This window comes from Coffea arabica, chromosome 3c (assembly GCF_036785885.1).
Source record: "Coffea arabica cultivar ET-39 chromosome 3c, Coffea Arabica ET-39 HiFi, whole genome shotgun sequence".
In the NCBI taxonomy this organism is placed as follows: Eukaryota; Viridiplantae; Streptophyta; class Magnoliopsida; order Gentianales; family Rubiaceae; genus Coffea; species Coffea arabica.
Window position 1 is genome coordinate 38916490 of NC_092314.1, and position 71648 is coordinate 38988137.

The following is a 71648-nucleotide window of genomic DNA, read 5'->3' on the forward strand; positions in this document are numbered from 1 at the left end:
TAGGGATATTATGTGAACGTCACTCATTGGATTGTAATAAAACACGTAAATCGTATAAAAGATCATCTGATAAAACTTTTAAATCATCTAAACCATTATCAGATAAAACTTTTTAAAGTTTAATCTTGTAGTTTTTTTTATACAATTTACTTAATTTATTAAAGTCTCATGAGTGACGTTCCCAAAATACCCTATTTAATTGGTTAATTAGGAGTTAGATCAGTTTTAGGTGGTGACGCTGTCATGAAAGTCTTTAATAGGAACCGTAAAATAAGTTCACACATTAAATTGACTGGGAATAAAAGTTAAGAACTAAATTAGTACTAGTAAAATAGTCTAGGAACAAAATTGGTGATTTTCCGTTTCATTGCTTTCAACGGATTCGACGGAATTGTGCAATTGATCATGTTTAGGAGCTTAGTATAGGCCAATTGGCATTAAAATATTATAGTGGACTAAATAATTTTAGCAAAGTTTAGTGGCTTGTGGCACTTTTAACATTCTTTTTTCCTTTTTCTTTTTATTAAAGAAGGCTATTTTGTAGTGATGCAAGGATTAACATTTTACAAAGGTAAATAATGTTAGAACTCCGAGAAAAGTTTGAGAAACTCCATCTTCCCTTTTAATCCACAAGAAATGATGGAGTGCTTGAGGTATTTTTAGGAAAGCAAGTATCATTTGCCTTTATAAATAAATCAAAATGTCAACACACAAGATGGAACGAAACAGAAGCGATGAATTCGGATCCTCTACCATATTTTAGTGTTACGCCACGTATTAACATAACACTCTTCCTTCATGATTTATTAGCATAACATGCTTCCTCCATGATTTACAACTATAGTAGAATATTAAATTAGGGGACATGTTTTAACCTAATGGATAGTATAATAGAAAGTATAAGACCAAAATATAAAAAATAATATAATACCATAAGGAACTTAAAAAAGGGATAATTTCAAAAGCTTCTCTTGAGGTTTCTAATAATTTCACTGGCCTCTCATGAAATTTACAAAATTACACTAACCTTCCCTAAGGTTAAGGTTTTGGTAACAAAATCAATCCAAATAAAAAAATAGTATCATCAAAATGTACTCTAAAGGAGAGAGATGAAACTTTTATTTCATAAATACTTCTTATACATGTGTACAAGTTCTATTAGTAAAAGAATGAAAACAACTAAAAGTTGGAAAAAATTAACACACATTCTACTATTCAACAAGTTCACATTCGACACATTAGACAACACAAATAAACAATAAAACTATACAAATGATCACAAGATTCAATGAAATAGATTACCTATCTCTCTTAACATGAAGTTTGCTATAACTTTTGTGATTTTGAGTAGAAAATATTTCTAAATTTGCCTTTTTCCTCCCTATTTTTTCCTTCACTTCCACGAAATTTACTTTGCAACTATCATGTCTTTAAGAATTTCAAAGAAAATTTCCTCATAACAGCCTTCTTTTTCTCTTTCTTTGCCCCTGTGTCTTTTCCCCTTCTACCAGAGCCCTTCTTCTCATATTGTACAACTGATTTCTAATTATTGTCAAGTTCTATCAATCACAAAATGGCTCCATTTGGTATATCAATTAGCATCATTTTGTAATAGTAAGTTACTGTTCATCATTAACGAAATTTCCAACAGTTATTTTCATTAATTAGTTACTATCAATTAATTAATGCCCTAATTGCTCAATCGTCAGATAGTTTCTAATAAGACATAATATTTTAGGGTATATGAGTAATTTCTCCCCATATGATATAAGCAATTGAGCTCACAAATCTGCTAGGGGAGGTCAATATAATTTTGCAAATCTCAGAAAAAGGTCAGTGAAATTGTTAGAAACCTCAAGAGAGGTTTCTAAAACTATCCCAAAAAAAGTTAGAACTTGTTTGGAAATAAGCACATGATGGAGGTAATTCTAATTAAGTGCAAATATCACATACTTAAACATTATAACTTAACATGCACTGCATTGATGGTAAAGCGAAGACATTATAGTATCCGGCTAGGAGTCTTGGTGTGTTTGCATCGTTTCAGTAATCTATTAATAGTCTTTTTTTTTCCTTCTAGATTTCTCTGAAACAATTGGAATAAACTGATTTTCTGCATTGTCCTTGTCTTTGTTGCTTTGTGAGCTACTGGTATTGTTGCTTGCGCAAGATGTTTGATTTGTTTTCAACTGCACGGTTTTGTGGAAATCTTTGAGAGCTTGTATGACCCCTTTTTGTTCTTGAGTATCTGATTTCCAATATCTAAACTCTTCAAATGCATCTGGTTTTGGTGTTTCTTTTTGCAATCCTGCTTCCGCGTCATCATTTGTAGAGTCATTTGCTTTTGAGTTGACTTTCAATTGATCCTTCAAACCAATCAACAAATCACGCTTATCAGCCATAAGGAACTTATATCTGTAATCACAAACTCAAGTTTAAGGGCTAAATTAATTTGTATTTGAACTAGGAAGAAAAAAAATTAGCATAAAATGATTTTTTGCTAAACTATTTTCCTCGCAAAAGTTGACAAATTTCTTTGTTTCCACGTATCTGACAATTCAGGCAAGTATCAAAATCTTTAAGTATAAGAAGACCAGCTTAGGGTTCTCAAGATGCTTATAATAATTCCAAGCACAAAAAATAGTATAATAATAGTAGTATACTATGATGATGATAACAATAATAATATAACATAAAAATAAAAGTTTCTAATATAACCAATCATTCGGGTTATAAATGTGACATGACAAGTTGAGGTATACATGTCAATTCTTGTCCTTTAACAAGTTACTAATTGGTTAATCATATCAACTCATGAGTTGATTCAATAATACTCATTTTGATACCTAATTGTGAGACTAATTTCTTTTTTGTGTTGTGTCTCGGTCAGGTTTCTTGCAAGTCATATTAATGTTGTGTCATCGTATCCAAAAGTGCCATCTCTAGTTATTTTTTACGCAATGAATAATTTAATCGGTTATTTTAGTTCCAATGAAATAATAAGTTGATAGTTGGGCTTTGGGGATATTAATCAAGTGACATGAAATTCCTGATTTGACTCTCAATACCTCCCTTTTTCCCCTTCCCCTTTTATAAGGTTTGAATTCTCCTCTTGAACAAAAAAAAAAAACTCCATCTTTAAAATGGTTGATGACTTGAAAAGACAAATATCTAAAACATTTTTTTAAATTTTAGTGTCAATGTAAAAATTAGCCTTCCATCGCAGATATACAAAATGGGACAACAGGGCCTTAGCAATTGAGTGCCTTTTGTACGAGATAATCTAGACACTAAAACAATAATCTTACAGACTAAATTGATAAATGGCTATAATATGTACTATTCATATACGAGGCAAAGATGCGTCAGCCTGCACTGCATCCGCAAGTAGTAAATATAAATTCAAAATATTCGCCTTAAATTAACAAATGTAAATAAATTTTATTTTTGTGCACAAAAGGTCATATTTGTGCATCAACTCTTACTTGTCGGCCCCTAAGTGGACACAATGAGATCAAATACTTGCAAATCTGAAGGATAAAATGAAGGTTTATCTTTTAACACCAGAAAATTATTAAGATAATCCACATAAGCAATTTAAATATTCTCGAATTAGCTCAAAATGTGGGCAAAAGTTTGGGGACTTGGTAGGAGCAAACAAGAAATATTTATCATGTTCATTAAGGGAGAAAATAATTTAAGGGTGTAGTTAAATTACTCAAAATGGAAATCTGTAACCAATTTAGTGGAAAATTCCTGATTAAAATAGAAGTTCCAATTAAAAAAATGTTGGAGATATTTTGTAGAAAGTGCTTGCTAATAGAAGAATTAACATTAAATTTGAATAAACAAGTATTCTGCTCCATTTATTCCACAAACCCTCGAATTGGAATGAGCGTAGATTTAATTGTTATGTAGTGTTTTCTCACTGTTTTGATAGCAATATCCACCCTTTTTATTTTACTCTTCTTTTTTGGTTACATAGAGTTCAAAATGGCATGGTTTGTAAGTAAGACATCTCACACATAAGAATATTGTGGTATATCACACCAACTTAGAGTTACCCTCTTAAAGTGGCTATACGATTTTCCTTGCGTAATTGAATTGAATCAAGGCAAAGTAATCTATTGTACTAATACGCTGTAGGTACCATATATACCCTTGCATGCCTTTCATCTAAAGGATTAAGATATTTTTATTGCTTTTGGTACTGAATAGGAGGGTGACACTTCAAATTGGAACAAGAACTTTAGCTCATTTTCTGCCACAAGCAGGAAGCATAAGAATCCAAGTAACCGGAAACCTGTGAAATAAAGTAAATTTGGATGCCATCAGTGTAGATTGCAGTATTACTTCATCTACAAGAGTGGTTAATTTCAAGCAATTACAGGAATAGATACCAATGCAATTTCTTACAAGCTAGTAAGGAAAAAGCTAAAAATAAACACTAAGGAAGTAAAGCAAAGTATTGCGTGCCTTTGCTGTCTACTACATGAAGCTTATTTGGAACCTTTTCTTCCTTTTCATACTGCTTTTATTGTCCCTTCTTGCAGCATTTCTTCCCCCAAAGGAAAAGAATATTGAAAAGCTTCAACTTCTATTTAATTACCAAGAGAAAAATTAGAACCACCACCAACTTGTAGACTTGTCATTTCAATTACTTGCATGTACAACTCTTTCTCACCTTGCAAATTGCTTAATCCCACAATCTCAAAAATATCAAAGTCGCTCTTACTCTCAAATATAGACCTAATGGCGGATGCATTGCTTGGTTCCACGATTCAAGTCCTAGTGGAGAAGGCAATAAACTTGGCTTCAGAACAAATTGGCCTCTTTATTGGCTTTAAGAAAGATTTGGAGAAACTGAAGAAAACGTTGACTCGAATCCAGGCTTTTCTTTGTGAAGCGGAGAAAAAATAGATGACTGTAGAGTCTGTGAAGCTTTGGCTAGAAGAGCTTGAACGTGTGGCTTTTGAAGCTGAAAATTTGTTGGATGACTTCAACTATGAAATGATTCGACGCAAAGTTGAGATCCAAAGCCAAATGAAGAGGAAGGTATGCTTCTTCTTCTCACTCTCTAATCCTATTGCATTTCGTTGCAAAATGGCCAACAAATTTCAGAAAATCAATTTGGATTTAAAAATTATCAATGAAGAAGCTGTTCGGAATATTGCAATGAACTGGCAAATATTGTGACAAGAATTGACTTCAAATCGTGATAGATATCACTTTCCTTTATGCTTTATTTGTCCGGTATACCGTGCAATAACCTTGGAGAAACATCCTTTAGAATAAGATGAAATTTGTTTGTCTTAAACTCTTGCACAAAGTAAGACAAACCCTTTTTGAACTAAGGAGTGCTTTTGAGAGAATACACAGTAGTAGGAAAGTAATTTTCTGCAGCAAATCACTCTCCACTTAACCTCTTTATATAGGAAAGATTGTTTAAAAAACAAAAGAACTCATTAAATACTTGTATGAATAGATTCAAAGTATTGTGTACAAATTCATGCACTTTAATTCATGTATCTCATGATTCTAAGATCAAAACATGAATCTATCCTTTTATTCGAGGATTCCCACATACATGAATATATTCATAAATGAATGTACATTTTAGAAACATTCACAATACTATACATGTATCAAAAACATGAATGAATATACATTAATTACATGTATGTACATCATACAAATTTTGAAAAATTTCCAACAGAAGCATCGCAACTTAGTCTCCAGCCACATATTGGAGCTAGATATGCACCTCGTGTTCTTCCTCCTCCCATTGTAGGAGGTTTTACAAAGAACAGAGAGACTGACTCTATTACTATTGATGTGAGTTTTGTTGGAAGAGAAAATGATGTCTCAGCAATAGTAAAAAAGTTGGCTGCCCCAAATAATAATGAAACTATCTCCGTTCTCCCTATAGTAGGGATGGGTGGGATCGGTAAGACCACCTTGGCTTGAAATGTTTTTAATGATCCAAAGATCCAAGAACATTTCGTGGAGAGAATGTGGGTATGCGTGTCAGATGATTTCAATGCCAATAGGCTTTTTAGGTTGATGCTAGAATCATTGAAAGAACGAATGCCCGAAGTTGAGAGTAGGGAAGCCAGAGTCAATTAGCTCAAGGAATTATTGGATGGTAAAAAGTATCTATTGGTCTGGGATGATGTTTGGAATAAGGACTCAACACTATGGAATGAGTTTCTTGGGTACTAGCCAAGCCATGGGGAGCTAGATTCTTGTGGCCACTCGTGACCAACAAGTGGCAAACATCACGAGAATTTTTTCTTCTCCTTGGTCCTTGAAAGAATTATCAAATCATCAGTGCTGGCTCATTCTCAAAGAAAATGCATTTGGCGCTGGGGAAGTGCCTAATAGACTGCAAGAGATAGGTTTCAAGATTGCGCTAGAATGTAGAGGCTTACCATTAGCCACAAGAGTTCTCGGTGGCATGTTGCGCAACAAGGGAACAACTGACTGGGAAACTTTAGAGAGTAGGCTTCAAAGTTTAGGTGTAGGTGAAAATACTAATGTTGATAAAATTTTGAAGTTGAGTTTTGATCATCTTCCATATCCATCTCTTCAAAAGTGTCTTTCATATTGTTCAATTTTTCCCAAGGATTTGGAAATGGAAAGGAATCAACTGATCCAACTTTGGGCGGCAGAAGGATTTCTTCATTCAAATCAAAGAAACAATATGTGTATGGAGGAGGTTGGTAACATGTATTTTACCATTTTGTTGGATAGTAACTTGTTTCAAGATGCAGAGAAGGATGAGTATGGGAATGTTTTGAATTGCAAAATGCATGATCTTGTGCATGATATGGTGCAATCCATTTCCAGTTCTAAAACTTTAAGGTTGATAGAGTCTGGAAGTGATGATAAGGAGACGTTTCCCATTCAGTATCTTGCACCAGAGAGAAGTGAAAAAGAAATGCCATTTCCCCCTTCTAAAAGGTTCAAGTGTATTACAACATTATTTTTGTTGGAAGACAGATCACTTAATGATAGAAAGATTTCATTTTTTATGTTGCGAGTTTTGAGCTTAAGGTCATCAAGTGTCAAGGAGCTTCCTAAATCAATTGGCAAGGTAACTCATTTGCGATACTTTGATTTATCAAGAATTTCAATCAAAATAATGCCAGACTCTCTTTGTCGACTTTATAATTTGCAGACATTAAGAGTTGGAGATCGTGAATCATTGACAAAGTTTCCAAATAATTTCAAGAATTTGGTGAATTTGAGGCACTTTGAACTGCGAAATTGCACAAACTGCAAAGAGTTACCAACTCTTGGATACATGCCCTCTCTTAGATCTCTTCACTTGGAAGGACTTGATGGCATAACAATCGTAGAGCCTTCTTTTTATGGAGAATTAGCCATGCATAGTGGCGCTAGCAATCAAAGTTCCCCAAAATTGTTTCCAAAACTAGGACATTTCATTCTAAGAGACATGAAAAATTTGATTGAATGGATGGAAGCAATAGTCCATGACAGAACCGTGGTGGTATTTCCTATCCTTGATATGGTAACGATTGATAGCTGCCGTCAATTAGCCACTTTGTCATTTTCCATGTCTCAAGAAATTGAAGATCATTGGACCAAGAATGGATCAGTAGTACTGGCATATATTTGTAGCGGAGTTAGCACTCTCACTAGTGTTCACATTGAGGATGTGAATGGGCTCGCCAAGCTACCAATTATATTATTTCAAAACAATCCAAATCTTGCAGATCTCAAATTAAGCAATTGTCGGGATTTGACCCAATTTTTGGATTTTCCATTTGTTATTTCGCAAACTTTAGAAGGTCCAAATTCCCAAACAATACTTGGGCTGAGCCAACCACGCGCTTATATTGACAATAATGCTACTCCATGTTTGGTTGGTCTTGAGTCCCTAGAGAAATTAGTTCTCTTACAAGGGAGTTTTGTTTTCTTATAAGCTTGAGAAGGTTAATGATTGGACCATTTTCAGAAACCACAAAGTTGCATTCCTTTCTAGACCTCTTTGATGCTCTCCAACCACCCCACCACTATTTGCCCTCCCTTTCAAGATTAAGTCTAGATGGATGGCCTCATTGGGAATCTTTGCCCCGGCAACTTCAGCACCTCTCTGTCCTAACATTTATTCGACTGGTTGGTTTTGGAGTAAAATCATTGCCCGATTGGTTTGGGAAGCTTTTGTCACTTGAAGAACTTTGGCTCTTAACGATGTAAAAAGTTAGAGAATTTACCCTCTCTGTGAGGACTCACAAAATTTACTTATTTAATCTCCTATTTCTAGCTTATTTAATTATTTATTTGGTCTTTTACTCCGAATATTATTTTCTAAGCTCTTGAGACCTAATTACATGGAAATATAGTTTCATTATATTTTTAAAATGACTTGTTTCAAAAATTAATTTTCGGAAGCTCGTTTTGTAAAAATAGTGAACACGTCTTTGGAAATCTTGATCGATTGAGAGTACAATAGGTTTGAAATATTGGAGACATGTACAATGGACCTAAATTAGGCATTTTAATGTTTAAATACTCAAGTGATAGTTATTAGTACTATCGTTATAAGAATTTCTCGGAAGTTTCGCGTTATTGCGCTTAAATTGGAGATACGCGTTTTCACACGCGTAATTTAAATTGAGGAACTTTAGACCCTTATTTTGGGACAATTAAGAGTGAATAATATTTATATGAATATAAATGCATTAGAAGTTTAGTACACTAGTGAAACAAACGCGAGAGGAATCGAGCACAAAACGCGCGCGTGCGCGCACTTTTTGCGGTTGACTTTTGTGCACCCAATCCTTAGTCATTAAGCTTCCTTTGGAAGCCTCATTTCAGACCACAATTTCTCTCTCTTGCTCCCTCATCTGGCCGAACAACAAAGCAAGAAAAACAGCTCAAGAGTTCTTCCAATTCCTCCATCAAATCTTCACCAAACCTCTTCCAATTCACTCCAAATTCGAACTACACTTAGCTTAACACTTGAGGAGTATTTTGAGCTGCAAAAGGGAGCTGAAAAGCCACGGTTTTCTGGAGCAAAGAGTGACCAAAATTTCTGATCTAATCATCCAAGAAGGTAGCAAATCATCCAACCCATAGATCTTAGTTTTTGTAAGATTTATTGCACATATAAGGTTATATAATCATGTGGGTAGTCTTGTTTATGGTATAAAATGTGAAAGTGGGCTCTATGAACTCCCACTCTTGGGTTGTTGCTGATTTGATGTTGGATGATGAAATTAATGGTGGTTTAGTGCTTATATTAGTAGATTAATGTTGTATTGTTGGTAGAAAATCAAAGGAGGTGCTTGGAGCAAAAGTGACCGTTTTACCCCTGCCTTGTCCGACCGTTTTCGTGCCAGATTTTGAGATTCTAATGAATTGATTATGTTGTTTATCTATTATTGTAAGTGTGTACAAAATTTCATTGAAAAATAACATGATTTGGTTGGTCAAATGAGTTGATTTCCAAAGTTAGCAAAACTGGAAAATGAATCCCGTATTGCCCAGGCAGTCATTTTGTAACGGCCATAACTCTTTGTTCCGATGTCGAAATCAAGTGCCGTTTGCGGCATTGGAAACTAGACATTCCTAGCTTTCTATCGGTACCAATTTCACATTCTGGTTCCACTTGAGTGAGCCACACCATTCGATTGAATATCACTGTCCTGTTTCGTTGCTCTCCAGGAGACAGGACAGAAATTGCTTCTTGATGCTCAAAAACGAGCTATTTGTGAATGGAATTTGAAAATGGTTTCTTCTGAGAAAATTCAGATTTATGTGAGAGCTTTCTAACGCCATCAACCACGCTCGATTCCAAGTTGAATTGAGTGAGTTGTGGTCATATTTCGAAACTGATGCAGTGAGTAAAAATCCTCTTTTGACTAGTTGAATGGCCTAGCTTGACTTGGGACTTGTTGTTTTGAAAACTTTGATGTCCGACATCTACCAAACTTTAGATTAGATGTTCCTTGGACTTTGTTTCACAAATAAACCAGATTTGGGTTGGTTGCTTTGGACAAAATGTTTAAAAAGGAAAGAAGAGCTAGAAGACAGTTTTACCTTGGGAAATTTCCTGAACTTTGATGGTTTAGTTAACTACCTTCCCGTGTGAATTTTCAAATGAAATTTGATAGAAGAGTAATCCTCATATGGAGGTTTAATTGTACAAAATTTGGTAATATTCTAAGACCATTTTGATATGCAAATGATGTCACAAAATTCGCTCATCGAATCTGGAAAACTTTTCGTTTTCTCTTAGCCAAATGGTCAAATCTGATTTGGAGAGTTTTATTTCTAGAATTTGGATGTCAATGGTCTTTAAATTGCTCAGTGGATGTTTATGAACTCTTGGTTTCAATAATGGAGAGATTTGGAACTGATTTCATGGTACAAAAAGTTTGTAAACGAAAGAAAAGTGAGAAGGTAGTTTAGCCTTGAAACTCTTCATAAACTTTGGTTGTTTTAATGACTACCTTACCGTGAGAGTTTTTGTACGAAACTTAGTAGAAATGTTGTTCACACATGGAAGATTTAGTGTACCAAGTTTGATGTATTTCTAATGTCAACTTGATGACCAAATGATATTTCGAATCTAGTTTTAAACCTGGAAAATAGCCCAACAGTCTTAACTTTTTCAGCAACTTGGAGGTACTATATCTTGGTGCTCGAAACTCCATTTCTCTTTCCGCTTGTTTTGTTATACTCTTGGATTGCAACACTATTTGATTTCCAAATTTCAAAGGTTAGTTCAAAACAAGTGAATTTTGCCGAATTTCCAAAATTGGCCAAAAACCAACCTTGAAACTGTCTTAGTATTCTACAGCAGTAACTTTGATCCAACTTTTGAATACCTTCCATTTGGAATCATGGAAAAGTGTCTTCTAGAAACTTGTAGTACTCGGAATGTAGTTTTCAATGGTATCAAGCTTTCCAATTTTGGACCTACGTAGTGCAAGATACGATTTTTCTAAAATTGACACCCAAAGCTGAAATTTGGCAATTTCTTAGAAAATGAGATTTTGGAAACTTGCCTTCTTTTCTCGATATCGATTGAACATTTTGAACTCGATTTCATGAAAAATGTTAGTCTCTCTCTTTAGACTTTCAAACTTTACTCTTGAGCCTCGATTATTAATAATTAAGGCCCAATTTATGAATTCCCCTTAGATTGTACAACCTTCTTCGATAAGTAGGAGTTCTAAGTGATAGTGTATAATAGTTAATGGTTATTTGCTCAGGCGCTCAAGGGGACCTTCAAGAGGAACTCGAAGTGGACGCCTAGACACTTGTTTGAGTATTTACTCTCTTGTTGCAATAGGTGAGTGTTCCATATAGGAATACGTAATTGGAATAAGTCTATGACATGCTTAATCCATGGTCATTAAGTATTTACCACACTCATGCACATTTGAATAATGTATACTTGAATTACTCGACATGAAACACCTGAAGTAGGTATATTTGAACTATTCGATATGAAATGCTTAAAGAGCATACTTATGTGATTACTTGAAATACTAGATATGAAATGTTTGGAGAGCATATTTACATGATGTGTTTAAATGATTAATTATGCTATGGAAGCATAAGTCGGTTGGAGTAAATCTCCTCGACTCTTACGTGGTGAAAGTGAAAAACGGCCAATGGCGGCCTATTGAAATGACATATGTCTACCAATTAACCGTAATTACTACCGTTAACCGTTTACCGTTTACCGTTAACCGTGTTTACTTACCGTTTTCTAATCTATTTGGTTACTTGCTTACTTGGTTATCTGCTTACGTGATCACCAACTTACTTGGTTACTTGACCACCTGATTACTTGATTATCATGAATCACATGTTATATGAAGCTGTCCATCATTATTAGGCGAGTGTGTACTTTACCTCACTCGACCTACTCAAATGATGAATTTTACCTTTTGTCGAATTACTTGGTTACCTGTGCATGTTGTAAGCTCTAAGCTGAACTTGGGCCCTGCCCTTGGTTACTGACCTACTCGAGCCAGGACTGGGCTCGGTCGGGTAGGTTGGAACCCTGGGCCACCGTTTCGGTATACTCGAGTATTACCACTGGAGGGATAAGGCGATGGCCAGACTGTACCGTGGGGATCGGAAGTCATAAAGTGCAGATGACCGACAGAGTTCCACTGGAACACCGTATCCTACCGTATATGTTTACCTTGTATCATGATAATTGTTTCATGCTAAAATGTCAACATGAAATCCTGAGCCATGCCTGTGATATGCTCCCTACCTGTTACCTGTCCAATGTACTCATATCATGATACCTGTTTCATGTTAATGCTCCATACCTGTAACATGCTTAATTACTCGCACCTGTAATAAGCTCCAATCACTCATGAACTATACATGCCAATGTCTTGAACCATGATAACTGTCTCATGATAAATGTTTCATACCATGATACATGTCTCAAATTACCCGTACAATGATTATCACTTCATGGTAACATGCCATTGTGTAACCTTGAACCATGCATATGATATGCCCAACCTACTTGATTTATTTGAACTGTTAGAGTGTATTGGAACCTCACTGGGCTGTGTAGCTCATCCCACGTTGTGGTTTTCTTTTACAGGGTTCGAGACCAAGGGTGCTCGTGAGTAGTACTAGATTGTTTTCTTTTGAAAACTTTAAGTTATATTATAACGGATGGCTATTGTACCCTTTTCCGTTGGGTTGTATTTAAGCTTGGAAGCTGCATAATTGTAAGTGTGAGATATTTGGAGTACTTTAATTATGTATTGAAGTTACTTAAAGTATTTCGAGCTTTTGAATGATGGATTGTAGTGAGTCCTGGCGAGAGCTGGGCAGGCGTCCCGCGGATACCCTTTGGTTCGCCTTAGGGAGAAGTGGGGGCGTTACACTCTCACCAATCTGTGAGAAGCTTCACCAGACTAAGTTTAGAGCGAGGGATTTGATGAAAGATTTGAAATCTTTGTAAATCCCTTTAGATTGTATAGATGACTTGGAAGGGTACTTGGATTTATAATCGAATAATTATTTAATATTCAAGTGTATATAAATAATTTGTAGATTAACAACTCCAATACCTCCCACTTAATTCAAACTATGTAGAGAGATTTTATAAGATTTTAAACCCTTCGTTAAAATCTCTCAATCCAAATCCAGCTTGATTTTGGTAAAACAAAAATTCAAAGCTAATAGATTTATGTCTTATAACACGTGATTCGTAGGTGCCTACATGTAAGATAAAGAATGATTCCTTGCTTCTTGGCTTCTTTGCTAAACACAAAATGCTAGGTGCTTTGCAACTTAGATTTTTAAAAAAAAAATGATAGAGAAGCATTCTTTAATCCAAGGATTGATTTATCAGAATTTTGACCAACATTTGCAGCGATCCACATTCATGACAACCATGCATAGAGTGCATACAGCAACTAGTATTTTCCAATTATAAGGGACAAATTAAGTAGTTCACGTTGACTTGCAAATCCCACCACTTCTTTGTGGTGTACATTTCAGAAAAGGAGGAAACTATGCAATGAGCACATGCCGCCGATATTCACCAAGAGCCCAAGTAGGGAATATATTTCGATAAGACGAATAGTGCAAAGTGCAATTCTTCATGAATATCCCTGTCATTTCCTGCAGGCAAATCTCCAATATGTTGTGGAAAATTAAGAGAAGTGTAACAAAAATGAGAAAGGTCTATAGCTGGTGTTTAAAAATCATAAAAGAAAAAAGGTAAAGAGATTTTTTATTGAAAAAACGTAAAAAGTTGATTGATGTTTACCACACAGAATAAACAGTCATCCAAATTTGAATACTATACAAAAAATAGAAGGAAAAAATCTACAGTACACACCTGCTGAGGAAAGTCACCATCTTCCATTTGGGAACTTCCTAGTAATCTTATTCCACGATTTATTGGAGTTGGGTCAATCTTGGCCTGGTATTAATTTTAACAATAAAGCACAAGTTTATCATATATTATACATGAAATGCTCATACAAGGAGAATCAATAATTGGTGGGGCACCCAAAAAAAAAAAAAAAAAAAATTGGTGGGGCATGAAGAACCCTCTAGACTGGGAAAATTCCACACCTAGGAAAAAGTATGACACCCAAGCAGTGCATGACACGTGTCTCCCAAACTTTGAGGATGTCTGATGGGTCCGGTGAGAAGAGGTAACCGGTTGCATACAATAGGTGGAAATTGGGGCATGACATTGCACGGTTTTGTATGCTTTTATTTTCTTAACCTCAAACTTTAAACACATACATATTTTATATTATACATCCAAATTAAGCATAAAATATGTTATTGGAAAGCTTATTTACATATTTCTGGATGGCATATCAATGCAAAAATTTGGTCTTAAAGAAGCGTACTTAACTTGCAATTTGGAAAAAAAATGTTAGATTATTAATTAATTAATATGTGATACTCCCTCCATCCTATTTTTATTATCATGTTTTCACTTTATTAATGTTCCAAAATAGGAGTTACTATTTTAGATTTAACATATGTTTTTCAATCTTACCACTTTAGAAAGCAACTTTTTAAAATTTCAATACGCATCGATTAAGATAATATATATTGAATTCAAAGGATACATTTGTAAATTCACCAATACCACTTCATTTAAACATAATAACTACCATGTCCTCATAAAAAGTTGGATTTCCAAAAAAAACTCTAATATTGGGACGGAGAGAGTAGTTGTGATTTTTTTTAAGTTTATACATGGGGATAATTTCATAAACCTCCCCTGCAATTATGAAAAATCTCAATTTTGACTCATTTTTTACTTAAATTATTTCATGTCATGTTTTGTTCAGGTATGTTTCGTTTCATGTCCACATAGTGTTAGGAATTGTCATCCCTACCTTTGGGCTAATGGCAATTTGGGTTGTAACCAAAAGAGAACCCAAAAAAAAGGGCTGTAACAACTGGAAATGACCCTTTCATATACCCCCAACATAAATTAATCTTTCATATACCCAAATTTTTATTTTTTTTTACTGACAGGTCTGGATGAATAACAGAAACTAATATGCAATTGCCAATCGTATTATTACTTAGAATAGGATTTTTCTTTCTCTAACTAACGAAGAAGCCAGCGTTCGACACCGGTCTCTCTGCCCCTGCTAATTGATTTGGTCCTTGCCCTTGCGGATCTAACTATCTAAAATATTTCAGGTGCCTTTTGATTTTCCAATTAGCTTGTAGCAAATTTTTTACTTATCAAGATGTTAAAGTTGTTATTTTCTAGCATTTCTATTATTCCTATACCAATCAAAGATTTTTATTTTATCTTGTAGTTCTGAGTTGCAGTTTCCAAGTGTCTGACAGACTGACACCCTTTTGAGTCTTTAATGCAAAGATTTGCTTCTCATCTTAGTAGTACTTTTTCTCCAATGGGACTCTCACTAACCTGTCCAGCAGCAACGAGACCCAACAGTGCCCATGAAGTTTGTACCAGATTCGATCTATTTCCTTCCAGATTGGTGTAAACCTGTTACAAATGAAATACTGAATCACTTCAGTAATTAAAGAAAAACAACTTCATATTGAATTATGTTTCTCAATAACGATGCATTGCTTAGGGTACGAGGCAGGAAAGGCTGGAAGTAAAAGGAAAATTGGAAAATCTTCCAACCTCGTTTGAGCAAGAAAGATAACTCTCTCCCCATCCACCATCAGGTAATTGCTTTGATAGCAGAAATTTACATGCCTTGCGAAGTGCGGAAGAGTTGTCATAGTCCCTGCCACAAGCAACCAACGCTTCCACTGCAAACCAAGTCCCATAGGTGTAACAAATTCCCCAACGACCATACCTGCAAGTGTGAAGAAAGCAAAATTTTTGTCATCTCTATGTATTTGCTATTCTTCAAAGAATTTATGCAGGTCGACAATCTGTATGTGTGTGTGTGTGAAAACGAACCATGAACCGTCATCTTCTTGTTCATTTTCAATATAATCTATGGCTCTGGAGATGCAACTTTCAACTTCAGCTTTTCTGTGTCCAGGATACAATTTCTTAAAGAGTGATAGTGCTTGAATTGCTGAAGACGTGCATTCCACATACCTGGCACAAGTTTCAGTCAAGTAGATTTTCGTAACAAAGAGAACTTTTTATACTCTTGTAAACATACTTCTGCAATGAGAAGGGAAGAGATCAAGAGAAATCTTACTCTCGCTCGATAAGAACATCCTCAAGAAAGTCAGTAGGATTGAACTTCTGAAAGGAATTATTCCAATTGGACTAGAGTAAGGACAAAGTTGAGGTAATGGCAAACTAATCTCAAACATCAATAAGGATAACAAATTATTGAAGTTTCAAGTATGAAGATGTAACTATGTTAAGGACCATAACAGAACTAGTATTTACAGTTACCTCCATCCAACGATATGCTCTCTCCGGCTCCCAGGCTGGAAAGCCACCATTTTTACTCTGTGGATAAATTGAGATGAAATCAGGATGTTATTCTTGTGTAATGGAGAAGATGAACTAACCTTCAAAACTATATCTACACCAATCATAATTGAGTTTGACCAATACTTAATTAAGGGACCAGGGAGTCTGATAGATACTACTAAGATAATACAAGTTCAGGAATGTTTTGCCTAGCCTGCATACCTGTAGAGACAAAATAGCATTCACAGCGTCATATGCATGCGCTGTTTCAAGCTTTTCCCCCACAAGTTCTGGTGGCAATTGGCCTAAAAGAAGTGCAGCCTATAATAGAAAAAGGAAGAAATTTTGAATGGTTAACGAGACAATACTGATACTGCATCATGACCGGTAATATAACCTTAAACAAATAAATCATAATCAGTACAAAATAGCATTGTAGCTATACCTTTAATCCTTCTGCCGTACAGTCTGATACTTGCCAACCATGATCTTGCATTGAAAATGTCCAACATCCTTTAGAAATGTGCCTATGCATTTTGACAAAATCCCCTGAAGGGTTATCTTGCACCTTGTAGTAGAATAAAATATGGTTCAGTCAGAAGCTACATTCTTGGTTAGCTTGACAGTTGAATGACTTTTGCTTATGTGCTTGTACCTGTGATGCTTTTATGAAGTCATGTGCTTTCTTAAGTGTTGGCCCATATTCTTCAGCGAGGTTACTGGATAAGATTGCCTGAACTGCTAATGCTCCATCCCATGTTTGGCTACCGAAACTCTGCAGAAGTAGTTTACAGATTTAGTCAAGGCAGATTTCATTTAATCTTCAGTACAATGAAGGCAATTACACAAATAGTATCAATTTTCTTGTAGGAAAAGAAAAAAAAAAAAAAAAAAAAAAGGTGAGTGGGGAAGCATGGAGGGAAGGATCTGGAAGTTATCCACTTTAAGAACCTAAAGAAAGAAAATACCATTTGACCTCTCGATTCTATATTTCATTCTCCATCATGGTCATTAAACTGTCACAGTTAGTGGACAATGATCACCTGCATTTTCAGGCCGTCCTCTGCTACCCAAAAGTAATCAGGTATGCGAGCAAGATGGCATTTGAATGCTTCTGAATTTGGATCTTCTACCCAGCAAGCAAGCAGGGAGAGCACCTGCATTGTTTGTTTTACTTTGCTGTTATCACAGCCATATTTATCTTGTGCTGGTGACCCTCAGCGTAGTACTACATCATACACTATTTTATACCTTCACTATACATCCAATGGCAATGTATCTGCTGTTTTTGTCCTCGTACTGAATACGTTCCATTGTCATTTTCAAAGCCTTCTCTCGCAGTATAGAAAATGGCCATCGTGTTAGAATTGGTTCAGCAAAGTGGTAAAGGAATCCCCACAGCATGTCTTGTACTAATGGGTGTCTGTAGTATACATCCTCCTGACAGGCCATAAACCACCAGAATTTTCAACACAAGTAATGTCGAACAATTTCAGATGCAGTCACTTAATGAGAGTAATTCTCTTGAATTATGTTCTGTATATTCATAAGAATCATTTCTACAGTAGATTCAGAATAAATCTTAACCAAAAAGGGAAAAATAAAGGTGATATGGAATCCGGATTTAAAAAATTCCGAGTGTGAGAGTGTTTATGAATAACGCGTAAATGACCAAACATATATAGATATGGGGGACTCAAACATATTCACACTGTTGTTATTTTCCTATTTTAAACAATTTGTGTTTACGTTAATTCACGTCAAAAACTGGATTTTTACTCAGTGAATCAAAAATCCTTTAAAATTTGATTACAAGTATAGCTTTTTGTCTTGCTTGAACTGACAATCTTAGAAACAAGTGTTGAACATTAAATTTTCAGAGGCTTACGTTCTTGTGCATGTCTTGAAATAGATAGGAATATTGTCCTCTCAATCAACACATAAATTTCAAATCCACAATATTCTGATTTATATGTTATCAGAATCCTTGTTTAAGGCAATTTGAGTTTATATTCTAATGAGAGTAGGCAAGTCCTTCGTACATATAATGTTGTCCTATAACTCAAATTCACTAAGATGAAAAGTTCAAAATATATGCATATTAATGAATCTTGTAATTCTTATTTTAGTTTGGATTACTAAAACCTGTTATCTTGTAATATTCATGACAGTCTTTTTTATTTAATGAAACTCCTATATATAAATTCACAGTGAATTAGATGGGCATAGAAATGGAATTGAAAACGAGGACTATTCCGATTCTAGGTTTAGGAAAACTAAGTGTGCTCCAAAGTTGTTTGGATGTATAAAGAGAAGCAATGACTACAATGATTAAAAAGTATCATTTATGTCTGCCTTTATTTTATTTTATTTTTTGTTACTTTAACAATGAACATAAGACCACTTTACAAAATTAAATAGGGATAATGTCAAAACCTCCCATGAAGTTTTTGACAATTGCAGCCACCTCCCTTGAGATTTGAAAATTTACGGAAACATCCTCTAAAATGTATGTCTTGGCAATAATTGATGATGTAAGAAAAAATATCTAATGAATATCTAATATTACCTCTCTCTGATATGTTAAACAAATTAAATGCTAAAAAGTCAACTATCACCATTATCCGTTAGGTGAAAATTTCAAGTAAGCTTTTTGCAAGAAATTTAAGCAATGTTTTGAAAGCATTCTCTTTTTTTTTTTTTTGTACTTTGGACATGTTTTTTGGTTAAGTAATTTTTTAAAGATACTTATTTTAACAAATGCATCCCTAATTAGTTGGTTGACTTTTTGTAAATTGATTAATAAATCTAGTCAGAAAAATTGGGAATGAAGTACAATGTAATAGATTAGATAACGATAGAATTTTAGAATCAAGAAATATTACCAAAAAAGAATTTTCATTTTTCTCTTTTAAAATCATTTCCACTTAAAATTTGTAAAGTTTGTGAAAGCTATCATAGTCTTTTCGTGGCATGAAAGGAAGATAAATGTAATCTTTCAAACTTTAGGAGAGATGGCTACAATTGTTAAAAACTTCAGGGGAGGTTTCTAAAATTATCCCAATTAAATATGAGATAAAGTGAAGTAACCTTTGCATAGGTATTTCGCGCATCGATCCAATTTATTTGGTGATATGGTTGGGTGTATAGCTCCTCTCTTAGAGAATGTACCAGTGGAGTTATTGCACCGATGACCCTCTTTCCATACAAGTATGACATGGTCATGTAAAACAAGCGGCAATAGCACATCATTTTGGCTGCATGGAAATTAAAAAAAAAAAAAAAAACTAACAATAAGGCAATAATAATTCAGAATGGTTCAAAATGTATTTGCAAGGAACTAAGGGTCTGTTTGTTTGGACTGAAAATCTTTTCCAGAAAATATTTTCTTCAATTTCTGGTGTTTGGCTGCAAAAGAGGCTAGGAAAATTTTTTCTGGTAGAAAATCTTTTACATAACTTGGTATAAAATGACTTCTGAAATTAAGATACAGAAGTTAATTTCCGACAACTATCGCGACTTCTTAGTCTCCTTGGTGCTTGGCTATTGTACTATACCACAGAGATCAGATCAAGAGCAACGTCCCTGCATATGCTTTTGTAAATTCCACAACTTTCCACCTCTTCGAGCTCTCCTCTTTCTTATGTTGCTCCCTACAACAGAAAATGAAGGGAAAACAAATATTTTCCAGGAAAGAATTTTCATTGAAAATGTTTTCTTAGGGAAAATATTCTACAAACAGACCCTAAATGGCAAAATTGATGAACATGTGACGTTAAAGATTTACAACTATTTAAGTCTAGGATAGATCATTGAGAAAAGAACCGGGATGAACTGGAAAGAATTCAGGAAGCAACCAGAGCTCTGGAGGGATTGGATTCAAGCCTTCCCAGTCATATACTCCAAGAACCTGTTGGATATTTCAGTGAATGTCCTCGTTAAGTAAGTACACGGTTAAGATGTACAGAGTTCCAATACTAAGAAACGTGAGGAACTATGTACAAGAAAACTAATTCATAGTATCAAATCTTCGTCCCACTCTGCGTTTGAAAAAAAATTTCTCATATGAACAAAAAATCAAACCACCAGTAAATTTATGGTGATCATACCGTCAGCCAAAACTTTCCCCATGATAGTGTTCCAACTGCACCACCATGGTCAAGGATCCATCTGCGACCTCTGGCCATGGCTTTATCTTCCCCATCTTCAGGTCCTTCCCCTAGCAACCTCAACGTAATGTAGCTAAAGGTAGAACCAAATACTGTACTATGGCCCTCTATCTGTAGTCCCCATCCTCCATCTTCGTTCTATCACATTGAAAAGAAATTGATAGTACAAAAGTAAGTCGTAATTATGGTTTTCAGAAATATGCCAAATTTTTTCTGAATATTTCAACAAGGAAAAAAACAATCCTTTCAAGACCTGATGGTTGTACAAGTAACGAACAATCTCTTTCTGATGTTCTGGTGAAAGAACTGTATTGAGTGCTCCTGTGATATATAAGCCCATAACCTGTGTACAATTAAGGCAGACGCTTAACTATGAGTCATTTGCTTTCTTGAAAAGTTAGACCATTTAGGGGCAGACATACTAGTGGAGGTGAGAAAAATAGAGGACCAGCAGATTCAGCTGGCCAGTGCCCATCATGCGCCTGGATAGTTGAGTAGAAGCCGATCGCTCTCCTTAGAGTAGTAGTCACGGCCTCCTCCGTTAACACCTGAGTCTCTTTGAAATTAATAGCTGGTGGAATTGGAGGACCACCAGAATTCTCCTTTCTTAGCTGCGTTGGATTATCATAGGGGATTAAACAAGATAATATATCTGGTAATGAGAGATTGAGTAACTGATTACTGTTAGTGCCAGAGAATGAGAGCCATGACAGCATTGTTCTACCTGCAAGCGCATCAGGAGGTCAGCACTTTGCTTCCTCCGAAACCTGTTAGTCTTGAACTCCTTCCGCATTCTTTCAACTTCAGCTCTCTCTTCGGTAGTTCCAGCTTCAGGATCGAACTCCCAGTATTGTCTTCCAATGTAGTTGTTGGTGCTTGTTAGCCAGGGTGCATTGCCTTCAGCAATCTTCAACTTCCACATTTCGCCTCGAGCACTTTGACTGACTTACACTATCTTCAGCGACAAAGCCTGCGAAAAGCTAATCGATGGAATCTGTCTAAATTTGTCTAACAATATATCTATTGGATAACACTACAGTCGCGATCGTTACCATAATTGGTGCAACCAATCAATAGTGGTCTCCGTATCCATTAAAATATTGGTACAACCGATCAATAGTGGTCCCCATATTCAAAATTGATATCTTTAGCGACAACCCCTCTACTTCTACCAATTTATGAAAACTTAAAAGACAAAAAAGTGGAGTACACTGTTTAACAAGCAAAAGCTTAGTGCTGCATGTTATACAAAAATTTGATCGCTTTCTGCATTGTTGTCATTATTATCATCATCATAATTATTATAAATCATTATTCTATTTAAAGTCTAATAAAACCATAGGTTGCTAGACTTGGACATATATAGCTTTAGCTCCATAAGCATGCATAATTCCAAATTAATCCCAATTTTATCATTTCAAATAAGTTTACGTACGGTACAACATTGAAATGACAAATTATCAGCAAAGGTTTCATTTGCATATACTGCTATGCAAACTGAATATTTCAACTAACTGGTTATTTTCCCACATGGATGATTGATAGCTTTAGCTCCATAAGTTTGGCATTTGTTTCAATCAGTCTGGATAGAATGTCTATGAATAAATTATTTTGTGAGCCCTTCTTTCATGTCAAGCTTATGGTGCTGCGATGAAATGAATTAAAACGAACAGTACAGGCTTTATTTGCACATTTGAGAATATTTCAGCCAGCTAGTTTGGCAGATTCGAGATTTATAGCTTTAGCTCCATGCTTAGTAGTTTGTGGTACTGCATTAAGTGAAATATTGATTGACGAATTCCTGCAAGTATACAGGGTCGATCATAGTATAAAATCATCTGAAGTATTCCAGGGGTCGAACCCTCAAGGGCGAATTGATTTTCTATCTTAATTAATCAAACACAAGAGAATTAAATTGCAGAGAATTTGGATTATTAATGAAGATCTAGTAGTTAATCTAATTAAACAAGAATTGAGTGAGAAAACAATAGTTATACGAGTCTAGGGTTTAGGTTTTAATCCAGAGTTTTGAATAAATTTTTCAATTATTTTCTTGCCAAGTTATGAACACTTCACACAATTATGGTATAGAATATCATCTTTTGATACATCTAAAGTGTACTTGATTAAATTTTATGTCTTTCTCAAGGTCACAAAAGTTTAATTAAACCCTTTAAGAGTTTTGATGATATAAGTGCGTTATACAAATTCTAACCTACTTTCGTAATTAGGCTAAGTACGTTTATTTATCTAGCACATGATTGTATCACCTTTCTCAATTCAATACAAACCTAAATATCACGTTCATGGTGATTAGGGATAAATCATAGCAAAAGACAAGAATTGTAATTGGAAGATTAAATCAAATCTCCTTCATAAACCCTAACCCTAGCAAAAGTTTAGTTCAACGTGATGAACAAATTAAAACACAATTCAAGAAGTAATACAAAGGAAAATAGCTTGGAAAAGAAAACTTCTAAGTGGTTTACTCCAACTTCTCCCTTGCACTCCTTGGTTCTATTCTCGCACAATTGATCTTGATTTTCAAGAAAAAACTGTGTGAAAAGATAAGATAACATGTTGCCCTAAGCCAAACTAATGTCTTTTTTCCCTTCTATAAACGTCCCAGGTATCTCCTATTTATAACTACTAAAAGTTGCAAGTGAATTCGTGTTGGAATAGGTTTCTTGAAGTTGTTGGAAAAATCGCGCGCTCAATAGTCCGACGAAGATAGGCGACAACATAGACTGACGCTGGTGTTTTTTCTGATTTCATTCCTCCACTTGACCAGAACAACACCGGCGAAAACACCGGTCCAAAGACTGGTGCCGATCTTCGTGCCACAATCTTCAATTCGCTTCTTTTCTCCGTGGTTCCTAATCAAACACCTTTTTTCCTACAACATGAAAATAACACCAAATTAGACAGTTCAATGACCAATTTAGGTGCAAAAACATACAATTATTACATCATAAGACCATCCATTTAAGCCACAATTTGCACCTTATCAAATATATAATAAATAATTGTGTACGCCCCTCTGGCGTGTCCTGTTTATGGCACTGAATTAAAACGGAATAAGCCAATACCACAAGGTTGCAAGACTTGGAGATTTATAGCTTTATCTCCATAGGGATGCAGTGGCTCCAATTAATCCCTACCTTATGGTTACATATAACTTAAATGGTGCAACTTTGAAATGAAAAACCATTGACATAGGTTTTATTTGCGTACGCTGATATGCATACTCAATGTTTCAGTTAACTATTTATTTTGCTTGATGGGAGATAGATATATAACTTTAGCTTCATAAGTGTTGGCGCCATTTTCAAACAGTCCTCATAAAATGGCTTGAAATAAATTATTTAGTGAGTCCTTCTTTCAGTCCCTATAGAACGGTCTGCAATTAATTATTCCGTGAGCCTTCTTTCATGTCAAACTTATGGTACTCCAATTAAATGAATTATCACCAATAGTATAGATTTTATTTGCGCTCTCACGGGATAGCTCGAGCGATCCGCTCCCCCTCTTTAGGGTATGGCGACCTTCCTGACAACCAGGGTTCGAGTCCCACTGTTAACGCGTTCGGGGGATGGGGCCTCTCTACCCGAGTCGGAGTGGGAGTAGTCGGGCGCCGTAAGAATTGACCCGAACACCCACTTCGTCAGGAAAAAAAAAAGTATAGATTTTATTTGCATACTTGAAAATATTTCATCTAGCTAGTTTGGCAGATTTGAGATAATAGCTTTAGCTCCGTATGTGATGGTTTGAATGAAATAAGTAATTGATGGTTCTTTTGCCAGGACACTGCACATAGTTTTTTTTTTTTTTTTTTTTTTTTTTTGTAACATACTACTCATTGTTTGAGTACAAGACGAGAAAATCATAACAAATAATGTTAAGGATTCTTTCCTCTTGTTTCACAAGACTTGTATCCGTCTTTACTATTTCAATCTAAAAAAGTAAGATTTTTCTTTCACATTTATGAAAGGAAGGAAATTATAACTAATTTCCAAGGGCGATTAATCAACAAGCATAAGATGGTCAAAGTTTTTATTAGTTTCAAGAGTAACTTCATATTTCATTTGTCATCATTCTTATTTGTCTTGAACCTATCAAAAAATTTGGTTAAAGTTACATAGAAAATTGGGTGCATGCTTCTGTAGTCAACAGGAAATGATGGTAGGGTTTAACAATTTCCTGGTCATGCTTGCTCTGTCAACTATGATACTCTTTGTCAATGAGTCTTCTATGGTGCAGGACTAATGCATTCCATAGAAATCACAATATAGACCATGTCAAAGCCTTCAACATCGTATTAAAACATGACTAAATTACATAACCACCATAACAAAGGCAAATAATAATTATTCCTCTATCCTCACCAAACAATTAAGATCATTGAGCAGTATTTTCCACTGCATAAAAATTGAAAATTTTTCATTTCAGGAATCGAATTCCACCTTAGATGGTCAATTCAGATATCTTATTTCAAGTTTTTGCTAATTGTTTGATAATCAGTTAATAACTCTCAAAACATGCAAGATTGGGAAGACATGGAAACCTCATTGCCATAACCAAATTGACTGTAGTCAGTAGTAGAGTCATATTACCGTCCACAGACCAAAAATTATATGCAATTCTTGAGTATGGCTTTCTTCCAGGGAACAATCCAGGGCCGAAATCTCTCTATTTGAACTTTGTCTGGTAAAGATTGAAACATTACAATGCAGAATTTGGTTGTACTCAAACAAAATCCTGTTTGCATGTCCTGCATCATACTTCCAATAATAAGTGCCTTTTCTACTTCTTTCATGTGCTCATTTAATAAAACCCACAGTGGACACTCCCTCAATTTAAAAAAAAAAAAAAAAAATCGTGCAGCTAACAAAACATTTATGAGAACTTATCATGTAGAGTAGACGTAGGAATATCGAGGAGGTCATGGTCTAATGGTTTAATTTGATATTTTAGAAATTAAAGGTTCTGAGTACAAATTCCCCTACTCACCTTGGTGTTTCTTAAGTCTTACCCCTCTACTACTGAATTTTTTTTTTAAGTGTAGGATAAGGAGTAGATTAGAATTTATCCTATAAAAAATTTAAAAAAAATTATCAGAACAAAAAATAAAATTAGGCACTAAGTTAAAAGTTAGCCACATTAGCCAAAAACGCAAAAATAAAAAATAAAATGCACCTAACGAAATGCGTCTGCCATGGATGACTGCAATGAAGTTTCCTAATGCATGCATATTATTCAAGTGAGTGCGAGTTTTGTAATTTTAACCACGCTACAGCATAATAATATACATGGCGGAACGAGTAACAACACATTCGCTCAATTACTGTTACATGCATCTACTTAGAGAGCCCAAAGGTGAAAGTTCATATGCACTTCTGGCATGTCAATTTCAGTCCATAGCTTCTTTTCGTTTGTTTTTTTTTTTTTTTTTTTGGTTACTTTTTTGGCCATAGGAACCAAATGACCGTGGATATAAGTTCCCTTTCAATTCCCACCCAGAGTGCATTATTGAAATGGCCCAGTAAGTTCATTGTTGCATTAGAATGTTGGTGCGTAGACTTGGTCAATCTGAGATAAGAAAGAGAAACACACGGGGTAGACTGACAAAGGAGAGGGACATCCTTTGTTTTGGTCATTATGCAAATGCTCTGCTTTAGTCATGTCTTTTACACCTTTTATAGTCTGCTTTTTTTTCTTTTTATTCCTTTTTAATCAAATCCTCTCTTACAAGTCTGTCTACTAGCGAGAAGAAAGCAGAAAAAGTTACCAAACAACTTGTGTAATTATTTTTCAATGCCAACCCAACTGATAAATGTAAGCTGTAATTTTTGGGGTTAGATGCTGAGAAATTGAATTCCAGCTCCCCTTTATGTCTTTTCTCTTTCTTGATGGAATTGAATTCTATCTTAGACGGTGAGTTCGCATTCCTGTGATCTTTTGTAGATATTCAAGAACATTGAAAATCATCCCACAACTTTTTGCACAAGAAATCATCTCACAAATTTTTGTTAATTGTTTGATAGTCAGTTAATAACTCTCAAACAATACAAGATTGAGGAGACATCAAGCCTCACTACCATAACCAAATTGAATATAGTCACTCGTATACTTGCATTGAGCCAACGACCTATAGACCAAAAGTTATGTGCAATTCCTGAGGATGGCTTTTGTGTCGAGTAGAAGGTGTGCTGATGAAGTTTTGATAGTTAAAGGTTGAAATTTAAAAAATTAAAGGTGCTGATTTCAAATCCCTCACCTCCTTCCTTGTTTTAGAATTTCCACTCCTCTCTTATTAGGAAAAATTAAAAAGCAAAAGTGAAAGTAGGAGTCGGTATAAATTAAACTTATCGTGTTTAAAATATGATAAAAAAAAATTCATCAGAACGTGTGCTTTACCCTTTATCTCTTTCAAAATCTCTGCTCAATGAGATATTAGGGATAAAGTTAAAAGTTAGTCAAATTAATCTAAAAAATCTAAAATGCATCAAACAAAATGTGTCTGGCCATCTACCATGGATGACTATATGGTTGTCGGTTGCTTTTCAATCCCACCCGCACTGAATTTTTATTTTATTTTATTTTTTTTTTGTCAAAACCCACACTGAATTATTGAAATGGCCTGGTAAGTTCATTATTGCTTCAGACTTGTGAGCATAGCATTGGCCACCACAAAAATCAAAATAGAAAGACGCATGGATAGATTCAGTCATCCCTTGTCTAGTCAAAGTCTTTCACACTTTTCCTTGCTCAGCTTAGTTGTTTTTTCATACGAGTCTGTAGACTCGTGAAAAGAGGCAAAAATTTTGGTAGATCAGATTTATGACTCTATCTGTGTATTAAGTGGTTTAAAATTTATCATATCATCTTATTAACTCAAGCATTATATGCACGACGAAGAAGATATGGCAAAATTTAGACCAAACTTTTTCCTGAGCAAAGAAAGCTACCAAACACTCAATGGGTGAAATTCTATACCAATGCTAGTCCAAACAGTAAATGTAAGCTGTAATTTTTCAAGGTTAGACTAAAAACACAAAAATAAAAAAAGCCTAAAAACAAAAACAAAAAACAAAAGACGCGTCTACCATGGATGACCGTGGAAATGGTTGTAAGGTCCATTTCAATCCACCAGAGTGAATTATTGAAATGGCCCAGTGAATTCAGTATTGCTTCAGACTTCTGAGCACTGCCTCAATCAATCTGACATAATGGCAATCCAGTGCAAGTACCGGCCACCGCAAGATAGAAATACACATGGATCGTACAGGTTTGTCTACTTACGAAAAAGAAAATAGATAAAGGTGCCAACAACAAATGCGTGTAATTCTTTTTCAATGCTAGCTTAATTAGTAAATGCAAGCTGTAATTTTTTCAGGGTTAGATGCTGAGAAATTGAATTCCAGCTACCTTTTTTTCTTTTTCTTTTTCTCGATGAAATTGAATTCCATCTTTGACCGTCAATTCACATGCCTTGTTCTTTTATAGACATTCAGAAACATTAAAAATCATCCTGTATTGCTTAAGAATTTGGGAATTAATTAGTACATATTACTTATTATCTCTTTCATATGGATTTTCTAGCTTTAAGAAGCTAAATGTGCTAGTACACTTTTCTAAAGCATTGTGAGCATAGGAACTTCCAAAGTAATACGAAACATTTGCTGACTGTGAATTTTAGAAGTTTTTTTCATGTAAATCATGTGCATGGTGAATATTACGAATTACTCCCTCCGTCCCATTTTAATAGTCATGTTTTCTTTTTTCGTCCATCCCAAATTATAATCCACTTTCCAATTAAAAAATGTAATTGTCTTTTAATTTCTCTAACATATCCTTATTTAATGTAAGTTGTTATTATTATAAACTACCTTATTTAATATAGATTGTTAATATTGAATATAACATACCCCATTTAATGTATTTAGATTTTTCAAAACATATCAATATATGAAAAATCAACTTTATTTAATGTAAGGGTATTTTAGAAAAATAGTAATCTAAAATTGTTTTTTCAACAAAATTAACTATTTTTTTAAACTGTGTGAAAAAAAATTAAAATTATCAAAATGGAACAGAGGGAGTAGTATTGTTTTCCCCTCTGATAGGGTGTTAATTGTTAGTCATTTTCTTGTTGACTTCCCTCATTATTTGTGCCAAATATTTTGTTAATTGTCGGATTCTATTTATAATTGGCATTTAGCCATAATTGCAGGGGTGGAGTACAAAATTCTGAAAAGTGAAAGATGAGACGTGCAAATATGCAAAGAGTTACAAGTTGACTCCAATTGAAGGACAAAAGTTTCCTATTCTGGTAGTCGTGTGGTGCGTTGGCAGTAGGAAACCAAAAAGGAAGAAGACTCTTTGTAATTAGTCCCTAGAGATTCGGAGAGGACAACCAACTAGAGAGGTTGCCTTGAAAAAGGAAATTCTTTGTTAGGAAGATAGCTTGGTTCTTTTGTCTTTTGTCCCGTTTCTTCGTTTCTTCATTTTTGTTTTTTCCGTTTGTTCTATTAGGACTACTGGAACACAGTTTTATTATTCTTCTTGATTATTAGAGAAAAGGAGATGCCTTTGAAATCGATTGAATTGCATGGAAATTTTCTTATGAGACGTGGCTGAGCTCTTCATATAATCAAGGGTCAACGTGATGACGCAGTTCTGAATATCTGTGAGATCAAATTAGTTTTCATAGGTTCCTTAATTTGTTGATATTTGCACGTTTTCTAATTGAATTTCTGTGAGATTATTTTGTTAATTGGATGTCAAAGGTCCGATATTCAAGGTGACTTGTTAATCTCCTGCCAAATTGATCAATTAAATCCGTACTTGTTTAATCGATTAATATCAGTGGCAACTAGTGCTTATATACACCAGGAGAACGTACGATCTGATCTAAATAACTCTTGTAGCGTGTTATTGATTAGGGTTAGGCTTTTCTGATTCTTAATGCAATTAGGAAATTAACTCCTACGATCGTACCTAGGGGTGTTTCTTGGTTAGGGGTAATTAATGGTCATACCTTGGTTATCAATAAACTAAGGAAAGGCTGATCGTCAAAACTCGTCGGCAACTATAACTAACCTATTGATAAATTAAGTAAATCCCCCTTGCATCGATGATCGGATGAGCGGACTGTGTCTGAGAAATTGTATCCTTAGCTAAACTTTGTCTATTATTGATTTAATTCCTGTCTACATTCGTATTAGTTAATTGTTTGTTTTTTGTTGAATTGTTTAATTGTTCTTATCTTTATTCCAATAAAAACCCCCGCATCCCGAACTTGGAAAGAAACGAATTCTCCCCAATCCCTGAGGATACGACCCTACTTGCCCTGTTTACGAATTAATAATTCCTTGTGAATAAGCAATCACATTCTGGTATATCGGATTAAGTAAATTCTTCGGGAACAGGGTGAATCAAGTAACCCATTGCACACCTAGAGTCCCTGCTCCAGTACTCAGAATTGGGTTTTGATTACTCCGATTGACAACTAGGTTTATTTTTATTATTGTACAGGCATCGACAACCTGTCACCCTCTCGTGGCACGGGAGTATAAAGGGCAATCCTCTACGTTCATGTAGTTGAATATTAATGGTTATAACATGTTTAAATTATATCCATTCATTTAGTTGAATAATTCTTTTGACAAAAAATTATAATTTCATTTATGAAATCTACATTAATACTAGAAAATAAATCAAACGTACCAAATGTACAGTAGATCTGAAGATCTACAGATCCAAGAAATAAATATTAATTATATTCTGAAATTGCAACACATTCCAACTTGACATCAATCACCTCAAACTCAATAAATATCTGTGCATGTTACTTCTAGATCTTTTATTAGACTATTTTAAATTAAACATCTAGTTGAGACCTAACAAAATCTTGAAAGCTATTAAATTAAATAGGGATTTTAACATTTTTAAAACAGGGAAACAAATGACCAGTTTACATTAGCAAATATTTTGCTGCCATTTTGCCAAAACACTGATAACATGTCCAATTGCATGCCCCTTTAGCTTTGTAATTAACTATTTATGAACTAATTTCTTTTTTTTCTTTTTACTTTGTAATCTTTTTTTTTAGTGTGAGTAAGAGGATTTGAATTCAAAATTTCTCACTTACATTCCCTTCCCATGATCCAATAAATTCATCCCTTCCCCCTTCTTGCTCTGTAATCAAGTCTTTGTGGACTAGTTTCATCTTCTTTTGTATTCTTTTCAAGCTAACCTCTACCAAAACCAGAAACCCAAAAAACTTGCTTCACTTCTCTATTTGCAAGCCACCTGGGATACCTCTTATTACGAAGCAAAAGGAAAGTGTTGGATATTTTAATAAAAAATATCACATGTTTATTTTGAATTCAAATACAGTAAGTTGTTAGAAAATTGGCTTAATTTCTTTTAAGCAGGTTTCTTATTTTGTGTAGAAGTAACTAGTTTCCTAATTGGTTTTAGTTACTTGAAGTTGTAGCCAATGAATTTCCTATTTTGTTTAGAATTAGAAGTTATTTCCTATTCTGTACAAGTCTAGAAATTAGAATTGGTTTCTTATTGTTATTTGGATTTTTAGCCAAATAATGTTTCGTATAAATAGGTATCAGAGTTTGGTTGCGAGACTGGGGTGCTCAAAAGTACTTGGATCCCAACAAAGTGAATGGTTGGATCAAAAATTTGGTTATTCAAGTTTGGATTCTGGTTAACTATTGAGATCAAGTGGATTAATAATTGTTACAAATTGAATAATTTAATGGGTGATATCTTTGTTTTAATCGCTTGGCAAGAAGCATTGACGGTGAAGGATGGAAAGTCGAAAAGCATGGAGATACTTAACGGTGAATCTAGACAGGTGATTCAAGAGTCAAGGAAAAAGTGGAGTCCAATGTTAATTTTGGACGTAATCGGTGGAGACTTTCTCACACCTCCAACGGTTGATATTACATCCCGTGGCTTTTAGATCGAGGTTATGTTCTTTGGGTGGTGTGGCACGTGTCCCAAAAAAACAAAGAGATCTAATTTCCGTGCGTCAAAAAACTCTGACAGTTACGAGTTTTTTATTTTAGGTGGAGTCTTGGAAACCACACGTGATGAGACAGTCCTGAGGATGAGAAGAAATATGATGATTTTACCACTTAATTGCCTCAATGATTAGGGTTAGAGCTCACAAAAGGGGATCCCATGTTGCAAGTGGTGGTGAGAAGTCCTGCAAAGGGAAATAGTGAATTGAGCCACCTTCTTACGAGTCAACTAGAGGTTGAACTCCAGGTAACTACACATGTTTATTTGCCGATTGAATCAATTTAGATTGATGCTAGAATCATTGAAAAAACCAATGCCCGAAGTTGAGAGTAGGGAAGCCAAAGTTAATCGGCTTAAGGAATTGTTGGATGGTAAAAAGTATCTACTGGTCTTGGATGATGTTTGGAATAAAGAGTCCGCACTATGGAATGAGTTTATTGGGTCTTTGAGGGGTACTAGCCAAGCCATGAGGAGCTGGATTCTTGTGACCACTCGTGACCAACAAGTGGTAGACATCATGAAAATTTCTTCTCATCAAGAGTATTCATTGAAAGAATTATTAGATCATCAATGTTGGCTGATTCTCAAAGAAAATGCATTTGGCACTAGGCAAGTGCCAAATAGGCTGCAAGATATAGGGTTCAAGATTGCGCAAAAATGTCGAGGCTTACCATTAGCTGCAAGCGTTCTCGGTGGCATGCTGTGCGACAAGGGAATAGATGAATGACAAACTTTAGAGAGTAGGCTTCAAAGTTTAGGTGTAGGTGAAAATACTGCCGTTGATAAAATTTTGAAGTTGAGCTTTGATCATCTTCCATATCCAACTCTTCAAAAGTGTCTTGCATATTGTTCAATTTTTCCTAAGGATTTTGAAATGGAAAGGAATCAACTGATCCAACTTTGGGCGGCAGAAGGATTTCTTCATTCAAATCAAATAAACAATATGTGTATGGAGGAGGTTGGTAACATGTATTTTACCATTTTGTTGGATAGTAACTTGTTTCAAGATGCAGAGAAGGATGAGAATGGAAATGTTTTGAATTGCAAAATGCATGATCTTGTGCATGATATGGTGCAATCCATTTCCAGTTCTAAAACTTTAAGGTTGACAGAGTCTGGAAGTGATGATAAGGAGACGTTTCCCATTCAGTATCTTGCACTAGAGAGAAGTGAAAAAGAAATGCCATTTCCTCCCTCTGAAAGGTTCAAGTGTATTACAACATTTTTTTTGTTGGAAGACAGATCACTTAATGATAGAGAAATATCATTTTTTATGTTGCGAGTTTTGACCTTAAGGTCATCAAGTGTCAAGGAGCTTCCTAAATCAATTGGCAAGGTAACTCATTTGCGATACCTTGATTTATCAAGAACTTCAATCAAAACAAAGCCAGACTCTCTTTGTCGACTTTATAATTTGCAGACATTAAGAGTTGGATATTGCAAATCAATGACAAAGTTTCCACACAATTTCAAGAATTTGGTGAATTTGAGGCACTTTGAACTACAAAATTGCACAAAGTGCAAAGAGTTACCAACTGTTGGACACATGCCCTCCCTCAGATCTCTTCATTTGGAAGGACTTGATCGCATAACAAAGCATAGGGCCTTCTTTTTGTGGAGAATTAGCCCTGCATAGTGGCACTAGCGATCAAAGTCCCCTAAAATTGTTTCCAAAACTTGGATATTTCATTGTAAAAGGCATGCTAAATTTAACTGAATGGACGAAAGCAATCATCCATGATAGAACAGTGGTGGGTTTTCCTATCCTTGAGATGATGAAGATTGATAACTCCCCTCAATTAGCCACTTTTCCAACTCATTTTCCAAGTCTCAAGAAATTACACATCTATCGGACCAAGAATGGATCAGCAGTAATGGCATATATTTGTAGCGGAGTTAGCACTCTCACTAGTCTTCACATTGAGTATGTGAATGGGCTCATCAAACTACCAATTATGTTATTTCAAAACAATCCAAATCTTGCATGTCTTCATTTAAATTCTTCTCATGATTTGACCAAATTCTTGGATTTTACATTTGATCTTCATCAAACTTTAGAAGGTCCAGATTCCCAAACAATACTTGAGCTGAGCCAACCACACACTTGTATTGACAATAATGCTACTCAACGTTTGGTTGGTCTTGAGTCCCTAGAGAAATTAGCCGTTTGTGGCTGCAATTCACTCAAGTCGATTTCAATCCCCAAGGGATATAAATACCTCAGTGCCTTACGAGAATTAGAAATTTGCTGGTGCAATGGGTTGACCCACTTGTCCCTCCCCCAGATATCTGGGCTAATTTCTCAGAATATATCCCAAAAAAAAAAGTCGGTGAAATGTATGTCTGACAAGGGTTATGTACAAAATTATACCTACCGTGCTGACTGGGCACGGCAGGAAATAGTTTTTTTTTAATCGCTGTAGGGTAGCAGTGGCTACAAATTTTTTTTAGAAAAAGTCAGCCGCCACCGACAATTAGAAAAAGTTGTCAGTCGCTACCGTGCTGACTCAGCACGGTAGCAACTGACAACTATGCACTGTCTCGGCCGCTACTAAGGGCTAGAATCCGTAATTTTAGACCAAGGGCTTGCACATGGAATGGCCCACTTAGCATCAGCCAATGTGCCCTACCTTCCCCTGGCAACTAGTGGACCTCTCCAGCATATAGTCAACTTAGCTTTGCCAAACTAGGACAGATGAATTGGATCAGACAAAAATACATGACCTATGACTACTGCAAAGATACCAAGCGATTCAATGGACTAATGCCAGCTGAGTTTTTGTAGGCACAGTATTAGAAATGAGGATCAATACTTAGCAGAATAACCACCCTCAGTTTATGGGGTAATTTGACAATAAATCACACATGTATTCCTGTTTAATTTTCTTGATTTTAATTCCCTGGAGATATTCCACATGTTTAAATTATTATTTTGATGCAAATTTGGATTTTAATTGGTTTCAGAATGTATTTTTCCAGTTTTTTCCTTTCCAAGTTGCAGATCACAATTTCTTTATTTTTTGAAAAATGATTGTCCATTTTCTTCATGTTTTCCGAAGTTCAAGAGCTATGTTTTGTGCTTTAAGGGTCGAATTTCACTTACCATTAAATAGACTCATACCACCAGCCAGAAACAAGAGAAGAAAAATGCCTTTTAATTCATGGTCCTGAGGTTTTATGTTCCCAAATCAAGGACAGAGTAGAAACCACAAAGTTGGACAGTTATTAGACAAGTTTGCAGTACACAGACAGAGCATAGACAAAATTATATTGAAGGATATAAAATTTTAAGCAACTTTGTAGGTAATCCTGAATCATAGAATGATAAAATTAAGTAGTCACTATTGAGCAACTACAAGTTTGCAACATCAGCAACATCAATGGCAAATCCACCGGCAAGATCAGACTTAAGTACCAGATTACAGATATGACCATTTTTAATTATCTAAATAATTTCAATACCGGTGATTGTTTTAGCCTGTTGTGAACTGTTACTTCAAATATGAAAAATAATGGAAAGCTAATCTTTGACTCATAAAATCTCAAGATTACCAAAGCCGCAAGGCAAATTTGCAACTTTATGCCAAAAAATACATACTGCACTTCGTATGTTGACATGATGCAGAATGATAGTCTAACAAATTCAAATGCACACAGCACATTAAAACCATAGGAAAAGGTTTGATCGCTCAATTCTCCCTTTCCTTCTTTTCCTTTTTTTTTTTGGTTAGTTTCCAATCTTGAGAATACAAAATTTGGAAAGGAAGAAGCTAGAAGGGGATGGGGAAGATGAAAATTGAACCATTCTTCTAAGAGGAGGAACAAAAATCCCTCTGTTTGACCACTTACTTGCCAAAACTATACTACCAAGAACATCAAACTCTTAGTCTGAGAAACAATCCATGGTAGACAAAAAGATCAAGAAGCAAATGCAAAAGGACGGATATAACCCAGTGTTGTTAAAATCGCGATCCGGATTATAGGATCATACGATCTGGATAACCAAAATCGATCTGGATCGCATGTAGAATCGCAAATTGCATTAATCCGCATAGGATCGAGTAGGATCGATAGAATCGTATAGAATGGTACGATTCTACGATCCTACAAATTTTTACTAATTTGTGAAATACGAGACTTCATTTTGCAAGTAAATGAAAACATTTGAGGTGGGGTTGTAATTTGTCAAAGAATTGCAGCCTTTAATTGCAATGTTTTAACAATTTTTGCCACAAAAAGTCAAAAAAGCTCCGATTCTTCTCATCTTCTCCTCTCTGTCGTTTCTTTACTTCTTTATTCTTCAGTCTTCACTTTTCACTTCTTCTCAACCGCTGATCAGAATCCTAGTTTGTCCATCAAACCACCACCGCTGCAGCTCCGGATCAATAAGATGAAATCGCTGCGGCTTCTACCAAGTACCAACAAGCTACAGTTTCAAGGCTTCAAGCCAGATTTTGGCGGCTTCAAGACGAAATCTCCTATTGCCGCCGGATTTTGGCACCTTCAAGATGAAATTCTAGATATCAATAGTAATTAATCAAGCACAAACAAAAGCAAGAGAACAAAAAGAAAGAAAGAAAGAAATGCTATAATGGACGATCAACTCACAATTGTGCCAGATGTTCTTTGCTACATTTTCAGCTCTATGGCTCCAAGAATTGAACATATGAATCACAGATTCACAAGGGTTCTCGCTAGGCTTGACCACAGGTGAGTAAACAACGTAGGGGTGGTGTTGATTGACCCATGAGGCTGCCCTCTGATTGTCTGGATGAGTTGTTGGAGCTGCTGGTTGACCCATGATACGAGTGCCCCACTTGGCCTGATCCTCATCCTAGTTTTTCATGTTTGTTTAAATTTGACAGATGACATTTTAGTAGTTAATTTTGATATTGAAAATCTTGGATTTGGATGTTTGGCTTTTTAGTATTTGTGGAGGTTGATGATTATTTTATATTTGAAATTATGATTGTGTAAACTGTAAAGCATTTAGTTTTAAGACTTGAAATCATGACCGATAACAGGTTTATGTTTTCTTCTTTATTACTTGTCAGATAGTAAGTAAAAAATGCTATATATTTATGAGTAAATTGTTTATTTGATATCTTTTAGGATGTACAAAATGGTATATGAATTTTAAATTCATTTATTTAGTAAATTTAGGAGCTTTTGATGGGATCTTACAATCCTACGATCCGATTCTGTAAAACTAAAATTGATCCACGTAGAATCCCGATTTTACAGACCTTGATATAACCATTTCCGTCAAACGCTGGCACTTTTTTGTTTTTGATGTATGTCCCCTGTCGTGCTGACTGTGCATGATAGGAGACAGGCGGTTTTTAAAAAAAATTTAGGCAGCTGCTACTATGCACAGTCAACATGGCAACAGCTGACCTTTTTCGAAAAAAAAAAATTTGTGACCCAATGATTTAAAAAATTTATTTTGCTGCAGTTATAGTTTGAGAAACACCTTATTAGAGCGTCATTTGGCGGATTTTTTTTTTTTCACGTACATTCTGAGAAATTAGCTAGATATCTGAGTCAGAGTGGAATTCCACTTCTTCGCCCTCTCTTTCGGGTACCTGTCTTCCTCCTCTTCTAGTTCTGCCTATTGAGAAATTGCGAGTACACGAATGCAACAATCTTATCTCCTTTCCAATTGATTTAACCCCAATACCTTCTCTCTCTTTCCTATTCATATCACCTTGTCCCGAATTAACGGACTTGCCCAAGGGGAAGCTTTGTTCTCTTAGAAGCTTGAGAAGCTTAACGATTGGACCATTCTCAGAAACCACAGAGCTGCATTCCTTCCTAAACCTCTTTGATGCTCTCCAACCACCCCACCACTATTTCCCCTCCCTTTCAAGTTTAAGTCTGGATGGATGGCCTCATTGGGAATCTCTGCCTGAGCAACTTCAGCACCTCTCTGCGCTAACACGTTTGCAACTAGGTGGTTTTGGAGTAAAATCATTGCCCGATTGGTTTGGGAAGCTTTCATCACTTGAACATCTTTGGCTCCGTGGATGTGAAAAGTTAGAGAATTTACCCTCTCACCAATCAATGAGAAAACTCACCAAACTAATATGGTTGGAGATTAGCGACTGTCCCCTTCTAATGAGAAGATACAAACCAGAGAGTAGCAGTAACGCACCACCAACCCCAATTCTGAGTGGTCCAAGATGTGCCATATTCCCAAAATTGCAATTGATGGGTGGTTGCCGAAGTAGTGGCCGAACTCCATTTGACATGACATAAATAATGCCAGTTTCCCTAATTACAACTACTAGGAAATCCTCTGTACTACTACACAGTTTTTCAATTAATTTTACTTCTGCTATCCATCTTTATTTCTTTACCCTTAAAATCATTTATTACTATTGACAGGAATAATGTATCGATAATGTTTGTTAATGGAATCTTTAATCGTGCAGCCTAACTTTTGCTATATAACTGTTGCAAACCTATCCTTTCTTGGTCCTCTAAATTTCTACTTTCCAGGTAACCTCTATGTTTATGTGCTTGTGTGTTTTCTTCTATTTTCACGATTCTCATTTATGATCCACTATCCTTTTTACTTCCTCTAGTATTTGTTTGAACTTCATTAACGAAAATTTTTTTTTGCTATCAACATTTATGTTATATGGTGAGAAAGCTAGCTAGCTGCACATCCTTTCCAATACAAATTTCAAAATTTTGCAGTTTTTAATGGGTAGCATACATTTCCCAATTCAGTGCTGTGAATTAGGCTAGTTTTCCAACATATCCACCTTTTATTTTTTTAAAAAAATTCATCTTATTTTCTTTCTACTTTGTTGGAGCACTTAGTACATATGTTATATATTGATCATTTATCTCCATCTGTATTTTTAATTGCATTGTCAATTATTTGGTTTGTTGCTTAATTCAGTTTTGGACTCATATTCAGTAGTGAAAGTTTCAGACTAGCAAAGTTTTGCCTTTTGGTCAAACAAATGACTAGACTGAGAGAAATAATAGCATTACTCAAAATTAACAGGTTTTGAGTATAGCGTTTTTGTATTCAGCCAAGAGTATGCAGTAACTACTTACAATTAGAAATTTTGACATAAGCAATGTGTTTGTCAGATTGTAATGACTGACAACAAAAATAGCCAACTAGCACAATGATATTACTTAAGCTTTAAGAATGTTTTACATAAGAATGACCGTGGAGTAGCTCGGTGAATCATATAATTATAGATACTTGAGCATGTCTTTCTAGTAAAAGATTTGTAGTTCAATGAGCAAAGTGATAATATTTTTGAGCACTGATCAGTGATGCAAAGTATTCCATTCAGATGAGAAATTCCACATATTTGCTGAAACTAAGAGCTTTTTCCTCAAAATGTTAAATTTTTTTCCCTTGTCAAACAATACACTTCATAGAGTAAGCTTAACTCACCATGTTTACACTGAGATTCTGAACTTAGCATGATTGTGAACATGCTTTTGATCCTATGTCACTTTGTTGGAAAAAAATTGCAATAGTACCAAGAGATTGCTAGCCTTTCAAGTAATGAACTTAATCAAGGTCAATATTTCAAGTGATTAGTATAACACACTTGGGCCCTTAATTTGTTCTGAACTTAGCTCAAGGCCATTGAATAGTTTGTTAGAGCTTTTGTTTCTTTTGCTATTTATGCTATAGGAAAAAAATGCTAAAATCTATCTTTCACTACTTAGGAACATGGTGGTCACTATGTTGTGTTGTCTAGCAAAGTATTTGATAATCATCTTACGTTGTCTGTCTGCTTTTATGTTTAATTATTTTTCAATTTATGATCTTTTTCTTTATATGGTAAAAGGTATATTGGAACAAAAGTCTTCAACTATCACGGTTTACTATTATATGGTGATGCAGATAAGTACCTACATATTCTTGAGCATGCAAAAAATGAGGGGCTGTTTGCTTGGCGAGAGCTTTCTAGTTTCAAATTAGATCCATCAGGGCACTCTCAAAAGGAACTCTTTCTTCTTCTTTATATGGTGATGGTTTAGGTACAATTCAGCATTCCCATAATGCTTTTTATTTTCCTATATTCAATTGCTCTGCAGCTTTGATCTAATGGCATCTTTTCTTTTGTTGTAGGCATACCAAGTTTAGTTTTAGAATCCACAATGAAGCATTTGTAAAAACACGTGGAATAGTATAAAAGGCTGATGGTGTAAAAGATTTTTTCGAGGCTTAGACATGCAGCAACAAAGATTATTCGAGCTGGCTACGAGGACTCTCTTGCATGAGGTAACACTTCTCTTTCTGATGAACAATTTATGATTCAGGAAAACGTTATCTAGCTTCAAAGGCAATTAGAAGGAGCAATGAGATGAAATTCTACATAATCACATTCATAAGTATCAGGAATACATCTTTTCAAAACTCACCTTCAGACCCCTCCCCCTAAAGGCACTACTTTCTGTATTCTTCTTGAGTAATATATCCCTAATTTTCTGACATGAATGAAACTGTAAATAGCAACTTTTTCAGTTATTAGCACCTTAAATATGAAGAAATATCAAGAAATAGTGTTGCTCTTTAGATGATTGAATAGTCAAGTAGTGCCTTGAAGCAGTTGCTTGATATGTTATCGAAATAGAGCTATTTGGTGTAATAATAGGCAATTTTCTTTTGATCAACCTTGTTGGTAGTACAATCAATGTGGATGGCATCCTCCTGGTGAAAGAGAGTATCCATGTCTTGTCAGGGGAACTTATTATGCAAAATACTTGGTTAGTTAGTTTTCCGTTGCAAAAATTCAAATTGCTTTCGTAATCATGCTAAAATTACAAAAAAACAAATAAAGAGATAAATAAATAAATAAATAAGAAAAAAATGAACCACCTCAAAGTATTCTAGTTCCTATCTACTAATAAAAACTCAACCTTGAAAATCAGCTTTAAGGATGATATGTAACTTTGTTACATTTAATGACTGCACAAATAACCTGTGAAATTAATAATGTGCATTATCTCCATTAAGTAGCTATGGGGGAAGAAATATCAAGAAAATGCCATTTAATTATCAAGAAATATCATTTGTCTAGATTAGTATTTGTAGTCTCTTGCAAATTTAGTATTTTCAATTATTTAGAGAATTCTTACAAAATTAGTTTTGCGATTTTCAAAGTTGCAATTGTTTAAAAATTTTGGGAAGAATTTGGTACCTGAATGCTACCGTCATTCTGTAATGTTCATGTCCTTTTTCTTTTTATTTGTTAGGGTAAATTACATTTTACCCCCCTGTGGTTTACCCCTTTTTTACATAACCCCCCTATGGTTTCAAAAGCTATACATAACCCCCTCATAGTTTGGATTAAAGTGTCAAAGTAACAGAAATAGTCACTTGTAACGGAACTTTTAAAAATGTCGAAATTACCCTTATAAATACATGACACATTAACCCCCTATGATTTTTATATTTTACCATATAACCCCCTTATAGTTTAATACTTTACCATATAACCCCCTTATGATTTTCAAAATATACACATAACCCCCCTTGGTTAATACATAAATTTCAACCTTACATAAGGGTATTTTTGACATTTTAGGTGATGCCGTTACGAGTGACTATTTCCGTTACTTTGACACTTTAATCCAAACCATAAGGGGGTTATGTATAGCTTTTGAAACCATAGGGGGGTTATGTGAAAAACGCTAAACCACAAGGGGGTAAAGTAGAATTTGCCCTATTTGTTATTCATTGTGCATGTGGTTGTGGACTTTGATTTTGAATTTCAAGAATGCAAGGACCATTCCTATTGAAACAAGTTGTCTTATTAACATATAGTCAAAAGAGCCTTGAGCCTCTTGGAGTTTCGTCGTCCCTTGCAAGCGTATGTCACGTGACTAAATTCTTTTACTCAGCAAGCACTTATTTAGTCAGATCCATTTGGTTGCTGCACTTTGACCGTATGGCTTTTCCCCTTGTTCTAAAAGTCTTCCACGTTGACAGCAGCGCCGCTTCATTTTAGCCTACAAGCATCCTCAGATTCAGGCTCTTGCAACCGATACATAGCTTTCCTTTCTAACCACCACACCCAGATTATCAGGCCACAATCCTTCCGTACCGATCTTTTCGTCACCAACTTTCCAACGTCAAACTTTCCCCCTTTTCTTCTGGTTGTACGACACAGCCGATTCTATTGGGTTTCCTTCCATTACCCCTACTGGTGATTTTTTCCTCGTTTGTTTGTTGTCTTCTCAACATTCATCCTTGGATGGGTTATATAAGTAATTTAGTCTGGATGTAATGAAAAAGCTTAGAGCTGATTTACAGGACAAGCTATTTCCGTACTTGTGTGCCTGCTATCTGAAGTGGTCGCTGATGGCTGGTTTAATTGGAGTGAACGTTCATGTGTCAGAGGTAGCTGTTGCTAATTCAAGCTTTCTTTTGGCTATATGTTAATTATTGAAGCGCTCTTTTGTTCATTCTTTCTTTGTGCTTCCTCTGCCTTTGTTGTTGCTCTTGCTCTCATTATTCTTCAGCCTTCCTCCTTCTTCCGCTATTGGTCTTTCGCTTGTTTTTATTATTGCTCCTTCTAGTGGCTTGCCTGTATCAGATTCTGCTGCTTTCTACTTATATTGCTAGTAATTTACCGGATTTTTCCTTTCCTTCTTTTTATATTGCATATTGTTTCTTGATTTGCTTTTGATTGGCTTTTTATTACTGTTATGTCTACGATTTTTCCACCCTTTGTTGATTTTTCTTATATTCAATGTGTGTTTGTTTTGGTGATACCCTTTTATACTTGATTCTTTCTTTGCCTCTGTTTAGCCTGCTAAATTATGCTTTCCACCATTTAATTTTCCCCCTCCCCCCCCAAAACCAAAAACAAGCAAAAAAAAGTCCTCCCATTCTCACTCTGAAAGCCTTTACCCATAATTCGTCCCCACCAATATATATATGTATATATATATATAAATATACTGTTTTGCCTTTACAAACATGCCATTTGTTTGTATGTGTTCTTAAAAATAAGAGGAAAGACAAAAGATCTTTGTTGATGCTATCTTGTTTTTCGCCCTCCTTTTATTCCTTTTAATAGTTCTTGAATTTTTTTAAAGTCTATGCTTTTGCTATTTATTTGAGAGCTCTTCGTTAATAATTCCTTTGTTTTCTTGTTTGCCAGTGTTAATATAGCATTTTTTATAGTATTTTCAGCCTTTTTAAAATTGATTTTGTCTCAGTCAGTATTTGTTTTTCTACTTGTACTGATGTTTTATTTATTTCTGCTGCTATTTCCTATAGGCCTTTCTTCAGTCACCATTGCAAAGTCGCTACAAGGTATGTTAGTGCTCCGTTTTACAGTCATCTTGGAAAAAAAAATGAAAGCTTGAGAGTAGGAAAGATTTTCCCCAAATGAGAAGCATAATCAACTTACTTTTGGTGCTAATGGTGAAGAAATAATGGGATTTTAGTTCTGTTATTGAGGTTGCAATGCTTGTTTCCGTTTTCAATCCATTGATGATTACTCTCATTCAAGTTTATACAGATTAATCTGTACTTGTTTGGCTTACCAATTGGATTTGCGGAATAGGTCATATTTTAACGGCGTGTTTAGCCTTCTAATGCTCTTCAAACCAATGGATCTGCATTTAAAATGCTGAAAACATACTGCCATAGACGAACGATTGATCCAAGCGCCCTTGAGATCCTGTTCACTATTAATATATTCTTGAATGGCAGCTTATTGGGTTGATGCAACTGTCTCCAGTCATTGTATTCTTTATAGATTTTTACTGTATATTGACATACAACATTTGGCGTTAATAAGTACTAAAATATGTAGGAAGTACAATAGCCTTGCACAATTGCATCTAAATCAGTTGCCCTGGTGTATAATAAGCGTGATTTAGATAGGGAAAAGCTTAATGCCAAGTACAACTGCAGTGAAGTACAACATGGACATTGAAAATCATCATATGTATGTGCATTTTTTCTTGTCAACATTTGTTTGTTGTGCCATCAAAATCATATGGCTGGAGCAGAATGTAACTTGGCATAGAAACACTGAGTACAGGAAACTAGTAAACACTGAGTACAGGAAACTAGGAAACTTGAAGTTTGATCTAATGTTATTCACAGAGCTCAAAATGAACACAAAATTCCCTTGGACAGTTCCACTTTCTGATATACTAAAGCTACATGTTCCAGGAAGTAACGGTATGTTATGCTCTAATCCTTTTCTGCCAAATTCAAAAAGATTTGCTACAGTCATATCTCACAAATTTTATTGTTTATCATTTATACCAGATAAAAAGGCTAAATACATCTTATATCAACATGTTTGCTCATCAATAAAGCCAAACATTGCTCAAGATGAAGCAGATTCTATAGCTTTTTATCAAGTTTATAACAAAAAGAATAGAGACAAATTTGTAAGTCTATGTGCTCGGTCCTTTTATCCTTTCCTTATCTAATCTCTTATACACTACTTTACACACTTTAACTATTTTCCCCCACCTTTTTCCTTAGAAAATTCCAAAGTTTCTCGAACATATCGTAGATAGCAATAAAACTCCAGTTGTCACTTTAAGGACTGGATATAAAGCTTTTCAAGTTGGAATGCAAGGAAGGCAATTCACAAGCTATTGGGAAATCTTTGTCAAAACGCATGAGTTGGAACTAGGCGACACTTTGGTCTTCATCCCAGAGTCCATTAATAGCTTTACAGTCCAGATTTACAAACCAAATGGAGTTGAGAAACTTTTCCCTTGGTATCATAAGTATTATGTGTATTCTTATTTGTAGATTCCTTTCACGTTCTAGCTATAAACACAGAATTCATCTTTTTGTTTAAGTATGTATCACTAATGTCTTTTGTCAATTATATGACAGTATAGATTCTTACTAAGATTTTTGTGCTATAATAGTTAGAGTTTTAAATATTTTATTTACTTTGCTTTTCCTTCTTTATCAGATAGCACCAACGGATTTTTCCTTTTTAATTTATAACCTTTTAATTTACCATGTCATATAATGCAATAAACATAAAAAATTTATCCAACAATCTACATAGATACACATGAACATTAATAACAAATTATTAGACAAACAAACAACTACTTATTTAATAATACCACACCATATAAACTATTAGCAGCAAGCTACAAAATAATAACATCTATCACACACCAATTACAGCAAATTTTTTAGTCATTTTGACTATTGAAACTATCAAACTCTCAAAAGAAAGTAATATTAGTTGCCGCAGCATTTGCTCATCAACATCTGCCTTCATTCTTCAAGCAATTAGCTGCAACATAGATAGACCTCTTATCTAGAGCTCACATCACGTATATATATTGCTACCTTTAATACAAACACGTCATAGCAAGATTGCTTATTTTAACCTATCATTTAAATACAGACCTTAATTATGCAAATTAATTTCGTAAACATCTTAGTTATCGATACATTCTCTCTCTTTTACATTTCAAATATCCATCCATTCTAACTAAACTCAAAACAACTATATATTACAATATTTATACAAAACATTATATTTATATTTTTTAAAAATCAGACCTTAATTCAAATCCATCCCTCTTCTCTTAATTTAATATTCCAAAACTAAATTAAATTTTCAGATTTAAGTTTTTTCTATTTTGCATTATGAATGTTTAATTATGAACAAACTCTCTCATTCTATGTTCTATATTCATAAGTAAACACCTAGTTTAATATGCCATTAATAAGTAATTTATAACAAGATTAATACTTGTCAAAAAAATCATCTTCCAAATGCTTTGATATAAAATACAACGAAACAAAATTCCAAACAAAAAATTTAAAAATCTTATTTTATCTAATAGCTATCTTATTTCCAAAAAAAAATATTATTCACTTTAACTATTATTCATGTACGACATTCGTATATTAAATTTATATTAAACACTTATGATCTTCTTCCTCAACCTTTGTATATCTACAGTCATTTACTAATATTCATATAGCAACCATAATACAATAAAATATAATTTTTCCAAAGATGAGTGGGCACAAATCTTGTATTACCGCGCAGCGCGCGGCATCAGATTGCCTAGTCATCTTAAAGGGGCTATTTGCTTGGCAGTGGCATTCTAACTTCAAATGGATCCATCAAAGCTCTACCGAAAGGAAGACTCTTTCTCATTCTGTAGATGGAGAAGGTTTAGTTACATTCAGAATGACTATAATGCTTTCTCCTTTGCTATATTCAATTGGTGGATAACTCTTGATCTAGTGGCATCTTCTCTTATGTCGTAGGCAATGATAAGTCCAGTTTGAGAGTTTACAGTCAACCATTGGTAAAGATTCATGGTACAGTATAAAAAGAAAAGGGTGGAATAAATCTTTTTAAGGCTTAGAGCTCTCCTGCCGCAATGAAAATGATTTTGGCTGGCTGCTGGAATCCTTGTGCATGGGGTACACTCCTTTTTGTGATGAAAATTTTCTTATTCAGGAAAAGTTTATCTGACTGCAAAGACAATTTAAAGGACCGACCTTTAAATTGTATTGCCTTCAAGTAGTAAATAGCAACTTTTTTCATTATTAGTGGCTGAAATATTAAGAAATAGTGATGCTTGTCTGCCGGTTGAATAGTCAGTCAAGTACTGCCTTGAAGCAATTCCCTAATTTATCTTCCAAAAGGAGGTGCTTGTTGAAACAATGGGCAACTGCTAGTTTTGGTTCATTTGGTATGGAGTAACTGAAGGATGAAGTTGCATATATTCCTTCTTGTTTGTAGTTCTTGAAATTACTTGTTCATCTGTAGTTGGCAAATCAGAATATTTTGAGATTCTTAGTTGTTGAGTTAGTTCTTATGCCGTAGTGGATTATGGGTGTCTGTTTGACAATGTTAACAGCACATTACATTCGTTTTTGTTGTTAATTCTCTAATGGAACTCTGTGTTGGTACACAGTTGTTTGAGTGCTAGAGATCAGATGAATTGTCTGAAGTCATGCTAGGGAAGTTTTCCTGTGTATGAGAAGCTATGAACACAAGCTATTCTCTCAATCTGGCGCTAGGGCACTGCTTTAATTCAGGGTTATTGAATGGTTGATGGCAAAGATGCCATGTTAATACTCTGCTTTTGTTCATTTTAATGTTACATAAAATTCTCTAGCCTATCATGAGATGTACATCATTTTGAGTCTTTAAGATGAATTAGGTTAATGGATGGTGAGAAGGTCAAAATTTTTACATGGAATTCTGATGGATATCATTCAATCCGGAAGTAAATTTCTGAGAGGAAGGCTCGCATTATTGGAAGTACACATCATGTGGATGGCAATCTCCTGGGGGAAAAGAGTGTCCATGCCTTGCAAGTGGAACCGATCAATAGGCAAAAATCTTCAAGTACTTAGGAATGAATAGGCAAGTCAAATACCTTTATGTTACTTGTGAACACACTGAAATAAATGAACAAATAGATAAATACAACCAAAAAGAAATGAACACTTCAATGTATTTTGTTTGCTTACTATAGATAAACAAGTCAACTTCAAGAACCAGCTACAAGAATGATATGTAACTTCATTATACATTCATTGCATACCCTATGAAATAAATAATAGTAGATTGTCCATTATCTTCACTAAGAGTTCCACTAGGAAGAAATATCAAGCTACTGCTTTAAGGCACTACTTAATTATCAAGTAATATCATTTATTGACATTATTTTTTAGGTTTCTTGCAAATTCAGTGTTTTCAGTTATCTAGTGAATTCTTACAAGGTGAACTGTGTGGTTTCCGAAATTGGAATTGATTAGAAATTTTGGGAAGGATTTTGGTGCCATAAATGCTGTTGCAATCCTCTGTCAGTCTTATCCTTTCGCTTTTTATCTGTTTCTTGTTGTTTATGTTGTTGAACACTTCTGAATTTGTTTCTCAAAGCTATCAGGACTATTTCGATTGAAACAGTTGTCTTGAACAAAATCTAGAGTCCTGATACATCGTTTAGATAGCTTGATCACTTAGATAAAGTATGAGTTTGGCTATATTGCTGGTGCAAAAGGGTTTCTAGCCTCTGTAACCTGATGTTAATCTATTCATGGCAAATTTGGCGCAACCAAAAACATTGAGATGCTGAGTTCCAAGGAACAAAGTCAAGTTTAATAAATTGGAATAATTTAGCTAGCTACTTATCCTCTTATATTCATGTCAGGATTAACTGCTCATGATTGAAATCTGCATTTCATTCATTTAAAAATTAACTGCTCATTTATATTGTTATCTTTTTAGAATTGAATGTTAGTATTTCTTTTTTACTCTGTTGGTGCCTGATGGTAGCTACTTTTTTGCTCAAAGGACACTCTATGAATAGCAGGGTCATCACACATATTGAGGAACCTCTTCTATTTCTCTTAAGAATATGCAATGGGGATGCAACTCCCAAGGTTAGGTCTTAACATGGCCTAGTTCAAGACCTCCTTCACAGTCGCACTAGAAAAAGTAAGCAGAAAACTTCCTTGGTTGGAGGGATTTATCTGGGCTCTTCCAAGAGGAAGATTCGTGCACTTTAATTATATAGAGAGTGTTAAATTACAATTCAGCATGAATGTAATGCTTCCTATATTGGTGTATGCTTATTATGCAACTTCTGATCTGATGCCATTTCTTCCTGTGGTTGTAGGTAGTTTTGAGTCTAGTTTGAGAGTCTACTCTCAGATTGGTAAATCGTGGAGGAACATATGAGGTTGACAGCGATACATCTTCTTGAGGCTTGAAGTTATCCAAGAAGCTCCAATTGAAAATCATTCTGGCTGGCTGCAGGGGTTCTCATGCATGAGGTACACTTCCTTTGTGTTGAAATTTCTCCGAATCAGGAAAATTTATTTGATTTTCATCAATACTGCTGATTTTTTTTGTGACTTTGTGAAATTTTCGTGAACAATAGAATCAGTAATGTCTTCTTAAATTGCCATTTGTTTTAAACTTGTCAGAAATTGTGAATCTTCCACCCATGGTTTGCAAGGTAAATCACAGAGCTATGGATAAGCAATACATGGGAAAGCTACTGGTTGGATTAAGTTGTGGTATGTCCTTGCTCCCATAATCATGCATTTACTTCCTAAATCTATTACTTCCACTTTTCTGGAGCCTATTTACTATTGCACCAAGTAGAAACCAAATTTGTTTCCATTTAGATGACAACTGCTGCGGATGAGGCTTGTCAGCCCTTTTAAAGAAACATAGCCTGGTCGAATTGAGAATCTTTCATCTGTTGAAGGGTTCTAAGTTGGAAAATGCAAAAAGCTTGAGTAGTAATCCTCCCACCAATCCATCAGAAGTCTGGATATAGGATGTGTATCATGTGATTTATAGGGAGGATGCTGTCACAAGCGGAGCTACCCCAACACTAAGTGGTGCAAGAGCTTTGAGATTTCTGTTTTTGTTAATATTCTAATTGAATGCTGAGTTGTCACAATTAAATTCTAAGAAAACTCTAGTCTACACGTCTGTTAAGGACGTCTTCAATTCTGTAATGCTATCTTCAATTCTGTATATTCAATCTCATGATGCTATACATTCTTTTGACATTTTGCCGAACAGACCCTTATTGCTATACGTGAAAGTGAATTGAGTTTTAGAACAGAACACATTGTAAGGTATGTGATCTTGCACAATATATCTGAGTTTTAGAAAATTTGGTGCGAAAAGAATTTGCAAAATTTGTTATTGTAGAGAAAAAAAATGTACAATTAGAAATGTGAACGCAGGGCATCTACCAACATTGTTTTTGGAGACTAGTACTCTTGATGATGTGTTCACCTGCAAGCTTTTGCGTGTGTTTGTATTAACAGGGACAAGGTATTAAGCAGTTGCCAACTTCAATTAGCAAGGTGATAGGTTTAGTGCACCTTAATCTATCATTTACTACAATCAAAACATTGTTAGCTATGTTTGTAAGGTTTGCAACTTAAGACACTTTTGAGAATTGACTGTCTCGAGAGCTGATCAGTTTAGGATTTTGATAACCCTGAGACAATTTGATCTGTTTGCATTTGACTCCAAATTTAAAATGTCATCTAAAATCGGGCAACTATCTTGTTTTCAAACATTAAGATTCGTTAATGGTGGTCAAACTGACTCATCAAATTGAAGAACTGGACTATTTAAAGAACCTCTCTAATAGTGGAGATGACTGACAAACTTGGGATGGAAGTTTTCCGGCCTCGCGCAAATTTGAAAAGCTTAATATTTTCTGAGATTGTATGTAAGAATTGAAATCATTTAGCTTAATGGGATATGATGGTGGAGATGACTGATTCTCTGACTCAACAATTTAATAGTGGTCAAATTGCTGCATTGCAGAAAAATGCAAGGTATCCCCCAACGTTTGGGAAACTGGAATCATTGACTTACTAATGTTCAGGAACACATGCATGTTTCTAGTAGCCCCTCATCGTGCTCCTCTTTTTTTTTTTGTCACAACGATAGAATTCCTATAACCTAAACTAGCCTATTCTAAGGGGAGGGGGGAGGGGACTCGATGAGAGTAGATGGCCAATGAAAACCGTCACAAATTGTAACAAATTTTTTGTGGGAGGCAGGGTTCGAACCCATGACCTTTTTGCATCACCAAACCTTAGAATGCTTGGGATAACCACTGGACTAAAGGCCCAATGGCAATCGTGCTCCTCCAAATATAAGAATTCAATGCTTAGATAAATTGGAAGTTTTGCCCATGGCTTACAAAAAATGGATTTGGAAGTTTAAGAAAATTATCAAGTTGCCAAACCATGGTTAAAAAGGACCTCGATATCTGAGTAATAAAGCACATAAAGAATTGAATTTCTCATGCACTTTTACTTTTTTTTTAAGATTTATTGGGTAAATTACACATAACCTTCATGTGGTTTTTACATAATGCTACATGGCCTTCTAACGTCTCAAAATATTTACACAACTTTCCTGTAGTTTCATATAAAGTAAAAGTTGATAGAAGATAGCCTCGTTAATGTTATCAATTGAAATACGAATGTAGACTTAAACGAGAACAACGGTCTAACCACCTTGCATAAAACTTAGGAGATTATGCAGATAAATAGAAAAATTATAGAAAGTAAAGTAGATATTTATGAATATCATAGAAGGGTTAAGTGGCTATTATGATTCTATCACATAAATTTTTAGAGTGTACTTGGTTCAATTACAATAACCGGTAATACTTTCTTTCCATTTTGCACTTTACATAAAATCACAGGGAAATTATATTACTATTTTAAAATCTTATCGGATCATGCGATAATAGAAAAAACACACGGGATTATGTGTAATTTACCCTAAATTTATTCGTCCTTTTTGCTCTCTGAATCATTTCACATTTGTTGTTGTTTTCTTTATGTTAAACCTGCCTCACATACTATTTTTATTTTGGCTGCAAATAATGCATAACCTGCTTATTGTTATAACTCTTTTAGAGCGTTTACTTGGATAAGCAGTACAATCAGTGACTAGCATATCTATATCCTATAGTTACTTTTCTTAAGCAATTACTTTGCATCCCTTGTTTGAATTGTATAGACTATGGAAAATTGTTACCGGATTAATGAAGTGGAAAGAAATGTTAATTGCCTTAGATTTTACAAACCAAATTTTTTCTCAGTATTTTTATTTATTTCAATCGATTAAAATATCATTAATGCCTTTTGTTTGGATTGAATATAAAATGTGCCTTTATTAGTTAAGTTTAGTTGCTAAAAGCATAATCTTCCAAACGTGACATATCAAATTCAAAAAGAAATGTTAATTGCTTTAGACTTTACAATCTAAATTTTTCTTTTTTTTTTATTAATCTTACAATAATGAAATATGGCCACATTTGAGATGGGTTAGTTTTAACAAAATTAAAGTGAGCAATTAAGGGAGAATTGCAATTTTGGTCCCTAATATTTGGCCTATGTGCCAAATTGGTCCCTAATGTTAGTTAAAACAAATTTACTCCTCAAAATTTATGATTTTAGGTAGATTTTAGGACCACTAATGAAAATGGAATGGGTGATTAACATCAAAGTCAACAACTTTGACTTTGCACTTTTAGTCCCCAGTGTTTTTATTTTGAATCATTATATTTCCCTAATTTTTAAATAGTGATATTAAAGGTTTTAGCATGAATTAAGATGCAAATTAGAATAAGATAGTATTAAATAGGTAATAACAGTTCTAGTTAAATTTCTTTTTATTCTATTCCTTTATTCCATTTATTCATGTTGATAATATTTCTTTTTTTTTTCTTTTGCATAGTTAGTCTTAAATTTGGTATAATATATGTATATTATTGTTTCTCACTATTCATAATTTATTGCAAATTACTTTTATTATTTTTATTTCTAATGATAATTAAAAAACTTAATTAAATATCCCTTAAAAATATAAGGAATATATACTTTTTGTAAATTAAGTTGATATTTTTTATTTTTATTTTTTGGCAATTTAGTAAGTTATCAATTGAGTTTGTGAAGTTGGCATTTGGTACACATTATATGAACCATTAAATGATTATCAAGGCACACAGATATTAAAGCAAATGCTTTAAAACTACAATATTGGAACATTAGTTTTTAATGCCAGGAAAGACAACAATATAGTTTTCTTAAGGATTTCTGAAATTACTTCACATCGATACTTACCTTCACGAACTTTATAAGTAAAGTGGCTAACTACAAGAATTTGAAATCTACATGCACAAGTCATGCAATAATTTTTGTAACAGTAACTATAATAAACTTAGATTATAAAACTAGAATTGTCCTTTTCTTCCACTATTTTATGTTTCATTTATTATTAGCATATTATCATTCAATGATAACTTAATTTAACAAAAATATGCTATTTAGTCTATGATCATGTTGCGCCAACAACAAACTATGCAATTATTCCCTTTGTTCCACTTTGTTAGTTTCACTTTTTAAAAAAGATTTTTCCACACAGTTTAAAATAAATTAATCAACATCCTTCAAAGAATAAATTTAGTTTACCTTTTTCTTGAATTACTCTTACATCAACATTATATGACTAATTAATTACCGCAACATTTAAGACCATTAACACAATAGTATTTGATGAATGGGCTTGGAATGGTTGACTTTTGATATGCCAATACATTTGGCTAAATTAAGTATTATACCTATTACAATTGAATAAGATAGATCATATTAATTGATAATTTGGGATACATGAAAAAGAAAAATAAGTCTAACAATGTGGGAAAAAGAGAGAAGAAGAATAATTAAAAGTGCATGTAAGCTTGTTATTGTCTCATGTGGTAATCAAGCAGTCGTTCCTGAGAACCGTCCGGATTTGGGAACGCATGATACTGAAAAGGTGCAAATCTAGTGAATGTTTTATGTGAAAATCAGGTAGTCATTCCTGAGAATTGCCTGGAGTTGGGAAGGATTTGCGATGATACAGTAGTTCGTTTGAGTGGCCGAGAAGGAGTACCTCCAACCGGCTCTCTTCAGACTCTGAGGATGCACCGAGGGAGGTGACAGACAGGAACTCCATGGTATAGTCCTTAAAGTAGTTCAGTGAATCTTTGTCGCTGCGTCTGTCCAAGCCGGATACGGCCCAAGATGAAGAGGGGTTCACGGTGGTGGTTTCACAGAAGTAGAAGAGAAGGAGGAATCATACCAAAATTCCTCGGCAAATTTAAACTAGACAAGCTGCTAAAGCCACGGACGGTTTGCTGTTGGTTTTGACAATGAATAACATCTTAATCTAGAATGTTAGGGGTGCGATGGGCAGAGCTTCTGTTTGTCGTTTAAAACTTTTAATTCGTTTACATGGTATCTCTGTTTTAGTTTTAATTGAGCCACTAGCGGAGGCGCAGAATATAGAGGCTATTCGTAGAAGTTTCTCTTTTGAATTTTGTTTATTCAATTCTTCCAATAAAATCTGGATTCTATGGAGGCCCGGATTCCATTTTCATATTCTATACAATTCTGAACAAATGCTTCATGTTATGGTTGCACACGATTCTTGGGCTCATATGGTGAATGCGACTTTCGTCTATGCAAAATGCACGAGGGCTAAGAAACGGGTTTTGTGGTCTGAGCTGGATTATGTTGCTAGAACAATCAATCGGCCGTGGCTGGTGGGAGGGGGCATTTTTCATTGTTATAGCTTCAACTACGGAATATGCGGGTAGAGCTCCTCAAGATTATTAGGGAGCTTTTTCTGCTTTTACGCAAGCAATGCCAAGATGTTGTCTTCAGGAGTTACCTTTCACTGGCAGTTTGTACACTTGGTGAGGGATAAGAGCAGGGGCAAGAGTTTGGAAGAGATTGGACAGAGAGTTGGTCAATCAGCAATGGTTATACTCTCAGCAGGACACTTTGCTTCATCACCTTAATCGGGCTACGTCGGATCATTTGCCATTGCTACTGCATTTGCGGACTGGTACATCATCCTTTCCAAAGCCTTTTAAGTTTCAATGGTTTTGCGTATCAAGTTTTGATTTTCTTCAAGTGGTGCGAGATAGTTGGAGTTTGCCAGTTCATGGATTTGGAATGTACTCTTTGGCATTTAAGCTGGAGAGGCTAAAGAATCGTTTGAAGATTTGGAGCAAACAGCAGTTTGGTGACATTTAACAAGCTGTAAAGCAACATGAATTTGGACGTTTAGCAGAAGGAAATTCAATATGAAGCAGTGCCTACGGATGAAGCAAGAAGTGCGCTCCATTGTGCGCAAGCGCGGCTACTTTTAAGTTTGAAAAACCAGGAGGAGTTCTGGAGTCAAAAAGCTGGAGTGAAATGGTTAAAGGATGGTGATTGTAATACTAGTTTTTTCCATGCTTCAGTTCGGGAGAAGAGGATGAAGCTCATGATTCATAAAATCAAAGACAGTGCTGGAACTTGGATTGAAGATGATGAGCAGATTGCAGCAGAGGCTGTTAATTTTTTCAGACACCTTTTGGCTACAGAGGAAGTTGGTGATGTTGGCAGGTTGCTGCAAAATATTCCACCTCTTGTTTCTTCGGACAATAACATTCCATTGCTGCATGAGATAACTATGGAAGCGGTAAAAGGGGTTGTGTTTGGACTTCATTAAGATAGTGCCCCTGGTTTGGATGGATTTACTGAGTTTTTTTTCACACATTGTTGGGATATTTTGGCAGAAGATGCGTTAGCAGCGACTAGAGATTTCATGGCTAGAACCCCTATCCCGAAGGGAATTTCCAGCACTCTTATTGTCTTAATTCTGAAAAAAAATTGAATCCTTCTACATTTGCGGACTTTCGGCCCCTTAGTTTATGTAACTTTGTCGATAAGATATTCACAAAGGTGTTGACTAACAGGTTGCGAACTTTCCTTTCCGGCCTTATATCACAGAAGCAATCAGCCTTTGTTCTAGGCAGAGATATATCTGAGAATGTCCTTCTTGCGCAGGAGATGGTGACATTGATTAATAGGAAGACACGAGGCCATAAGTGCATTTTCAAGTTAGACATGATAAAGGAGTTTGATTGGGTTTCATGGCAGTTTCTACGGCTGTTGCCGCAAATGTTGGGTTTTGATAACAGATTTATATTGCCCAATATGAATAATCTCTCTCAGAGCTGGTTTTCTGTACTAATAAATGGTTGATCAAGGGGTTTTTTTCAAGCATCACGTGGGATTAAGCAGGGGGATCCTTTGTCTCTTATTTATACTTGCTTCGGAAGCTCTTAGTAGGGGATTGAAGAAGCACGTGTCGGAGGGTAGTATTATTCCTTCTGCATTGCCGAGGGAAAGTTTGACTATCACACACTTATCCTTTGCTGATGATGTTGTAATTTTTACCAGGGAGATAGAAGATCAGTTAGGAATCTAATGAGCTTTTTGGAGGTCTACCAAAAGGGGTCTAGGCAGAAGATAGAGAATCAGAAAAGTTTTTTTATAACATCGAGGGGATGTGGTGCAGCTCAAGTACAATTCATTAACAATTTGACTAGTTTTTGACAAGGTTCTTTCCCGTTCATGTATTGGGATGCAATCTCTATCATGGAAGGCGCAGACACAGGATTTCTTTCAATTTCTGGTTGATAAGTTTGTTGCAAAAATTGCTGGTTGGAAGAAAAAGCTTCTATCAGAGGGTGGTCATCTAATTTTATCCTCCATTCCTTTGCAGGTTTTGTCAATAATGGATCCCCCTAAAGCTGTGTCCAGGAGATTAGAAAAGATTATGGCGAACTTCTTTTGGGGTGAATAGAATTTGCGGTGCAAATACCATTGGTGTGCTTGGAGGAATTTGTCTTTTCCTACAGCTGAAGAGGGGCCCAGGTTAAGAGGCTTTGAAGGCATACAACTTGCTTTTTGCAGGAGACTATGGTGGAGATTCTGATATGCAGGATCCTTGCGGACTAATTTTATGCACTCTTGATATGGTGGACATGGGAATGCACTAGGTAGTTCCAGAGTATGGAGACGCATGGTCCTTGTTCAGGAGCCATCGAGCAGTTTACTGAAGTATTGGATGTACAGGGAAAACAGTGGTTGGCCTGGACTTTGACGCCCTCAGGATCGTTCATTATTTCGTCATCTTGGGATGCTTTGCGAGCTAAGCGGGTGATTCTAGGGTCAAGAAAGTTAATTTGGAATCGTCGAATCCCTTGCAAAATTGCCATCTTCATGTGGAAATTGATGAACAGGTATCTACCTTTCCCGAAGATTTTGAGCAAGTTTGGTTTCCAACTTCCTTCTAAATGCCAAAATATTGACTCTCTTGATCATGTGCTATCAGACTGCCCTCTTGCGACATTTGTTTGGGACTATTTTGCTCACATGCTTCAGCTTCCGTTAAGTGTTTTCAATGGTATTTGCCTAGGATTCAGCATTGGTGGTTTCACAGTGCCGTGTGCTCAGCAAAGGGAGATGTGCTGATCATCATGCCATCTTTCATTTGTTGGGAGCTCTGGAAGGCCAAAAATCTCTCAATCTATGAGGGGCTTCGTGCTGTTTTGTCGGAATGTCCAAATGTCCATCTTCAGCATTTCTCAGGTTTGTCCATTTGTGCAGAGATCCAACAAGGATGTGATCTTGGTGCATTCGGGATTGGTGTCACATTTGCACACGAGGAAAACTAAAGTGCCATGCACTATATTTTGGACCAAACCGATAAATGGATATGTAAAGTTGAATATGGATGGATCATCGTTAGGAAATCCAGGGTTTTCTGGTGGCAGTGGAGTGATCCGGGATATGGTTGATAATGTCTTATTCGGGTTTGCAGTATTTATGGGTTTGCAGTATTTTTTGGGCATAAGAGCATCTCCAACGCAAGTGTAATGTCTGACATTACACTGGGGGTATTACACGGCCACCCATTGCACGCATCACGCTAATGATGCGTGTAATGGGTGACCTCCACTACAAAATTCCCATGTGCCTAACTCACAATTTCTAGCCAGCAACGTTCATTCTTTCATTTGGCCGGCAAGTTTCATCAGGTTTTTGCAACGGTAAATTTGCAACTCCAACGGTCAAATTTTAGCTTTCTATATAAACATACAACACTTTTTTTTTCTTCATATCCCACTATTCTACTCTATTATGATATCTTCGCATTTGAGGTATCAAATATTTGTTTAATTTTCTGCATAATTATTTTTGAAAAAAAACAATATATTTTTTTGAGAGATAGAAAAAGATATATTATTCAAACTTAAAAATTAATAATATCATTTTTAGAAAATAAAATATTCAAAAGGTAAAAAATTTAATGAAAGTTAGTGCTTTATTTTTTAAAAATAACAAAATTATTTTTAAAAATTACTTTATTTATTTATGGGATATGAGTTATGCATTATTAAAATAAATATTTGATTTAATTGTGGACCTATGCTATTATACCTTGTGGAGTGTAATCCATTGTGACTGAAAGTGTAATAAAAGATAAGAAAGTGGAATGCTGACGTGACATGTAGATTACACTCCACAAGGTATAATCCATTGTGGATGCCCTAAGACTAATATGGAGGCAGAAGCTTTGGCTCTACTTGAGGGTGTGCAGCTTTGTTTGGAACATGGTTTGCATTATGTACAGGTTGATTTGGATTCCAAAGCCTTGCAGCTTATGATGTTAGGTGGTTGTCAGATTCCTTGGAAGTTATGGCAAAACTGTATCTCGTGTTCAAAATCTTACAATTGGCAAGCATTTCACATTCTCTCATATATTTTGAGAGGCTAATGCAGTGGTGAATGTGCTAGCAAATATGACCAGTTCTTCGTCTTGCAATCTGCGATTTTTTGCTGCTCAAATTCCGGTCTATATACGCGGCTTAGCTAAGCTTGATCAGAATCATACGGCTTATATAAGAATGGATTAGGGTCACTTTGTAAGGAAGTAGTGCTCCTCATTTAAAATTTCTCTTTCAAGCTATGTCTTTCCTTCTTCAATAAAGTTGGGCTGACATCCCATCCCCTGCTTTGGGGTTTGCCCAAAAAAAAAAAAAAAGTGCATGTCAGCTTAGGAATGCTTAACTACCATGTTGGCAACAAAAACTAAACTTTTCCATTTCATATTTTAATCAAAGTACATACAATCATTTTACCTACACAACCGGTGGCCTAGTTTTAGTATCAGCTATACCAAACTTTAAGATACCGCCAATTCAATGGCTTTCATTGTCTGGTTGGTCAATGAGTGGATGAGCTATTGTATCTATCGGTAGACAAGCCACTTTGTCTACACAATATAAGCATCGACAGAGAGGAGACATGAGAAGAAAGGTCAAGTTTCCCATTTTGAGTTTTTATGGGGATGGAAAGGATAAAAATGGACAGATATGAGCGGATGGCTTTTGGAGCTACAGTCAAATAAGTGACCAAATTGGTGAGAAATGGAAAAGAGTTGCCAAAATGCAACTTTTAGGCTCAAAAATATAGAGAATAAGATAGCATTAAATTTACCAAACCATTTCTTTCATCTCTTAATCTTCAAAAGAAGATTTAAAAACCCTCTAGTCTCTTGCTTCTCATCTCCTATTCTTTCTGTGTCAACAAATTTTTCTTCTCTCACTCCCCTAAACTCCAAAACTAGCTGTACTTATGCATTGATTCATCTTAACACGTTGCCAGAACTGGGAATCCAGTGTAAGAAAACCAATAGCAAACATGCCCTTTTCAGGAATATTGGAGCAGAAACAGTTTTGATGAGAAAACATCTACAATCCCATGGGGAAAACAAAGGCACCACCAATTTTCCTGCTTTCAACAATAATATCAATTGAAAAGAACAAAAACTCGCACACACAGACGAACACACAAGCAATCGAAACATTCCTGCTCACTTTTTCTATGCAAGTGTAAATGAATCTGGTAACAGGTCACAAAAAAGGGTACTTTTATTTCTTAATCAGGTAATTTCACAGACAAATGATTGGCAGATGGAGCTAAAGGATACGGAAAGCCACATATCTAGTGGTATCATCAAATATGATAAAATGAAACTACTACCACGTTTGTTAGATTGTTGAGAGCCAGGGAAGTAAGAGCTTATATGTACCACTTAGTGGACCATGAATGCATGAAGGTAAGATCTAATTGAAAACTCCAAAACTCTTTTGTCACAATCACAAAAATTGTATGTCTACTTAAAAATAGACAGCGGACATGAACTTCCCTCAACCTAAATTCCCTCTTCAACATGATAATTACTGCAAAAACATATATATAAAACAACATCATATTTCCAAAAATACTCAAATGCTGCACCGCAATGGCTAGCTCTTAAACCTAATGCTGCGGCTGATTGCTGCATTAATACCCGAGGCTTCCCCACCATAAGTACCAGTTGGCTTCCTGATATCTCGCACTTGTCCCTTCCTACGCACCACTGCTTTTTGGTGCTTCAACTGTGAGAGAGAGAGATACATCAGCTATGTAGTTAGGCGTTTAATTTGTTTAAAGAAAAAAGATCAGCAGTTATTGCTAGATACCTTGTACTTCTTTCTTGGATTTTTGGTTAGCTTCTTCCGAGCACGAGTTAACCCTCTGTTCTTCTCCATCTGATAATTGCAAGCACAAATACTTTTAACAGTTAAACACAATATAAACCCATAAACACAGGTAAAATGAGAAATTGTGACCTGATAAGAAATTTGGCGCTTCCCATCTACAAGCGTTTCTGGCAAAGGTGTGAGTTTTGTGGATCTGTCGAAAGGAACAGAAAGCAAACAATAAGCAATCTAAATGCCTCCAGACACATTGACTGCACAATGAAGAATGAGTTAATAAAAAGATTCTTCTGCATGGAGACACATTTGAACATGTATGACAGAAATATAATAAGATAGAATCTGCTCACCGCTTGAAAAGAGCACAACCATGAATTACTTCAAACTTTAAACATCCCACCAACGTGGAAAAAATAAAATGCGGGCATTGGTCAAAAGAGATATACACTGAAGGCATTCCTTTTCTTTGTTACTTTTTGTTCTTTGGGCAAACAATAAATTCACAATCCACCAGCACTAATCATTCACACCTATTTGGTTCTTCACCTTTTCTTTTCCTGAATCTTGAGACTACTGTGAGTGAAGTTCCCAAAGTAGAGAAACTAGGAATATTTACAGGCTTGGGCAGTTTGAAAAAGAGCTACAGCTATAAGAGAAAGAGTGGATGATTCAAGGAAGAAAAAAACAAACAGCTGTTGGAGCCACTCTTGAGAATATTGTGGAAGTGTACACTAATTTGGTCAACACAGAGATAAGAAAGATATCTTAGCCACTTGCAAAAGTATGTGATTTACATTTGAAGAAGTGGCTCATTCCAATGTAATGCCAATATTGAACTAACTGCAACGACTGCAAATTTGACAGCAACGCATGCTCATCACATCGGCTACCAAAAGAGGTGCTACAGCCTAAAGATTTGGAACAGAGCTCTGGATGATACGAGTAAATACTTGAAAGCTGATTGCTAGATTCTCCATAATTGTATTCACGCATTCCTTATAGATCAAATGACTAAGTCAAGAAGGATGCTCATCTAGGTGGAACCATCCCATTAAAGATGTTTCCCCAAATTTTGCCACTTGAGTTGAGCTTAAAGGGTAGTGTTTCTATTCAAAGATAAAGTTCATAAGATGTTTCCCCCAAATTTTGCAAGTTTAGGTTATCTATTGTTTCTGTTCAATAATAAAGTTTAGATGCCACATTTTTGAGCCTGTAACTCATCAGGACTTAGATATCAAGTTCAGTGTCGCAAGAATTATGAACAATTTTAAGATCTCAGCTTTTACTGCAGAAAATTTAGTTTACGAAATGAAATTGCACCAGAGACAAACCTAGTATGCATCTCCGCCTTTGCTGCAAGCTTTGCAGTATGTTCCAGTTCTGCCTGCTTGTAAAATTCCAAATCTGACTCGGTCTCACCATCCAAATCAACTTCTGGAACTCCCTCATTCACAAGAGTTCCAGATTCATCATCCACATCATCAACAGTTCTTATTCCAGCCCCAGCCAAAACTCTAAGTTCATGCTTTCTTCGCCTCTCTCCTATGTCATCTCTTTTTGGTAAATCATCGTCACCAGAAACAACCTGTTAAAGGAAAGACATTACATGAAATATTAAAAAGCCTAATAAACACAACACAGCATATTGACATCTAAAATGGCTAAACAGCAGATCCTACAAAACCAGGAAAGAATGATAATTATAAGTCAATAATATTTGCATAGACAGTGTACAAACTCCAAATTGTTTAACCAAGAAATAACAAAAGGCAAACAACTTTGAGAAACATCAATTCATGTGTAGTCTACAACATGTGGCCTTCCTCTAAAGAAAAAAGGTGGGAATAGACTTCAGGGGCCATTCTTTTTTTATCGGCAACAATAACAATTGTATAACCTATTCTATCCTAGTCTACAAGGGAGGGGGAGCCTAAAGAGGCTTTTTGTGTTCGGAGCTAGCAGGTATGCAGACCCGCTAGACCAAAGGGGTGCTATGGCACCATCTTTGGATTTTTTTTGCTACAGGTGGGGTTTGAACCCCCACCTACAGCCCAAAGAGGAACTTAAGTTCCTCCTTGGTGGCCACTGAGCCAAGCTCAGTGGTTTTACTTCAGGGGCCATTCTGACAAACAGATATAGAACCCAAGGAAAAGAACATTGCAAAGCCATCTATATAGGACTTCGAAGGGGTAAAAAAATTTTACATGAGATTTATTTTAGATAGCCAAACTGCATTAAGAACTGCTCAGCAATCATCACCTCATGGAAGATGCACCAAGTACCAAAAAACTCAAGGCTCCACATGCCTGATAGGTCCACCAGAGAACTGAGAGTCGCATAATTAGCATGATATAGCATTGACAACACATAATTGATGCTATTTCCAATCAGTTATCTACAATTACACAAAGGTCACCTATGAACTGAAAAACTTAGACCCATGTAGTTCAGAAACCTTCATTGTTGCTACGATTGAAACTTGTCTTCCAAGATGCCTTCGTGCAACAATAATGGTGGCTCCATTTTGAGCTAGGGCTTTACAGTTTTGACACACTGAACAAACCTGCTTCCAAGCACGTTCCAGATTGCAGCAGGAGACTTATTGTTGTATGTTAATACATATCTCTTTTTTTATTGTTTCCCTTTTTCTTGCCATTTTTTGTTCTCAGGGAGAAAAAAGGGGAAAAGTCTAGCACACGATGACACAGGTAAGCATAAAATGCTCTCTAGCAGTTACATCTACAAAGTCTGGTTGAGTCTTACGCATCTCAAATCTCCTAGAAGGCTCAATCCAAAATACAATCAAGAGACTTGGGAAATAAATCAAATTTGAGAATCATGTATAAGCCAATTAAGCCGCATATATCCCATTTCTCCAACCACAAAAGAATCTCAATGAATCATAGGACAAAATGTCCTGGTCACGTGCTGGACAACCAAATGACTGAAATGGAATCCTAGATCTCCAAAAACTTGTGTTACCGGAAGTATGAAATGCAAATCCCAAAGTTATGGATAACAGAAAAAGGAGCACACTGACAATGCCCTAGTTAGCAAGCAATTTGATGACTGACTGTCATAATTCTATTACCACGTGGTATCACACTTCCAAAAGATTATATTTTTCCTCCATTATCCAGGACACCAAATCAAAGTCCATTACCTTTATCTTATTTGCCTGAGGAGCCACAAGCTTGGAGAGTTTAAGTGGATGCAAAAGACTCCCATTCCTGAGATCTGTTCGATGATTGACCTTTTCTAACTCAATAGCATCATCATCAAAGTCCTCTAATGTCTCAAGTTGTCTGTTTCAAGTTTGAACATCTTTTGTCAGTATCATCATTTTTCTTGGGCTGCTCCCTATAGAAAAACAGATAAGTGGAATTGATGAACTTTCAAGGATGAGTGATACCCATTAACAGGTAGGGAGCGCTTTTTATCTCTATAATGCTTGTTTGTTATAGAACTAAAGATGCCCTTCTGCTTCAATTTCTCCTCAAGGGCAGCTCTTACTTTTAACATCTCCATGCTCTGCTTACCAACTTGATCATCCTGTAAATTTCACATCCAAACAGATAATAGAGAAGAAATGGTTATAGCTCAGTTAAATTTCTACAGTTGCAAGAACGTTTATGCTGTCTAGCTTATCTATGTTTGTCTGCTACATATACTTGTAGGTCATGCTTCAGGAAAAATTATGCCTGCCAGTCATGAAAGCAATAGCAGCAGCACAAACACAAAAACTCAACGCAAATTAGCCTGTAAGCTCCATGTGTATGACTAACCTGATGCCTGGATTTTGATTTCGTCACCTTGTACTCCTTGAAAGAATCCTCTTCAACTAAAGAAGCTCCTTCATGAGCCTAAAATAAAATCAATATACTTATGTCTGGTAAGGAACAAATGCTGAATGGACTGAAAAGTATTAAATAAGAGATAATCAAGAGGAAATTGGGGCACTTCAACACGTTAGTTACCCCTGGTTTCTCTATTGTCTCAACAGGGACAGCAGCGGGCTTGTGAACCTCCGAACAAGATACAGAGTTTGCTGGAACATTCTCTTGAACCAGCTTCTCCACTCTCAGAGCAGATTCATTCTCGTCCAGAATATCCTCAAGCTCAGGAGGAAGATTGTCATCAAGTTCCTTCATCTACAATTAGAGGAGCGGAGTTACTACTTTCAGGGATTCCAATACTAATAGCATAGTAATTGTGAAGGTTTAGGAACTGCAGAAATTGCTTAAGTGGCGGAAACGACTATAGAAAACATTACTTTGAGGTATAACTTTAAGAGATTAAAGCCATACCCAGGAAGAATAACTGAACAAACTCAAACAACTAAAAGAAGACATCCAAGCAAATAGCACCCAGAGGAATAAATAGTATAAAGAGTAACCTTTTAGTATATAAACTATGATCAACTTGTGCACTGACAACTCTAAGCTCTCCTTTTGATGCACAATAAGATAATACAAAGCTACTTTACTAATGTAAAACAACCTAACGCTGCCCATGATGTACCACATCAACTAAGATAAATTACAACTAAATGTCATGAGAAATAACCAGAGAAAGATTCCTATGAAGCAACAAACACTTGTATGGATTATCAGGTAGTAACTACTTACCTCTCCCTACCTATGTTAGTCCTAAATCTTCTCTATATATAACACACAAAAGATTAAGTCCTCCAATCACAAGTCATAAACATATAGCTTGAATATTTCCCAAGCAAAAAATGATTCTTATGATATTTAGATACATATATATGAACAAAAATAAAGACATATAAGTTAAGGAAAAAATAGAATTGAAATCACAATTACAGGTTGTGAGCTATCCCTCTATTAAGCATTACCATACTATACATGCAACTTCTTTTTATTAGGATCCAGTTGTCTCACTCACCGATGAGTATACAGTTTCTGGATAAATCAGAGAGTTTTAGACACAGATTAATAACAAATACTGTTTAACATGCACATGCATCAAATAACAAACTACAATAAGGCACTCATACAACCAAAGAGACAGCTGGGACAGATTCCATTAGCAGCAATGTCAAAATAGCTCAACTTCTGCAGGTCACCCAATTACATCTAGATTTTACTTTATTTTTTTTAAAGAAACATGGATCCGATTGGGAAAGCCTTTTTTTGCAACTAAACTATGAACAGAAGGCTAATGTAATGGAAACACATTATAGGTAATAACAAAAATGTGTTTGAATATGAATCCTAAACGCTCAATTGCTGAAGGTATTTGAATACAGGTTGGACTTCACATATTAGATGTCTAGCTAAAAAGGGAAATGAAATGCCAAACAATAAAGCAATCTAATGAGCATATTCAAATAGAATAGAGACTGATTCTCGTATTTTATTCCACCTATTTAACATTTGATGCAGGATAACCACATAAACTATGAACATAAGAAAGTAAACTATCATTTTCACCTACTGAAGATAATCCTACTTTAATTTCCGTGAGAAAATCATTACAAGAAGAAATGCAAAGAACAAAGACTTGCAGTTACTGCATGAAAAATAAATCTTCAAAGAATCAAAACATGCATACACCAACCCCACAGTGACCTTAGATACGAAATATTCATGTGATGGGTTAAATTACAGAAATCTTCCATTCACTTAGATACTAATAATGAGGAAACAACCTTGTCCAATAAATTCTTGATCTCCACAAGCCTAGAAATTACAGGATGATCACGAACAGGCTGCCCTTCTGACTTGAGAAGAAGATAGAACGTAATTGCCTGGCAATAGGAGAGTAAAAGTTGCTGTTTGATCTCCATATAATGCATCCCTCCTTTGATTGCATTCTTTACATCTCTGATCTTCACCAAAGCACAAAAGCTTCATCAGTATGTTAATTGCATTTTAGCACTGTGCTGATTACTATGTCCTTTAACAAGTGTGGAAACGGTGAGATGGAGAGAAAAATTACTAGAGCATATTGCAATCAGAGCAGAAAGATGATAGCAAAATTTCATTGTCACGCTTTATTTTATTGAAATTCAACACATCTTTGTCAATGCTTTCTAGTCACACAATTGTCTATCTTTTATTGCATAGACTTGTTACAGATTGGCTACTAAAGGCAAAGCTACACCACAGATGAGTCAAGCAATCCACTTACACTTTAGAATTCTAAATTGGATTGACCTACCAAGAAACTGGAGGTCAAGTACATGTAGAAAATATTTAAGTTCATAAAATTACAAAAAAACATGCAACAGAACAAAACCTGGTACTTCCACCTTCCTAGACATCCTCAGATACATTTTATTTGTCACAAAATGGTTCAACCAAATTTTAAAGAGACTTTAGTAACTCCAGTCATGATTTGTCTGCATTACACATTTTAATTTACATTCGACAAACTTCACTTCTAAAATTTTCGAGAAAACAAAGGCTTAATCTTCATCATTTAGGACAACGGAGAGGTAGGCAATTTTTTTCAAGATTTGGTCAATCATGGAGATCTATGTACTGACACACAATAGGCTTAAAAGACTGGGCCAAAGGTGAGTATACCTTGCTTAAGAGTGGATTCACCTTGTTTTCAAGCTGCCCAAGTGCATCATCAAGTTCTGACAGTAAACCAACTAACTCTGGTGCAGAACTGTGCAAAAACAATTAATTGAGGTGAGAAATGCAAATTTAGTTTTTGCAAACCTGAAAACTACAGCCACACAGCATCAATGAGCAAGAACAAGTCTTCTAAAAACAGTTATCAGGGCTTAGGTATTTGAAATGCATATCCCACTTTAACCTAATATACTTTCATTATTAGTCTTGGTAAATAACCTCCAGGAAAATATGTTGAGAACTACCTCGAAATGATGCAGTGAATTTGATAAAAAACTTTCATGCACATAGAAAGCTCAAGAAATCATTCAATCAAACCTCGCTGCAATGATTCCTAAAAGAAAAAGAGCTGCTAACAATAATTAACTTTTTATCCAAAATGTTCGCCATAGGGACCCATGAACAAAATTTTGAGAATAAAATTGTAAACTCAAAATGGAACTAACATTTCAATCATTATACTAGGCAACGATCATATTATTAATGGACTTTGTACCATTACCAGACTCAGACAACATGAACTGTAGAAAGAGTTGGGATATTACAATTTAATTCTAACTGTATTTCAAGAAACCTTCAGATGAAATGCTTGGAACAGAGAAGTAACTATACATCTAGAGTTGAATTCTGTCACCCAAAAAAATAAAACTAATAAAAAGAAAGAATTGAATTCTATCTATTGGCAAAAAGCAAACAATGGTTAGCTAAAAGCTTATCAGGGCTAAGAGAAGGGAATCAAATGTCCCCTCATACTATAAAATGCTTGACAATCCTGGCCTTGGCAGCAATCACCAACTGTGTTAATGCTTGCGAAATATCCCAATACAGTTATTATATTTAAATCAGAATTCTTCACATTCCCATCCTAGAAAGCAATCGAGAATACATTAATACTGTTCAGTAATCCTTGTCAAATTATATCAGCAATTGAAGCTTCTTCTATTATACAATCTCAGCAGTGCTCAATATAGTGGACAATTAAACTGAGTCTTGACTGTAAAAGAGAGCTGCTCACCTATTCAGCACATCCATTTGCTCTTCCCTGGTCAATGCATTTATGTCTTTCTTCACTTCCTCATAGGCAGTTGCATTATCTTCTTTACCTTCTTTGCTTGCATAAGGTTTAAATGCAGGTTTTCCATGGACCAAAATTTCCTGAAATAGCCAACTAAAGATGAATTGATCTGCAAAATTCTCCTGCAATAACCAGAATACAAAGCATAAATTCCTCAAATTTAAAAGAGGGAAACCCACCTCGAATGTGGGTTCCTTGTCACCCTCATTGTCGGTGACATCCTCAAGACCAAAATCTTCTTCTGTCAAAGATTTTGCCTTTTCCTTCTGCAATCTCAAAACCTCTTCCTCCTCTTCAGCAGGTAGCTCCTCATCACTTGATTGTATCTGAAATTTTAATGTCCCTTCAATGCTCAACATCGCTCGCATGTAACAAACAGAAATTCATATGCTTGCACAATATCATATTTAATCTATTAGCTTTTGTTTACAAGGGCATTCCCCCTTTGGCCCTATGAACTTCACCTCATAGTCAATGTTCTCAGCATTGTAAAAAGTACTCTTTGCTCTGCCCCAAACAGCCCTTTCTTTTTCTTCTTCCTCTTCAGCATCATCATCCATTTCCTCCTCAACCCCACCAGTCTTAGCTCGTAAATATTTCTGTTGCCTCAGAACTACAATCATTAATTGAACTTTTCAAGTAAGATGACACAATATCTTTTGGCAGCAGTAACACTTCACTAATGAAAAAGGAAACAAGATTTGAACTCGAAAGAAATGCAAGAAATTAAATTAAAAAAAAAAAAAGAAGCTACACGTCCAACCATCATGTCCTACACCATATAAAGTAGTGTATATAATAGTATGCACCCAATCGTGCAAATCTAAAAGTTAGTTGCTTCAGAATGAAAGTGTAGGCTCTTGAGTAACAATGTTTGATAGATGTCATAGTCATAAAGCTCTAAACTACCAGTGTCTTCTGCCATGTTTTTCAAATGTTCTCAAGTAACGAATAGCATGTAGTACTTCTATACTATTGAAAGTTTGGACTAAAAAGGAAGATGCTTTATTCATCCTTAGATACATTTCTGAAATATCATAACATAATTGTTTAGAACTATCAAGATTTAAGATTTTGGAAGTTAGAAAGACGTGAAAAGAAACAGCTTGAATGATACGATCCCTTCGTCAGCCAGAATATAAGTAAAGTACAATTCCAAAGCAGCTTCATCAAGTACAAGTGAATAAACCATGTCCTAGCAATCAACACATAATTTTGTCAAAGCATCACAACATTGTCCAATATGTTACTCAACCAAAAGAGAAAATAAGATAACTCATTACGTTTTGCAGCAAAGCCCGTAAGTTGAGAGTCGTCTTCAATGTCATCATCGTTGTCATCCTCATTATCATCCATATCATATTTTTCATCCTACGAACAACAATATAGAAAAATGAGCCTATGAAAACTTATCCAAATACAATACTACTACACTTCCAAAGGAAATAAAAAAACAGTATACACCTCAAAGTCAAGAACTGGATGCTCAAAATCAGCATCAGACTCCCCTGCATCTTCATCTAAATCTAGTGGAACTATATCTCTCTGTTTGTGAACTTCAATCAACCAAAAAAAAAGAACTTTATTCAATCAGCAAATTCCACAAATAAATAACATTGCAACATTCTTTTTCTTTTCTCAGTGAACAATTTGAGAAGCAAATTCAACCAAAAAATATAAATTAAAACAGAAATTGAAAGGCAAAGAAAGCTTACAAGCATCAATTTCATCATTCATCATATCATCATTGTCCTCATCGTGATACGTTGTCTTTTTCTTCGAGTCATTATTCTCTTTCTTCTTGTACTTACCTGCTTTTCTTCCCATTTTGCTTCTACCTAACCTCTTACGATGTCAGTAACTGTCTGGTTTAAAATCAAACAACAAGACTGCTCATTCACCATGTTTGTGAGCAAAAAAAAGAGGCTTAAACAATCATAAAAACTCAATTGAAAAAATGCAGAATTCCCTTTGCACCATACAGGCTAAGTATTCCATTTCTTTCAATACCTCCAATTGATTTCAACTTTAAGATTGCAAAATAAACTTAACTTTTACATTTAATTTCTCAAACCATCAGTACTTCTAGTTCCCAGAATCTTGACTACTAGTTCCCAGATTCTTAAAGCCGGTAAAAGGCTCCACAAACCAGCCAAGAATGAAAACAAATAAGGTAAACAATACTTTCCTTTACTTCATAAATTAGACTACAAAAATCATTTTCTTTAAATTTTGAGCCATGAATAAAACATAACAACAAAAAATAACTACAAAACCTAAGATAAATACATAGAAAGAAATATAACAGCAGAAAAAAGAGAAAGAAGAAAAAGCAAGAGAAAATTACAGAGACCAGAGAGACAGATAAAAAAAGGGAAGAAGGTAGGTAGAATAGCTGGGTGGTGGAAGGGGGAAGAGGAGGAGGAAGAGAGAAAAACTAGCGACGGGGGGTGTACCTGGTGGCGGGTGGCGGAGGCAACGGGAGTAGCGCGGCCTGTGGTAGGGTCTTTCAATTCCCAGTTTTGAATTCGGCCACGGAGGTGGGCAGTACTAGGAAAGATGAATTCCTAGTAAGGGTCAAATAAGGGTTAATCACAAAAGTTCCCCTCGAGGTTTGGTTCGAGTTGCAGTTTTACCCCATAATGTTTTTCTTCTTACTTTACTCCCAATTTCAATCCAACTCGTCAAATTTAGTATTAAACCATTGAGTCGACGAAAATATTTCCCTACATGGTTTATAAAGAAAGGCCTCCGAGATTCTTTGGACGTTCAAATTACAAGATATGATTTTTGCGATAGAATGATTGTTTTATTTTTGAACTTTTTATATAAAATAAATTGGAATTATTAATATTTTTTAACCCACAATTGTAATGCACGTAATTACTTTAAATGAATGAATCTGCACTTTGCAAAAAAAAAAATCGAGAAATATGTGCTCCATGGCAATCAAGGAAGAAAAATATGTGGTTTGCTATAAAGTTTTAACTGTCTTCCACGATGTTGACTGCAATACAACACACATTCTCCTTCTTTTTTTTTTTTTTTGTCTCAAACTTCAATGTCTACCCACTTCAATTATTGACATGCATGATAATTTTTGGACAGAAAAATAAAGAATATTGGTATTTCAATTTATTTTATCCAAAAAAAATTATTCCATGATTAAAATCAAACCTTGTAATCTAATCATAGAAGGTAATGTTGCTGTGGTCTTCCCTTAGAAACCACATAGAAGGGCATTTTTATCAAATCAAATGTTTTAATGGTCAACTAATTGAGTTGGACGGAAATAAGGGGTAAAGTGAGAAGAAAATACACGTTAAAGGGTAAGCTGCAACCTTGATGAAACCTTAAAGGCAGTTTTTGAGTTTAACCTAATAAATAATGGGTAAACACATTAAGCCCCCTTTTTGCAAAAGTCAGGTATCTCTCATGTTGATACTCTCTTATTTGTAATAACATCAAAAAACTTCCCCTGCTATTAATTAGTGGAGAAAACTCGTTTCGTCATAAATTCACTCAGTTTTTCCAAATTACAAGTCAAATGATACAAGTAATTATTTTCAAAAAAAAAAAGGGTGAAGAAATATCCAGAAACTTAATTGGTTTAAATATCAATAACCAATATTCTGACCAGGACATAACAAGGGTCATGCTTAATTGGAAATATCCAGAAACTTCTAACTAAGCTACATCAAGAAACACTTCTAATTCAAAAACTCTTAGGGTTGTGTTTGGATTGCATTTTCCGTCATTTTTCATGGAAAAATTACTGTAGCGATTTGATATATGTGAGGGAAAAAGGTGATAGGGAAATATGATCACGGAAAACGATAATATTTTTCGACGGAAACAAGCAATCCAAACAAGGCATAATAATCTGACCAGGACATACAACCCCCGAGGAAATATCCAAAAACTTGATTGGAATTTATGCAACGTGCTCTTAATCTACAGCTTTATAAACTTAATAGCTACCATGTCACGCAAATAATAATAATATTACCATGAAAGAATGAAAATTGTTCTCACTAAATGGTCCTAATTAACTTAAACCCTGTTTATTAACCTAATTCAGCACTTAAATTTAATAGATTCAAATCTTAACACGTTCCGACGCGTTTGATAATAAAAAATTGAACATCTGAATTAATTAAGTGGCACTAAATTTTCTAGATAAAACTTGCTCTCAAAATTAAGTGATAAGTTATTCACTTATCATTTAATATGATATATACTTAAATATATCAAATTTAGTACTTAAAAATTCAATAATTAAATGGATTCAGATTTCAATTTTCAATTTTATCAATCACACCCTTAATGCCTGTGTCAGTTTCATAAAAGTATCAACTACTGAATCATTCAGATGTCATTGGTTTAAATAA

General features: G+C 35.2%; 5 protein-coding genes and 1 long non-coding RNA gene across 8 annotated transcripts; 4 read left to right on the top strand and 2 right to left on the bottom strand.

The window, feature by feature from the left end:
- The first annotated feature begins 4920 nt into the window (after window positions 1–4920).
- On the top strand, window positions 4921–7948 carry LOC113735915 (putative disease resistance RPP13-like protein 3). Its single transcript, XM_027262881.1, has 2 exons — window positions 4921–5055; window positions 6332–7948. Exons 1-2 carry the CDS (start codon window positions 4921–4923, stop codon window positions 7946–7948), a joined length of 1752 nt encoding a protein of 583 aa, XP_027118682.1.
- Window positions 7949–8436: 488 nt separating this feature from the next.
- On the top strand, window positions 8437–12953 carry LOC113733800 (uncharacterized). Its single transcript, XR_003459152.2, has 3 exons — window positions 8437–9082; window positions 11247–11326; window positions 12611–12953. It is a non-coding gene; the product is annotated as an uncharacterized lncRNA (long non-coding RNA).
- Window positions 12954–13349: 396 nt separating this feature from the next.
- On the bottom strand, window positions 13350–21554 carry LOC113735030 (lupeol synthase-like). Its single transcript, XM_027261930.2, has 18 exons — window positions 21311–21554; window positions 21009–21197; window positions 20840–20929; window positions 20527–20724; window positions 20243–20327; window positions 19508–19674; window positions 17669–17857; window positions 17461–17574; window positions 17073–17192; window positions 16863–16985; window positions 16640–16738; window positions 16397–16453; window positions 16194–16240; window positions 15944–16087; window positions 15659–15836; window positions 15434–15514; window positions 13862–13945; window positions 13350–13641 (listed from the first exon to the last, which is right to left on the bottom strand). Exons 1-18 carry the CDS (start codon window positions 21506–21508, stop codon window positions 13531–13533), a joined length of 2274 nt encoding a protein of 757 aa, XP_027117731.2. The 5' UTR covers window positions 21509–21554; the 3' UTR covers window positions 13350–13530.
- Window positions 21555–31945: 10391 nt separating this feature from the next.
- Window positions 31946–32359, top strand: LOC113735916 (disease resistance protein RGA2-like). Its single transcript, XM_027262882.1, has one exon. It carries the CDS (start codon window positions 31946–31948, stop codon window positions 32357–32359), a length of 414 nt encoding a protein of 137 aa, XP_027118683.1.
- A 9309-nt stretch (window positions 32360–41668) lies between these two features.
- On the top strand, window positions 41669–44507 carry LOC113733777 (B3 domain-containing protein REM9-like). The gene is made up of 6 exons (XM_027259956.2): window positions 41669–41822; window positions 41930–42016; window positions 42902–42937; window positions 43739–43816; window positions 43907–44031; window positions 44129–44507. Exons 4-6 carry the CDS (start codon window positions 43747–43749, stop codon window positions 44402–44404), a joined length of 471 nt encoding a protein of 156 aa, XP_027115757.2. The 5' UTR covers window positions 41669–41822; window positions 41930–42016; window positions 42902–42937; window positions 43739–43746; the 3' UTR covers window positions 44405–44507.
- Window positions 44508–59141: 14634 nt separating this feature from the next.
- LOC140004517 (protein THALLO-like) lies at window positions 59142–69845 on the bottom strand. Of its 3 annotated transcripts, none has more exons than XM_072082695.1 (17): window positions 69714–69845; window positions 68973–69122; window positions 68722–68813; window positions 68541–68628; window positions 67722–67870; window positions 67437–67583; window positions 67198–67337; window positions 66129–66216; window positions 65249–65428; window positions 63552–63725; window positions 63360–63437; window positions 62987–63126; window positions 62738–62879; window positions 60906–61159; window positions 59707–59770; window positions 59557–59625; window positions 59142–59472 (listed from the first exon to the last, which is right to left on the bottom strand). In XM_072082695.1, exons 2-17 carry the CDS (start codon window positions 69082–69084, stop codon window positions 59341–59343), a joined length of 2049 nt encoding a protein of 682 aa, XP_071938796.1. In that variant the 5' UTR covers window positions 69085–69122; window positions 69714–69845; the 3' UTR covers window positions 59142–59340. The 3 variants fall into 3 exon arrangements, with proteins under 3 accessions (XP_071938796.1, XP_071938798.1, XP_071938797.1); XM_072082697.1 differs by having other exon boundaries at window positions 68973–69095; window positions 69714–69844; XM_072082696.1 differs by having other exon boundaries at window positions 68973–69118; window positions 69714–69803.
- Between the last annotated feature and the right edge of the window lie 1803 nt (window positions 69846–71648).

Bases quoted from the DNA above. Each gene is read 5' to 3' on its own strand.
- LOC140004517 (XM_072082695.1), bottom strand. From the start codon at position 69,084: ATGGGAAGAAAAGCAGGTAAGTACAAGAAGAAAGAGAATAATGACTCG. The intron at 68,629-68,721 runs GTGTATACTGTT...TGTTGTTCGTAG, and splicing joins ATCCAGTTCTTGACTTTGAG to GATGAAAAATATGATATGGA. The intron at 67,338-67,436 runs GTGGGTTTCCCT...TGGCTATTTCAG, and splicing joins ACAAGGAACCCACATTCGAG to GAAATTTTGGTCCATGGAAA.
- LOC113735030 (XM_027261930.2), bottom strand. From the start codon at position 21,508: ATGTGGAAGTTGAAGATTGCTGAAGGCAATGCACCCTGGCTAACAAGC. The intron at 20,328-20,526 runs GTATGATCACCA...AATATCCAACAG, and splicing joins GGGGAAAGTTTTGGCTGACG to GTTCTTGGAGTATATGACTG. The intron at 17,858-19,507 runs GTTACTTCACTT...ATGGCCTGTCAG, and splicing joins CGCGAAATACCTATGCAAAG to GAGGATGTATACTACAGACA.
- LOC113735916 (XM_027262882.1), top strand. From the start codon at position 31,946: ATGCCCGAAGTTGAGAGTAGGGAAGCCAAAGTTAATCGGCTTAAGGAA.
- LOC113733777 (XM_027259956.2), top strand. From the start codon at position 43,747: ATGAACACAAAATTCCCTTGGACAGTTCCACTTTCTGATATACTAAAG. The intron at 43,817-43,906 runs GTATGTTATGCT...CATTTATACCAG, and splicing joins ACATGTTCCAGGAAGTAACG to ATAAAAAGGCTAAATACATC. The intron at 44,032-44,128 runs GTAAGTCTATGT...CTTTTTCCTTAG, and splicing joins AAAAGAATAGAGACAAATTT to AAAATTCCAAAGTTTCTCGA.
- LOC113735915 (XM_027262881.1), top strand. From the start codon at position 4,921: ATGACTGTAGAGTCTGTGAAGCTTTGGCTAGAAGAGCTTGAACGTGTG. The intron at 5,056-6,331 runs GTATGCTTCTTC...TCAAATCATCAG, and splicing joins AAAGCCAAATGAAGAGGAAG to TGCTGGCTCATTCTCAAAGA.